This window comes from Pistacia vera, unplaced genomic scaffold, assembly GCF_008641045.1.
Source record: "Pistacia vera cultivar Batoury unplaced genomic scaffold, PisVer_v2 Contig896, whole genome shotgun sequence".
NCBI lineage: Eukaryota > Viridiplantae > Streptophyta > Magnoliopsida > Sapindales > Anacardiaceae > Pistacia > Pistacia vera.
In genome coordinates this window covers 207,739-279,827 of record NW_022196774.1, presented here as the reverse complement: position 1 = coordinate 279,827, position 72,089 = coordinate 207,739, and the positions used below count along the sequence as shown (strand labels likewise).

Here is a 72,089-nt window from a genome sequence, read left to right as displayed (position 1 = left end):
AAAGTTGCATGTAGACTTCTACAAAGAAGATCGAGTACCTAGGGGAGTGAATTCATCAAAGCTTAGCAGTGAGATAGGGATCATCGCAAGGAATTATGCCCCTGTTAGAGTTCTTAATTGGAAAAAAGTTCCCAACGATGTGGAAAAACAAATGATTGCTCACATCACGATAATATCCTTCATCTCTTTATCCGTTATCTCATACTTCCATATCAAGATAATATCTATTACCCTACAAAGTTTAGTGCATGTAATGTAATAATGAATTCAAACCAAGTTTGACATCAATGTCAATGAGCCCCATGTACTTAAATGGCTGAAGCACAGAATGTGTACGAGATTCAACAGCTTCAGGAGTGATTTGCACAAGAAATTCAAAAAATATGTTACTAAGGAGGAAGCATTACGGCATAGGCCCAAAGAAATTAAAGATCAGAATGATTGGATATATCTCTGTGACCTTTTTTCAAGTGAACAGTTTCAGGTATTTAGTTAAACATTGTCATTTATGTTCTTGTGTATTGTATTAAAAAATTTATTGATTATTTGTTAGGCACGGTCACAAACTTATTCCAAGAACCGGTCGAAGTTAAGGTGTAACCACCGCGGTGGTTTAAAGAACTTTATTCAGCACAAAAAGGAAAAAGTATTTACAATTTGTCATCTACACTAAAAAACAACTTTGTCAGCGATTTTACTAATTTTTTTTTTTTTTTGGTTGTTAATGACATTATAAACTGTTAAGGCACAACAACTTGGGGATTTGGTCGGTCCAATACAATTGTTTCACGACACTCATTGGAGCGCCATGAAAGGGTGGGTTAATGAACAAGCAAAAGAGCTATATGTAAGTTTATCAGCTTATATCTATTACTAATCAATTTCTTCTGCAAGAGACTCCTCAATTCAATGCTTTTCTTTTAGTCAGATTAATTTTTATCTTCTTATTTTGCAAAGTCTAAAAGTTTTTGTTATTTGGGTTTGTTGATTTTTCATGCATTACGTTGTTGGTCTTGTTTTGTATTTCTGTGGGTGATAATATTGAAGCAACATCATATTTATAGTATTTAGTCTCAAATTAATAACAAACTAAGAATGGTAATACTATATCATTTTAGTAATAAATAATGCATGACCCATAGGCCATAACCGTTACTGTTTTCACATTGTCTGGGGCCTGGATCTTAATAAGCCAGTGTCAGAGTGGTCTTGTAGTTCTGTAATTTCTAGTTTCCATATTATATTATGCTTGCAAATGATAAGGCCAAACATAGGAGTACAACTGTCGCAAACAACCACATCTACGCTATCCTTAGCGCAATATTAGGATAGATGAGAAACTTAGAACAAACTTAGAAACTTACATAAGCAAAATATCTCTTGCTGGACTTAGAAACAAACTTAGAAACTTACATAAGCAAAACTTAGATATTGGTGGATGAGATGCATATGCGGTGTTCATACTGTATGCATTCAATAAATGGTGTTAAATGTTATTATATTGTATCTATTGAATCCCAAATTCTTGCTGGACTTATTGCATATGGTATGAATTGATGGCAGGAGAAAATTATTGAGATGCAAGAGGAAACCCAGGCAGGGGAAAGTGAAAGATCGGAAGCTGAAATATGTGAGGAAGTGCTTGGTAAAGCTTTCGGCTTCAACCAGAATTTTGCATTCTCAATGACTCAGCAGCAAGATACAACAGATGCAGCAGAGCCAAGGCACACAGTTCAACAACAACAAAAAAAGATTCATGATTTGGAGGAGCAACTCATAATGTTTGAAGAACTGAAGAATAAAGTCAAATTGCTGTAAGAACAGCGTCAAAAAATGTTTGAGATCATGAATCACATGACTATAGCAGCTGCTCATGCACAACCTATTGCCACTCTAAATCCACAGCCAACTCTATCTCCAACTAATGATGAGGCATCATCATCTGCATCAGCTACGTCTACACCCCCAACTGGTAACATTTGAGATGCTACCATTGATGGTTAGTTTTTTTGTTGTGTGAGCAGTATATATTCTGACATGGGGGTAGGATAGGTTTTCTTTTCGAGTTTTTGGGATAGCTTGCAAATATATATATAGATGATGTACATGGGGTGGGCAATTTGTAAGTTGGAGTACTTATGCACAGATAGATCTATATTGATGAATGATGGGTGCATGCTTTTGTTTTTTGTACATGATAGTGCATTTTTGGATTTTTATTGCTCATGTTGCAAAAAAATCCATGTATGGACTATTGACTTTATATATAATGAAGATGATGTTATTGATCCACATTTTTATATTGTCTCTTATTTTGTTGATGTTCAATGAGTTCACTAGATGAATTACAAGGAGCAGCAACATTGCTCTTAAATGTAATCCTATTTGTCACTAAAGTTTTAGTTGCAAAAGTAATAAACATTCCTGGAGTAATCAATTATTACTTAATAAAAAACTTAGTTTCCAAATCTCATATATTATGGGCAACTATATATACCACTTAGATACAGTAAAATTTATTTTCCTAACCAAATGATTAGTTGCGAAATCAAAGAAAGTAAATTGGCCAAACACTTTTAGCAACTAAAATTAAGCTGTTTTTGCCACTGATGATTTAGTCATTAAAACACACGGTCTACAACTAATTTAATGGTTGTGGAAAGGAAATTACCCCTAGACCTTCCGCGCCTAATTTTTGTGGCATGCACAACAAATTATTAGTCACTAAAAGGTACATTTTGCAACTAATTGATTAGTCGTGATACAATTTGACCAAATCACCCTTGCACATTTAACGTCTAAGCAGGGGGACTATTTCAACCAGCAATTAGCGACTAATTTGTTAGTCGCCAAAAAAAAACTTTCCGCGTCTATCCAACTTTTTAGACACCCATACTTTTTGCGACAACGATTTTGCAATTACATGGCAACTACGAAATTTAGATGCGCAAGACATTTAGTGTCTAAATTTTACTATCGACGTCTAATTTTGCTAGACGCAAAAAGCCATTTTTCTTGTAGTGCACTATGATCACAAATTTATTGTCATTGTCATTAACTGAACTACGCTGTGAGATATCTTCTCCCGTACCCGGGAGTGATGAATCCTCTGTTGATCCACCATAGTCTTGATACACTCCTCGATGTAGCCAATCACTACCGTATTGACAGCTTTGAATAAAACTGCGTTAGGCTAGTGTCAAACTACACCAATCGGTGCACAAGGCGCTCTAGTGATCTCAAGTCTAAGGATCACATGGACCACCATTCGTTAGATGATTTGTTCTATAGACACTGGTGTTACCATCTATATTGAATCCTTTGGTGGGTCAGTCTAGTGAACTTGCCTACAGCAAGCACCCATGTGTTGCACCAGGTTGTCAGCAAACAACCTTGACAAGTGAGATCAGTCACTGCCTTTCAACGGAGTCGTTCAACACTATGATAGTCTTACCATATTATCTATGCCCTTGGTCAGAATAATACTAGGGCTACAGACGTTTCTAGAATGGCCACCATATGTGCTCATAGGGTTTTCACTATCAAGATTTCAAACACTTGATACCTTCGTCACGGTTCTACCATTCTAAGGACATATATCAATACATACAACTATGGTTTACATGATATAGTAGATAATGCCTTTTATTGATTAATAAACATTATTACAAAGTGCCAATTCCACAATAATTGACTGGTTCTAGGGCACCTACTCCAACAGAAGAACCCTAGCAGAGCCTAATATCGCGAGAGAGGAAGAGTGTTATTCTACTGTGCAGATCTCCAAATATGCGGCATTTATATAGTTTGACTTGTTGGACTGCTGAAGGTCGCTGGATCATGCCGGAATCAATGGTTGAGAATGCTCACTCAAGTGATCTCCGAAACGGCAGTGTATAGACAATAGCAAAACGACATCGTTTTAAAGCTTCACTTAACACCTTTTGATGTCCATGCATTAAGAATGACTTTGGTTTTGGCAGGTATGTTGATTCCATTAATCTCACATTGTTCTCTACATTCTCTTGGAAGCATCAAAGGAGCAGCCAGATGTAATCTCAAAGTCTCTTTTATTATTAGCTTCAAGAAATTCATTTCACTAATGCTCGTTTCATCAACCTTCCCTGTTTTATTAAACACTTCCATTACTTCAGCCTGTGCCTTTCTCAACAATCTCGGATTTCTAATCATCTCACATAATATCCAATCTGTTGTAGTAGCAAATGTCTCACTGCCACCACTAAAAACGTCCTGGAAATTGAGGCAGTTTAAATCCTTTCGTTATATATACGATGAGTTAATTAATAGAGATCACTCCAGATTATATAGGGAAAACTTTCTAGCTGGCTTCAAACTATCAGCAAAAGGTCAAGACGGTGCCGTTTCTGTTGGCACTTTGCTAAATGCAAAGTGACGTCGTTTTCAATTCATATTAACTTTACTCTTCTCTTCACTTTCTGCACTTTACTCTTTCTCTCAATTATTCAGTTAACGTCTTTCTCTTTCTCAATTGTATAAGAACAAATCTCATGTAAGCTCATTTCATTCAGTTAGAAAATAAAGCTACTGAAATTGTGCTTTTCTCTAGAAACTTCAGTTTATCTTTTTCAAGTTCTCACAAACATGCTGTAACTAATCGTGAAAGCTTGCAGATAAAAGCTAAGTTTTAAGAAAATTAAAGAACAAGCATGGAAGAGATGCAAAAAAATGGGAGAAATGAACTGAACCTTTAGATACGTTAACAATATTAGTATATTCTTGAATTCAAGATATTGATCTATTTTATAAAATGCATAATTATCGATATGGAATTTTTTTTTTTTTTTAAACTCTAATTTTTTTACAATTAAGATTCCTATTCACCGATATCAGTAAATGTAAAAAAAAAAAAAAAAAAAAAAAAAAGAGTCTTACCGATATAAGAAAGTTTGACAAAAAAAAAAATTGTCTCTTTAATATTTATTGATGATAGTTACCTGTTTTTAAAGCTGATACCAATAAGCTGGATCCAAATTTAAAATTTAAAAAAAAAAAAAAAAAAGAAAAAAGAAAAAGGTGAACTCTCACGAGGAGATAAACTATTTATCTATGTATTCTAATTATCTAAATAAACAAATTTCAAGAAGCTCTGTATTAATAGCTTTGCATCTCTATAGAGAATTGAAATTGTCTTAATTAAGTTAAGTACACATTGACATTTTTTTTTTTTTTTTTTTAGGTATATGAGGTATTTAGGCCCACATTGAAGTCTATCTAATCTTTAGAGTCAGAAAACACTTTACAAACTCAATGAATCAAGATAATTGCACAAATATAGTAAATATTTCTCTTGTGACTTGAACATAAGATCTTTTATGTAGAGTGTTAGGGCCAAAAATGGCCTTGGGCTTGACGAGACCTAATAACAAAATAAACATGTTACGGCCCAAGGCCTCAACCCAATCCCGATTGGGTCTACGCTTAAAATCACTTTGTGAACTACCCACTCTATGAGTTGGGCTATCCTATAAGTTAAGCTAAACTGGGTTTCAGCCCATTAGCCTACAGTCTATAAATAGGAAATCCAAATCCCATTCTATTTCCTCTTCCACTAAGATTCCAAATCTTACTCAAACTATTAAACTTGATCTGATAAGGTCAATAAATCATATCTCTTTCATGATAGGGATTATCTCCTAAAATAGGACTTAGTGTCCTATTAAGATTTCAAATCTTATTTAAACTATTAAACTTAATCTGATAAGGTCAAGAAATAATATCTCTTTCAGGATAGAGATTATCTCCCAAAATAGGACTTAGTATCCTACTAAGATTTCAAATCTTATTTAAACTATTAAACTTAATATGATAAGGTCAAGAAATCATATCTCTTTCATGATAAGGATTATCTCCCAAAATAGGATTTAGTGTTCTACTAAGATTCCAACCCCTTCGGTTCACTATAAAAACAGAGGATTTCCCTCTCATTAGGGGACAATCTCCCAAAGTCAATCTACACTACTCAAAACCATTTATTTGCTCCTAAAGTTCTTGCTCCAAAGAACCTGACGCCTCTGTCGTAGTCCTAGCTTCCGACAAGACTCCTGGTAATTCTTCATCTCCTTAATTCTTATCAAATAATCTCTTTCAGCCTTGCTGACTTGAGCGTCGGAGTGCCTATGGCAAACACCACCTTGGTTTTTTCTTGAAGCTTCACGCTTGCCCTTTCATGTGTGCAGGTCTAGCGGATTGTCAGTTGTCTCAACCTCACGGGATCAGACCCTATTTTCATGACGGTAGATTTTTTGCATCTACAGTTTGATGCCCACCATGGGGACCTGACAATCATCTGCCAATGACGACTTACAACATGGGAGGCGACACGGAACTCCTTTTGACTGACAATGTTAATCAGAAAATCCCGTCACGATAAGAATTTTTTTCTTTTTTCTTTATTTTTCTTCGTTTGTTTTATCTATTCACATGTCATATTATATCTATTCGACATCTCGTAATTTATTTTATATTTTATCCATTCAGTGAGTAGTATAAGACCTTGAAGCTCATATTCTTGTTCTAAATTAATAATAGAATAATAATGTGTCAGAGTTTAAAGTGGTGTTCCTAAACCACTTGATTTATTGACTTTGCTTCAACAATCTCTCTTTTCTAATCCTCTGTTCAGATAAGGAATTAGCTTCTGTCTCTAACCTCTCTACACGTGCCTTTTCACTTCAATCATCAAACCACCAGGTGGTCCACCACCGTCATCAGAGCTTTGCAATGTATTACCGACCACAAAACTAGTTAATTTGTTCACTCAAGAAGATGCTGCAATACACTAGCATCTCTAGGACCTCCGCTCCATTAGAAGGTAACTCAAACTCGACCAGCCTTGATCCAATCCATATTCAACTTCACGGAGATTTGCCACCACTTTGAAACCCAAAACCCGTCTATCTGTTCTCCTAAAATCGCCATAAAAGCTTCTCAAATCACAAAGTAAAATCCTAAAAACACAGCAGTAATCCTCTCAAAACACCTAAAGTCATCTACTAAACACGAAGAGAAACCCCCCAAACAAAACCTGCTTAAGTGACGCCACCCCACTCTCGCCTAATCTCCTTATCCCACCGTATTCCAAAACTCCAAACTCGAACCATCGCCCCTTCCCAACCAATACATATCAACTCAAACCACCTTCACATCACAATCTCCAGCACACCTGTCATAAAAGCCCTCACGCTCCCTGCTGTCTGCAAACTTTCCACTCCCCACTGCAACTCAACACCACTAAACAACACGAGTGGTCCACTCAATGATATTTGGGTTTGCACATACAATATTAACGTGCCCATTCGGATCAACCCAAAAGTGAATCACGTGCCCAGTCAACTTCAACTGGTTTAGCTCCGACATAGAAAGTAACATCCTTCTCTCCACTCAGTCCAGCAAGCATGGGTGGCAATACTTGAAAGGGAAAGGTATGTGTCATTATCTCCTTTTAACTACCACTCTATTTGGTTAAATCTTTCTCTATTAGGCCCATTACTTAAATACATGTAGCCCATTTTTCCATTTAGCTCACTCTTCATTCAATCCATAACACATGCACATCATGCATATTGACTCTCCATTCGGCTCTTTGCTTAAAACATGCATGCCATGCATGTCATGTTCCAGCTTCAATCAAATGTTATCAACTACAAAGTCAGTCACGCCGATTCGACTACAAGCTCTATACAAGCTCCACTTGGCTCACACCTCCGAATCGGCCCTTGCCCGATTCACGAGTTTACACCTTCGAATCGGCTCTACCCGATTCACGAATTTACACCTTTAGATCGGCCCTGCCCAATTCATAGATTTACACCTTTGGATTGGCCTTGCCCAATCCACGGATTTACACCTTTGGATCGGCCCTGCCCGATCCACGAATTTACACCTTCGGATCGAACAGCCCGATTCACGACTTTACACCTTCGGATCGACCCTGCCCGATTCACTAGTTTACACCTTCGGATCGGCCCTACCCGATTCACCAGTTTACACCTTTGGATCGGCCTTGCCCGATTCACGAGTTTACACCTTCAATCGGCTCTGCCTGATTCATGAGTTTACACCTTCGATCAGCCCAGCCTGATTGATGAGTTTACACCTTCGATCGGCCTAGACCGATTTATAGATTTACACATTCAATCGGACCAGACCAATTGAAGGACTTGCACCTCAAATCGACAAGTCATCGACCCAATCCACACAACGATCCATCCGACCTAACGAGCTGCTATCACTAATCCACTCAATCTGCATTTATTCAATTAAATCTACTCTCTAAGCTAAATACTCTTTAACTTAGAGAGTAGGGGGCTAACTGTTAGGGCCAAAAATGGTCTTGGGCTTGACGAAGCCCAATAACGAAATAAACATGTCACGGCCCAAGGCCTCAACCCAATCCCGATTGGCCTACGCTTAAAATCACCTTGCTAACTACCCACTCTATGAGTTGGGCTATCCTACAAGTTAAGCTAAACTGGGTTTCAGCCCATTAGCCTGCAACAGTCTATAAATAGAAAATCAAAATCCCATTCTATTTCGTCTTCTACTAAGATTCCAAATCTTATTTAAACTATTAAACTTAATCTGATAAGGTCAAGAAATCATCTTTCTTTCTTGATAGGGATTATCTCCCAGAAAAGGGGACTCAATGTCCTACTAGGATTCCAACCCCTTGGGTTTACTATAAAAACAAAGGCTTGCCCTCTCATTAAGGGGCAATCTCCTATAGTCAATCTACACTACTCAAAACCATCTATTTGCTCTTAAGTTCTTAATCCCTAAGAACCCGACGCCTCCGTTGTAGTCCTAGCCTCCGACAAGATTCTTGGTAATTCTTCATCTCCTTAATTCTTATCAAATAATCTCTTTCAGCCTCGCTGACTTGAGCGTCGGAGTGCCTACGGCAAACACCACCCCGGTATTTTCTGGAAGCTTCACGCTTGTCCTTTCATGTGTGCAGGTCTAGCGGATTGTCAGTGGTCTCAACCTCATGATATCAGGGTGTATTTTCATGACGGCAGATTTTTTGCATCTACAGTTTGGCGCCCACCGTAGGGCCCTGACAATCATCTGCCAACGACGACTTACAACATGGGAGGTGACATGGAACTCCTTTTGACTGACAATGTTAATCAAAAAATCCTGTCACGATAAGAATTTTTTTTTCTTTATTTTTCTTCATTTGTTTTATCTATTCACATGCCATATTATATCTATTCGGCATATCGTAATTTATTTTATATTATATCCATTCAGTGAGTAGTATAAGACCTTGAAGCTCATATTATTGTTCTAAATTAATAATAGCTTCATATTATTGTTCTAAATTAATAATAGAATAATAATGTATCAGAGTTTAAAGTGGTGTTCCTAAACCACTTGATTGATTGACTTTAGCTTCTGTCTGTAACCTCTCTACATGCGCCTTTTCACTTCAATCATCAAACCACCAGGTGGTCCACCACTGTCATCAAAGCTTTGCAATACATTACCGGCCACAAAACCAGTCAATTTGTTCATTCAAGAAGATGCCGCAATACGCCAGCATCTCCAGGACCTCCTCTCCATTAGAAGGTAACTCAAAGTTGACCAGCCTTGATCCAATCCCGATTCAACTTCACGGAGATTTGCCACCACTTTGAAACCCAAAACCCGTCTATCTATTCTCCTAAAGTCGCCCTAACAACTTCTTTAATCACATAGTGAAATCCTGAAAACACAGCAGTAATCCTCTCAAAACACCTAAAGTCATCTACTAAACACGAAGAGAAACCCCCCCAAACAAAACCTGCTTAAGTGATGCCACCCCACTCTCGCCTAATCTCCTTATCCCACCGTATTCCAAAACTCCAAACTCGAACCATCGCCCCTTCCTAACCAATACATATCAACTCAAACCACCTTCACATTACAATCTCTAGCACACCTGTCATAAAAGCCCTCACGCTCCCCGCTGTCTGCAAACTTTCCACTCCCTACTGCAACTCAACACCACTAAACAACACGAGTGGTCCACTCAATGATATTTAGGTTTGCACATACGATATTAACGTGCCCATTCGGATTAGCCCAAAAGTGAATCACATGCCCAGTCAACTTCAACTGGTTTAGCTCCGACATAGAAAGTAACACCCTTCTCTCCACTCAGTCCAGTAAGCATGGGTGGCAACACTTGAAGGGGAAAGGTATGTGTCATTATCTCCTTTTAACTACCACTCTATTTGGTTAAATCTTTCTCTATTCGGCCCATTACTTAAATACATGTAGCCCATTTTTCCATTTAGCTCACTCTTCATTCAGTCCATAAAACATGCACATCATGCATATTGACTCTCCATTCAGCTCTTTGCTTAAAACATGCATGTCATGCATGTCACTGTTCCAGCTTCAATCAAATGTTTTCAACTACAAAGTCGGTCACGCCGATTGGGCCACATAGCCTTCAAAAGTTTCAACTACAAGTCGGTCATGCCGACTCGACCGCAAGCTCCATACAAGCTCCACTTGGCTTACACCTTCGAATCGGCCCTGCCTAATTTAGGAGTTTACACCATCGAATCGGCCCTACCCGATTCACGAATTTACACCTTCAGATCGGCCTTGCCTGATTCACAAATTTACACCATCGGCTCGATTCACGGATTTACACCATCGAATCGGCCCTATCTGATTCATGGATTTACACCTTTGGATCGGCCCTGCCCGATTCATGGATTTACACCTTCGGATCGGCCATGCTCGATTCATGGATTTACACTTTCGGATCGGCCTTGCCCAATTCACGAATTTACACCATCGAATCGGCCCTGCCCGATTCATGGATTTACGCCTTCCGATCGACCCTACCTGATTCACGGAGTTACGCCTTCGGATCGGCCCTGCCCAATTCATGGATTTACACCTTCGGATCGACCCTGCCCGATTCACGGATTTACACCTTCGTATCGGCCTTGCCCGATTCATGAATTTACACATTCAATCGGCCCAGACCGATTGAAGGACTTGCACCTCAAATCGACAAGTCATCGACCCAATCCACACAACGATCCATCCGACCTAACAATCTGCTATCACTAATCCGCTCAGTCTGCACTCATTCGATTAAATCTACTCTCTAAGCTGAATACTCTTTAACTTAGAGAGTAGGGGGCTAACTGTTAGGGCCAAAAATGGTCTTGGGCTTGACGAGGCCCAATAACGAAATAAATATGTCACGGCCCAAGGCCTCAACCCAATCCCGATTGGGCCTACGCTTAAAATCACCTTGTGAACTACCCACTCTATGAGTTGGGCTATCCTATAAGTTAAGCTAAACTGGGTTTCAGCCCATTAGCCTACAACAGCCTATAAATAGGAAATCAAAATCTCATTCTATTTCCTGTTCTACTATGATTTCAAATCTTACTCAAACTATTAAACTTAATCTGATAAGGTCAAGAAATCGTATCTCTTTTATGATAGGGATTATCTCCCAAAATAGGACTTAGTGTCCTACTAAGATTCCAAATCTTATTTAAACTATTAAACTTAATCTGATAAGGTCAAGAAATCATATCTCTTTCAGGATAGGGATTATCTCCCAAAATAGGACTTAGTGTCCTACTAAGATTCCAAATCTTATTTAAACTATTAAACTTAATATGATAAGGTCAAGAAATCATATCTCTTTCATGATAGGGATTATCTCCCAAAATAGGACTTAGTGTGCTACTAAGATTTCAACCCATTGGGTTCACTATAAAAACAGAAGATTTCCCTCTCATTAGGGGACAATCTCCCATAGTCAATCTACATTACTCAAAACCATCTATTTGTTCCTAAAGTTCTTGCTCCTAAGAACCTGATGCCTCAACCGTAGTCCTAGCTTCCGACAAGACTCCTGGTAATTCTTCATCTCCTTAATTCTTATCAAATAATCTCTTTCAGCCTTGCTGACTTGAGCGTCGGAGTGCCTACGGCAAACACCACCCTGGTGTTTTCCAGAAGCTTCACGCTTGCCCTTTCATGTGTGCAGGTCTAGCGGATTGTCAGTGGCCTCAACCTCACGGGATTAGACCCTATTTTCATGACGGTATATTTTTTGCATCTACATATAGCTAACCCCAATGGTTATAGGGTTTGCTACCAACCAAAAGGGGAGAGGTTCACATTGACATTATTCTCATGTACTGATCAGTATAACTCAAGTTAGTACCCATTTAAAGTTCTCAGGCAGTAACATCTTATCAATTTGTTGAGACTTCAACAGAATTTATGTTCATGAACTCTAAAGATGTACATAAACATCGTACAAGAAGAAAAAGTACTTACACAAATTATTGCTTTGATGTTCTTTGCAGTTAAAGAAAATTGAGGATTCAGGAGCACATCAACCAGATCTTTATCTATTTCATTCTTGTCAGACATCTTATGTTCATTCACAATGTTTTCAAGTATTCTGTCAGCTTCTTGATGCAGTTTTTTTTATTTTTGACTTGATTTCCACTGATCGATTGGAGCAGTTTGATGCAAGGAAACTGATCCGCTACATTAAAACCTGCCAGCAATTATGTAGCGTCCTTTATAACCGATATGAATGATTCTTTATCTTTGCATTTTTTTTCCAAATGCTGCTCTTTAAGTGACACCATAGGTTGATCACTGAACCTGCTTTTGAAGCAATATAATTTATGAGATTAGACATCTCTTCGTCTCTTAAAAATCGGAAAGATTGGACTTGTTTTGGGCTTAAAAGCTCCCAGATACAGATTTTCTTTATTTTTCTCCAATAATCACCATATGGTGAAAAGGCTATATCATTATAATCATAAGTCATGATATATACTTGCTGCTTCATTATAAGGCCTTGAAGCAAATACAGCATCATGAGTTTTCATCAGTTGTTCAGCGAAGTCTGGTGAAGAAATAAAAATAGTAGAAAGTTCTCCCAGCTGTAGGTGCATAAAGGGTCCATATTTATTGGCCAACTCGATCTCCCAGTGTTTGATGAGGTAGAGACCCAAGAGCAATAAGCTGGTGTAGATTTCCAATGAGTGGTAATTTCCGTGGCCTGTGAGGGAGATTTAAAGTTTCATCGTTCGTTTTAAAAATGGAAAGAGAATAGTGAGTGAGGATTATACTGTCGTTGCCTCTGAATAAACGTATAGACGGTAGATGGTAATAAGTCCTTCAGATGTTCATGATGTGGACCAAAGTGTCAGGTTTCAAATCTGATGAGTTAGTTATAATTCTATTAAGTGATGTCGTTTTGACTCTTTTAGAATATTGTTAAAGCAGTTAGCTAAAACTGCTGCTAATCACTTTACCTTTGCTTTCTTTAAATACAAAGTGTAAATGTATTTTCACTTTATCAGTCAATCTACGAAGTTCAGAATCTTCAGATCACTTTCTTCTTTTCTCTCAATTGTAGTTTAGAGCTCCAATTCATTATTCTTCTTAAGTTTCACACATGAGACTCCTTGAGAGCTGGCAACCTTTTCAAAAAATATATGTATATTATTAGAAGATTGTCGTTTGTGCTGCAAGTAACGATGAAATTACCAGGGTAATAAACATTGAAACATTATCCTCCACTTGTAACCATCCGTTTGAGGCCTTCCATATTTAAATTATTTAACAGGTAGAGTATCTTATAATATTATATTCCATTTTTTTTTTTTAAATATATATAAAATGTTAAAGCTGAGAATTACTGACAGGGAGGGTAGAATGCTCTGTCAATAAATTCAGAGGTATGAATGAACATGCATTTTATTACTAAAAGGGTCAGCAACACAACTCCCAAGGTTTTCCATATTAATAAACCCCCATCGTATAGATAAGTAGATAACAGCTCAAAACCTTCCATTATGCAAACGTTAGTACATGTTTATCGTTAACAAATAATATAGTAAGAGCATTCCTTTGGAGCAAAGGAGTATATTTAATAGCAGTCTAAGGAAAGCAATTCGCTCGCGCAGGAAGAAGAAGGGGGTGGTGAGGGTGGCTGTTTCAACTTTTTTTGGTTCTTGATGCTGATATTCGATGTCTTTACGGTGGCAGTGAGAGGCGATTGAGTAGGGAAAAAGTAGGAAAATAGTTCAAGATTTTGGGTGATCAAGGCACTAAAGCATTTATGTTGAATATTAAGGGTAGTTAAGGTATTTACTACTTCTGCGGTTGTCAAGTTGAAAGTTTTAAGGAGGTCACTAAGTAATTAAAACTTATGTGAAATGGGTGGCTTGTTTATTTTACTGCAAATGAGTTGTAAGAGACATAAAGAAAACATCCATCAAAGTAAGAAAAGAACACACTCATTTTAACATGGTTCGGAAACATGCTTACATCCATGGGACTAAGTCCAGAAGAAGCAAATCCACTATCAAATACAAAGCAAGAAAAGCATAGTTGCAAAACACTCCCTGTTTTCAACACATCAATCTTCTCTTCTTTAGTTGAACTTCAAGCCATCATAGCAAGCTTCATACACAAGACCACCAGGTCGCACTTAAGCTTCTCTCAAGTTTCAACAGCAAATGATCAACTTCAAAACAGCAACTTGCACACATCCAAGCATCAACATGGAACCATGTTCTAGAATCGTCACAACAAAGACAATATAAGAGAGGGTAATTTTAAGTCTACCAAAGCATATGAGAAACCTTAGACGAATACAAAAACCTTAGAGGATATTCAGTGATGAATCAAAGGCAATTAGGTTTCTTAAAGAAGGTGCAGAAAAGTATGAATTTATAGAGAACCATGCACCAAGGGGTTAGGGGATAAAAAATTTAAAGTAAAACTTTTGTATTTTGCTTTTTAGAAAAGAATCTTTGGGACCATAATAAAGCAAAACAACTTTTCTAGTACATAAAATTATATGAGGAAAGTGTAAATGGACCACAACAAATATCTTAAAAGAGAATAAGACAGCTCATTGAATTCTAGAAACATAACATGTGTTAACCAATAAAATCTGTCAGATGCATTGTGATCACTCTAACTCAGAGGTGCTCACCCGATATAGCGGATAAACAACATAATAGAAGGTGGTCACTTTAACAAAATGTCTTCACACTGGAAATTAAACAAAATGATTGTGCAATATTCAAAATGAAGTGTTCATACCATGACTAGTGTTACACTACTATAATCATAAGTTGATAAAATAAATTACACAAGTGATAACATTCCTTAACTTTTACTGACGATAAAGGATTCTGAGCTATCACCTATACTTAAAAAGAGGGTTTATGATATAAGGCAAACTTGAGGGGTTGTGGTAATTAACCCTTACTAAAATTAAAGGATTTCTCATATGGGGTTATTACAATGTACCCTTAGATTAGCTTAAATTATTAACATATTCTTTTTGAGGTTTCAAAACTAATAAAAACTTTTAGAAAATAGACAATAATCAAATATAACAAAACAAGGAGACAGATAGTTATAAAGACTAAAAATCCCGTAAAATTTATTTCCACAAAAAGACAAGAGAGAATACGGATATACAATCCAACAAAACCCACCACTATCATATACCATACAACTAATATGGACCAGCCTATACAAAAAGAACCCCAAATCAGCAACAAAAGAAGGCATATATCCAGCAGTAAAACGAAAGTGCAAAAAATAAAAAAAAATAAAGAAGGGAGAAACTACACAGCAAAAACATAATGTCCAGCAGGTTCCAAAAGCAGTGCAGATCTTTAGGTTGCAGCCAAAGCCTAGAATGGAGGGGATAAGGGGCAGAATAATCAAGGAATTCCAGGAAGGCCTTAGTGTAAGACTTGATGTGGCCACATGCCACAATTATGCAGTTCAAGGTGGTTTAAAGGAGTTATTAACTGCCTCCTTTGATCCTTGATGGGAGGTTAAAAGGCAGTTGATGGGAGTTACTTGGTCCCTAGCCTAGCCATATATAAAGATATATCTTCTCCATCAAAGATATATCACGAAAATGCAAAAGAAAAGAAAAGGTTTGGAGGCATAGGCTAGAAGACAACTCTCAACTCACNATTTTTCCTTACAATTTGTGCATGTTTGGAATGATTTTTGAGATGTTGTGAGTCGATATTAGGATGTGATTTATTTATTAGGTCTGAATTTGTCTCCTTTATTCTCTTCACATTCCAACAACGTTTGAGCTTCTCCGACATCAATTCACCTTCCCCAGCACCGATCTCCAAATTTCTAGCCTCTCAACACCCTCACACGCCCTTTTCCATGTAAGATCACCGCAAACTGCTGTGGTTGTTCATCTTCTACTGCTGTGCCTCTTCAACTTCCCAGCACGATTTCATGCCTTTTCCAAAGTTGATTCGTCCTACTAGCCACACACCTAGAAGCCTTAACTCGTGAGCTTTCTATTGATGCCGAAATACATCGAAAACTAATATATTCCAGCGAGTTGCAACTGTTCGTATTCCGAGCTGTCTGTTGGTCGTTTCTGCTCCTTCTTTGCATCATTTCATTGTCGGTTACATCCTCTTCACCATGACCAACCCCATTTCCGACTTTTCAAACTTTATCGACATCACCATGAGCGACTAAGCTCTCGATTGTTTGTTAAGATGTAGGTGAGATCGAGATCAACACCCATGACTCTCCTCAACAGCTCTCGACTAATTGGATGAGCTCGATTGTTGGACATTTGGTTAAGTATTGTGTATCAACCTATGTTTGTTTTCGTTTCATGATTGATTATGATACTGTAATGTAGTTTGATGTATGATCTGTGATTATTGGTGTTGTCCATTGAGACTAGTTGCTGATATAAAACCTTTTGCATGATAAATTTTAATTCTATTTCTACTCGTGTTGCATTGATTATGTATTTGGTTGATTGGATGATGTGTATTGACAAATTGTATTTGTTAATCGCGTACCAACTAGTGGTATTGTCTTGTAGTGTTTGTCGGTATTCAATGATAGTTTTTAATCAATCGAACTTGAGTAATCGGGTGAGACAAGATAGATTAGAGTACTGGAAAGCGATTTCATTGGTCTACCTTGCCCTGTAGGTTTAGGGGATCGTAGAGTGTGGATGAGAATTGTGTGAGTTGGTCTTCTGTTGAACCATAACCGTAACGGCAACGTTTTTATTATAAAGTCTTAATTAGTTTTAATTTCAAGCTTTTATTATTTGCATTTAGTTGGTTTAGTTTAATAAATCAATTTGCTAGTTTCATTATCGTTACTTAAATTTACACTAGGTTGTTAGTAAATGCTCCATGTAGATTCGACCCTGCTTGTCGCTAACTACGGTAATTATAATTAATTTTGCGGTCGTGACGACCGGTTTTACTCATAGCCATAATTCCAATCTGCAACAAGGGACCTAGAATTCCAAAACAACACCAGTAATTGCTTTTTCGCATATGATTCAGTATACTGCTTGGCGAAATTTTCCTTCAGATTAACAATTAGATTAACACAAATAATGGTAACACAAATGTTAAGTTAATCAACATTGATAGTTAAGTCCAATAAGCCCCTCACGTCAAACACAGATTTATTTATCATTTGTAACGTGAAAGATGATTCGTACTTTTATCTTTTATCCGTTTAAATTATGGTGATTTTAACTTAAGATTTGACTTTGATATCATATTCATTTACCGTTTGATTTAAAAGTTTAATAATAAATTATAAAATTTACGTTGATTATTTTTACCATTTTTCTTAACTCACTTCATGTTTTAAATTGTTGTAAATTAATCACCTTACTTTTATAGTATTTTTTGTTAAAAAGATGGGACAATTGCTTCAAAGAGACTATACAGTTAGTTTCATTCATGTATTGTATAAATATATCACACCATTAATATATTCATTCATAAATTTCTTTACATATTTCTATATAACTTTACCCTAATCACTATCAAAATTGATGATTTTGAAAATTACCATATGTGCCTGACAAATTTTCAGTGGGTGAGTCCACAAAAAATATAATTCACCCCCATCACATACAAAACTTTCTTTTTGCTTGGAACTGCACAATATTAAGTTAGTATCTCACCTAAAAGCTTAAGCTAATATGTGAGAGCTTAATATATGTTAGACTAATGAGTCCCCTCACATCAAACTTGAATTTTTTTATTCTTTATCCAGTTTGTATGTAAAGATTTGAATTTAAGACCTTTAACTCTAATACCATATTAAGTTGTTAACCCCACCAAAAAGCTTAAGCTAGTATGTGAGGGCTTAACATATATTAGACTAATACACAAACCCTATTCTTCGTATAATTTTCTCAAAATATTGTCTTTATGCATATGCTCTAGGTTTAATAATATAAGAAGCATTTGACACTATATATGACCCCTTATATTAAACATACATTCTCTGCTTCTGCACACCATAAACAATGCGTCAGCGGGCGATTTATCAGACAAAACAATAGGAATATTCTACAAACTAAAAAATTAAAAAGAAAACATTATGCTAATTACTGTATTAAATTACATGAGCCGTGTTCTTGATGTAAAGATTAAAAATTTGATCTCAAAAATACAAATTTTATAATAAAAAACAAAAACATGTTAAAATAAATTTTCAGACTTAATGCATGCAGACTAAGAAAAATTTGATGTACAATCAATTCCTTCAACTTCTACCAAATAACTGTTCGCCAAAATTTGATGTACAATCAGTTCCTTCAACTTCCACCAGGTGAGTTTAGATAATGTTAAATTTTTTTCTCATTTTTTTAAATTTATTTCCATAAATGATTTTCAATAAAAGTCAACAAGGAAATATATGATTCAACGTAGTAGTCCTTTTTCTTGCATTGAAAAGGAAATTTCAGAATCAACGCAATTATGTGATGGATATCATTGAAAATTTGGGGATTAATTTTCTAGAGGGTGAGGTTATTTTTTTATAATCGGGGTATCCGAGCTAGGTTGCACACACTTCAACTAATCCCCGGGCTCATTAAACATCCTACAAGCTCAATGTTCTAGATATGCCACAAATATGATAAGTGGCCCCAAAGTGGTTTGAACTCAGGAAATCAATGAAATGAGCAAACTTTCTTGACCACCAGTCAATTCCCTTGGGGTTAGAGTAGGGTAAGTTGTAACCAAATAATCTATTTTCAAAAGAAAATTTAGATTTTTACTTCATATTTTTCATAATTATAACATTAAATCAATAAATTAATGTATAATGGAATAGAAAAAAAATGAAAGCATAAAGACTTTGTGAAAGATCAAAAAAGAAAATTAAAATTTCTTGAAGAGAGTTGTGTATTTAATTAAAAAATGAGCTCTAAACAAATGGTCTCACTCCTTAATTACAAGTCAAAGAGGCCCACAGCTGAGATCGTACTAAAAGTAATACTATATCTACAACTCAATCTAACAACTTTCTTTCACAACCCTTGATGTGAAAGCTAGTCATTGGTCAGCTCGCAAAATGAGTCACGCCTACTTTTATGGGTCTCACCTAGCCATTTACGAGTTAACCAATGATGAGCAACCACGTCAAGGGTTATAAGAGAAGGTTATGGATCTAATATCATTGTTGTACTAATTATTTAGAACCATTTAATTTATGAAAAACTGGTCATATGGACAAGTGTCCTCTCAGTCAAGAAAATGAGGATGGTCATCATGTAATTGATGAATTGGTCAACCATGTTATTGAAAATGTTTTTTTTTTTTTTGGATGACAGAGGGAGTTTGGCCTGCCTACCTCAACTAATTCATCAAGACCCTGAAACTATCAGTTGAGTATAAGTTCCAGTGTTCATCCCTATTAGGTATTGTAGGGACTCGAACTTGGAAGACCATGTAAACCTAGATTCTCCTTTACTCTTTTACCATCAGGTCACCCAATGGTGGGTATATTATTGAAAATGTTAAAAGCACCTATTTCTTAGGAATTTTGTTTTAACACGCAGAGTTAATATTATATATGGCTAATGAAGGATTTACCATCAACATATATTAAACTGATTGAGAAGTGTATGGAGTGGATTAAAGATTCAAGGGCTCGTGACCACCAGAAAGTGAAGGTGGATGGATTAATTGTATAGGAGCCAGCTATACGAGAATGAGATATTAACTCTATAAAACAAGTAGTGTAGATGTTGAGGATTGGTTTTGTCCCTATCTTATCAAAAAAAGAGAAGCCCCATACCTTATCTATTGATCTATTTTACTGCCTAGAAAAACAATCCCGAGAAGATAAGGTTGTCCAAGCGAAAGGTGTGAAGAAGGAGATGGCTTTTACTTTTTGGGTATTGGTCATTGTCGAAAGAATAGATGTTTTAATTTTATTTCCTGTAAAGCCATTAAAACGATTTTAAAGTGGAAAATGGAAAACTTCTATTATATTCACCAACTAATAAACTTAATTTGCCAGAAAACATTGGGGAGATTTAATTGAATACTAGCAAATACTAAATTTCTGAAAGCAAAAATAATGCAAACAAAGGACACAAAATAACCCACACACAAACACAAGATTTATAGTGGTTCACTCTCCGTAAGAAAGATAAGTCAACTTTGCTGATGCAGAATTTCGCTATGAATAAAAAGAAAATAAATTACAAGAATCTCTCACAAGTCTCACAAATTGGCTCACTCACCAAACCCTATTTGGTGGCTTTCACTCTTAAATTGTGGTTTTGCCTTCTATTCAATTTGTGATATCTAACTCTAGCACTTAACCCCTTTTTATAGGTAATTCATGGGACACTATTCCTAATAGGACTCAAGCCCATATCCTAATAGGAATTATATTTTAATTCCTAATACAATTTATAATCTTATTCTCAATTGTATTCCTAATAGAAAACAATTCTACTTAAACACAAATTAGTAAAATCCATGTCCTAATCCAACTCTAACTTGGATTGAATTTGGCTCCACAATCTCAACAATCTCCCACTCGGAGACTAATTCAACAAGTCTTCAATTCTTCACTTCCATCAGCAGCAGCATCAACAACTCTTTCTTCAAGCGAGAAGTTCAACTGAAGTTGTACACAACTTCAGTTTCTCAATGGTAACCACCTTCGTAAACATATCAGCTAGATTTTTACTCCCTTCAATCTTCTCGAGAGCTATAACTCCTTCTTCCAAAACTGAGCGTATGAAATGGAAATGAACTTCTATGTGTTTTGTCCTAACATGGTAGACTGGGTTCTTTGCCAGGTGAATTGCACTTTGACTATCATAATACAAAGCGCTTCTCTTATAATTCTGACCCAATTCTTCTAGGAACCATTGTAACCATATTACCTCCTTACTAGCTTCTGTCATAGCAACATACTTTGCCTCTGTAGTAGAAAGAGCAACAATCTTCTGTAACTTTGAAACCAAACTGATTGTTATACCACCTAGCGTAAAGACATAACATGTGGTACTCTTGCGGTTATCAATGTCACCAGCAATATCAACATCCACATAATCTTGTAGCTCTAAGTCTAACTTCTTAAAGCATAATGTTGAATCTTTAGTACCTTTCAAATATCTGAGAATCCACTTCACTCCTTCCCAATGTTACTTTCCTGGATTGCCCATGTACCTACTGACAACTCCCACTGCATGTGCTATGTCTGGCTTTATACACACCATGGCATACATAGGACTACCAATCGTTGTTGCATAGAGTACCTTGGCCATGTAGTCTCACTCATGCTCTGTTGTAAATGACTGATCTTTGGATAGTTTAAAGTGACTAGCCAAAAGAGTACTTACTGGCTTTGCTCCATCCATATTGAACCTATGGAGTACTTTCTTCACATACTTTCCTTGTGACATCTTCAAGAAACCTTTGGCTTTGTCTCTAGTAATCCTCATACCAAGGATTTGTTTTGCAGCTCCCAAATCCTTCATAGTAAACCCCTTTGACAATTTCCTTTTTAGTTTGTCTATTTCATGTTTATAAGCCCCGCTATCTAGGCGCTTATTTTAGCCCATATAGGCCTTTTTAAAGTTTGCACACCATTCTCTCATTTCCTTGTACTTTAAAACCCTGTGGCTACTGCATATAAATTTCTTCATATAGTTCTCCATGAAGAAACGTCGTCTTTACATCTAACTGCTCAAGATGAAGGTCTTCTTTTGCCACTAACCCAAGTACTATTCTTATTGTAGTCAACTTGACAACTGGAGAGAAAATTTTAGTGTAGTCAATGCCTTCTTTTTGCTGAAATCCTTTCATGACTAGTCTAGCTTTGTATCGTTTGCTACCATCATATTCATCTTTCACTTGATAAACCCACTTGTTTTACAATGCCTTTTTCTCTTATGGTAGCTCTGTTAACTGCCAGGTTTGATTTGTTAATAATGAGTCCATCTGATCCTTCATAGCTAGCTCCCACTTGATTGAGTCATCAACTTGCATAGCTTCCTCGTAACACTTTGGTTCATCACTATCAGTTAGCAAAAAATAGTGCAAAGAACAGGAGTACTTCTGTGGTGGTTTTATAGTCCTAGAAGATCCTCTAGGTTCGAACACAGGTGTTTGTGGTTAAACTTCTTAAGCTATATTATCTTGATCTTCCTGGTCATTGTCTTGCATGCTATTCATCGGGAAGTCTTTCAAAGCATCTACCTTTTGCTTCTTCACTTTAGTGCTTGGATTTTCTAACTTCATGTTGAACCTATCCTTGTACATTACTTCTTCATTGAATATGATGTCTCTACTCCTTATAATCTTGTAGTTTTGGTCATCCCAGAACCGATAACCAAACTCGGCGTCACCATAACCAATGAAAAAACATTTGTTAGATTTAGCATCAAGCTTACTTATAAGAGTAGAGTCAATGTGAACATCTGTTAAACAACCAAACACTCTTAAGAAAGAATAATTTACCTCTTTGCCGCTCCAAACTTCTTCTAGGATCTTGCAATTTAGTTGTATAGAGGGTCCTCTATTGAGCAAGTAGGCTGCAGTAGTAATTGCCTCAGCCCAAAATGTCTATGGTACTCCAGCATACAATCTCATGCTTCTTGCACGCTCATTTAGGGTTTTATTCATTCTTTCAACAACACCATTCTGTTGAGGAGTTGTAGGAATGGTCTTCTCCATCTTGATCCCTGATAATCCGAGAATTATACTATTTTTATTAGGCTTTTTGGCCGGATTTTAGATACTTCTTAGTTCATTTTTTCCTGAATTGATTCTTAATTCTCTACATTTTGTGTTTCAGGCCAAAATGGACATTTTGAGTAAATAATGAGTGAATTGGAGTTTCTGGACCCAGAAGTGAGCGGATCTCAGAATTTGAAAGAGTTCTGAAGCAGATGGAAGAACTATGAAGCTTATTCCCATGGGAAAGCATTGGAGATTGAAGATTCAAGCAAAGAAACAAACTAAGGGCAATTCTGTAAATTCGGATTTTTTCATGAAGGTTCGCCGTGGTGAAGGAAGTTAACAACAGGATTACAACTTACATCGTCGCCGCGACGAAAGTCTTCCTTCGCCGCGGAGAAGTCTGCGAATTTCAGATTTCTTCAAAACGCACAGTTTCATTTTAGGAAGGTTTTAGGTTTTTAGGGCGATGCATAAAAGGAACACTTTTCCATTTTGTGTAAGGAGGGAGACGTGTTTGCCTTGTTTTAGAGTTTTCTTTGAACATTACTTGGATTTTTGTTGAGGAATAGAGAAGATTGGAGATTTTAACCTTGAAGATTCTTCAACTAGGGGAGATATCTTTTCTTTCTCTTTATTTCAATATGTTTACTGTTTTATTTATTGTTTTCTCTGCTGTTTATGTTAAATTGGTTATGAACTAACCCTTTTTGGGTTAGGGTTTTGATGAACTTCGGATTTTTTATGGATTAATGAATTGATTACTGTTATTTCCATCCTCTATTGCATAGATTGTGTGGTTATTCTATTTTTATGGAATTTATTTGATGAACATGATGAGATTGAGAAATGAATCATGTTGAGCTTCTTGGGTAATCACCATTGTAGTATTAAATGCTAGAGATAGATTTAAGAACCAATGAAATCAACCTAGGATTCTATTAGCTTAATGAACTTAATTTTATTATTCTTCAATTTGTTGGGTGCGGAAGTGTAATAGAGAAAAATAGGAATTCATAGCCTGAGAACGTATGTTTGACAATTTAGAGAATTCGATTTACAATCCGTGAATGTGAGTGTGGAATTAGCATAATCCATTGAATCCATCCATAGAGTCCGAATAAAGTCAAAACCCTAACCGTTTGTTAAATTGATATTATCCTTGCATTTAATTTCTTTCTTTCAATATTTAGTTTTTAATACTTAGAGGTTTTGTTTTTAGTTTAATTTTAATTCTCCCATTAATCCAAACAATTGTGGTTGCTCCAACTTGAGAAACACTTGGGAAAGTTAGTGCTTAACAAATCAATCCTTGTGGGAACGATACTCACTCATCACTTTATTACTTTGTGCGACTAGTGCACTTGCTATTTATGCATGTTGTAGTTACAATGCATCAAGTTTTTGGTGTCGTTGCCGGGGATTGAGTTGTGTGTTAACATTAAATTTGCTTGTGTTAGCTAGATTGGAGCTTTATTTTTGTTTAGTTTGTTTTTAGTTTAATTTTTTTTTCTTTTTGTTATTCTTTTTTGTTGGCTTGTAATCTCACTTTTTGTCTCTTTCTGTGTAGTTTATGCGAAGAGCAAGACGTCAGCTAGTGGTTCCTATTGATCCTGAAACTAAAAGAACCACTAGAAGACTAAACAGAGAGACAAGAGAACGAGAAGCCAGAGTTGAACCAGAAGTCATAGTTGTAGAGATGGCAGAGAATAGAACACTGAGGGAATTCTCAGTTCCCACAGTTGAAGGCAGAGGGTCGAGTATTACTAGACCAGTGGTACAAGCCAACAACTTCGAGATAAAGCCGGCAATCATCCAGATGATCCAGTGGTCGGTTCAGTTCAAGGGTGATTTGAAGGAATATCCAAATCTACACATTGCAAATTTTTGGAGATTTGTGATACTTTCAAGTCAAACAGAGTGTCAGATGATGCCTTTAGATTGAGACTATTCCCATTTTCATTGAAGGATAAAGCTAAGGGATGGTTACTGGCACTACCATCAGGGACAATCACCACATGGAATGATTTAGCACAGAAGTTCCTGACCAAATTCTTTCCTCTAGCAAAGTCGGCAAACCTGAGAAATGATATCACATCATTTATTTAGGAAGAGTTGGAATCATTGTATGAGGCTTGGCAGAGATTCAAAGAATTATTGAGAAGGTGTCCACATCATGGGTTGCTAGTTTGGATGCAAGTCCAAACATTTTATAATGGATTAACGGTGAATGTGCAAACTATGGTGGATGTAGCATCGGGAGGAGCACTGCAAAATAAGACACCGAAAGAAGCTCATGAGTTGCTTGAAGTTCTGGCAAGCAACAATTATCAAAGACCTAATGAGAGGGTGCAACCAAAGAAATCCATGGGTCTTCATGAAGTTGATGCATATACAGTCATCTCAGCCCAACTGACAGCACTTCAAAAATAGTTGGGAAGTATGTAGGTAAATTCCATTCATGCACCTCAACTAACTTGTGAATTTTGTGCAGGTAATCACGTGAGTAGTGAATGTCAAGTAGGGAACACGTTTGCCTTAGCATCTTCATCATCGGAGCAGGTTAACTACTTGGCTGGAAATCAAAGGCAACCGAACAATCCGTACTCCAACACATATAATCCTGGTTGGAGGAATCACCCGAACCTGTCTTAGGGCAATCAAAACCAACAAAATTAGCAAAACAATCAATGGAATCAAAGGGCATTGCCAAACAACCAAACAGGGGTGAACAACCAACAAGGAGAGCAAAGGGTGACAAAATTGGAGGACATGTTTGGAAAGTTTATGCAAGAGACCACGGGTTTTATGAATGAGATGAGAATGAATTTCAGAAATCAGAGGGCGTCTATTTGGAACTTGGAGGTACAAGTGGGTCAGTTGGCTGACAAGTTGAATGAGAGACCACAAGGCTCACTACCGAGTAACACAGTGACTAACCCACGTGAGCAAGCAAATGCAATAACTATGAGAAGTGGGACAGTTTTAGAAGAGGTGGAAAAATCAAGAGAAGAAGGAAAGCCACCAAAAGAAAAGGAAGATTCTGAGGACGAAGTTGATGAAGAGATCATTACCGAAGAGAAACCGACCAGTTTGAGGGAAGATGAACATAAACGGGAAGAGAGGCAAAGACAAAGGAAGGAGAAATTGTCATTTCCTGAGATACCACCAGAATTGGCACATCACACTCCTCCTATGCCGTTTCCTTAGAGACTAAAGAAAAAGAATCAGGATAAGCAGTTTTCCAAGTTCATTGAAATATTTAGAAAATTGCATATTAACATTCCTTTTGCAGATGCATTGTAATAGATGTCGAGCTATGCGAAATTTCTCAAGGAGATTTTATCAAACAAAAGGAAGTTGGAGGATGAGGAAACAGTGATGCTCACGAAGGAGTGCAGTGCCATTCTCCAGAAGAAGCTACCCTTGAAACTCAAAGATCCAGGGAGTTTTACTATTCTTTGCATTATAGGAGACATTACTTTTGATCGAGTATTATGTGATTTAGGTGCTAGCATCAATTTACTGCCTTTTTCTGTTTTCAGGAGATTGGGAATTGGTGAAGTGAAGCCAACGACCATGTCGTTGCAACTGACAGATAGATCCATAAAACATCCGAGGGGTATAGTAGAAGATGTGCTAGTGAAAGTGGACAAAGTGATTTTCCCGGCAAATTTTGTTATTTTGGACATGGAAGAGAACAAGGAAATGCCTCTTATTTTGGGCCGACCATTTCTGGCCACATGAAGAGCACTCATAGATGTACAAGAAGGAAAGTTACTGTTGTGGGTTCAGGATGAAACAGTAACGTTCAATATGTTTGAGGCTATGAAGTTTCCATCCGAGACGGATTCATGCTTTAGTGTTGATATGGTGGATAAACTAGTAGCGGAGACCATTGAAGAGAACACTCCATAACTATCGCTAAAAGCATGTATTGCACAATCAAGAACAGTAGAGGTAGAGGAATCGGCAAAGAATGAATGTGCTAGATTGTTGGAAGCACTTCAACCGATTGATGAGAACCAAGATCTTGAATTTGAGGAATTTGATTTTGAGAAAGAGAAGGAAAAGGAAAGAAAGGAAGAACCTCCAAAGCCTGAATTGAAACCTTTACCTTCCCACCTCAAATATGTGTATCTTGGGGATTCAGAGACCTTCCCAGTAATCATCAGTTCAAAGTTGGGCAATTTGGAAGAAGAGCGATTGATTCAGATTTTGAGAGAACATCGATCAGCAATTGGATGGACTATTTCAGATATTAGAGGCCTCTCTCCATCTTTCTGCATGCATAAGATACTCATGGAGGATGATATCAAGCCTAGAGTTCAACCACAACGAAGATTGAATCCTTCGATGAAGGAAGTGGTGAGAAAAGAGGTGGTGAAACTTCTAGATGCGGGCATAATTTATCCTATTTCTGATAGTCCATGGGTAAGCCCGGTGCAAGTGGTTCCAAAGAAGGGAGGTATCACAGTGATTAAGAATGACAGCAATGAATTGATACCAATCAGGATGGTCACGGGCTGGAGAGTGTGCATTGATTACCGAAAATTAAATGAAGCGACAAGGAAGGATCATTTTCCACTTCCTTTCATCGATCAGATGTTGGAGAGGTTGGCAGGGCATGCTTACTATTGTTTCCTGGATGGTTATTCAGGGTACAATCAGATTGCCATCACTCCTGAGGATCAAGAGAAAACGACCTTCACTTGTCCCTACGACACATTTGTTTATCGAAGAATGCCCTTTGGGTTATGCAATGCACCAGCCACATTTTAGAGATGCATAATGTCGATCTTTGGTGATATGGTGGAGAGGTTTATAGAAGTCTTCATGGATGACTTCTCTGTTTTTGGTTTGTCCTTTGATCATTGTTTATCTAATCTTTTGTTTGTTTTGCAGCGATGTCAAGAGACGAACTTGGTGCTCAATTGGGTGCTCAATTGGGAAATGTGCCACTTCATGGTCCAGGAAGGGATAGTGCTTGGTCATAGAATCTCAAAAGACGGAATAGAAGTGGATCGAGCAAAGACGGACGTGGTTGAGAAGCAGCCACCACCCTCAAATGTTAAAGCAGTTCGAAGTTTCTTGGGGCATGCGGGGTTTTACAGACGGTTTATCAAGGATTTTTCTAAGATCTATAAACCCCTTTGCAATTTATTGATTAAAGATGTTGCTTTTGATTTTAATTATGAATGCATGCATGCCTTTCAAACTCTAAAGAAATTACTTGTATCTGCACCTATTATTGCAGTTCTCGATTGGGGACTACCATTTGAATTGATGTGTGATTCTAGTGATTTTGCACTAGGAGTAGTGTTAGGATAAAGAAAAAATAAAGTGTTGCATGTAATTCAGTATGTTAGTAAAACGCTCACTGATGCACAATTGAATTACACCACCACTAAAAAAGAATTGTTGGCTGTGGTTTTTGCTTTTGATAAATTTCGTTCATATTTGCTAGGTGCCAAGGTGATAGTCTTCACAGACCATTCAACACTCAAGCACCTATTGGCAAAGCAAGAAGCGAAACCGAGGCTGATAAGATGGATCCTATTGCTACAAGAGTTTGAGTTGGAGATACAAGATAAGAAGGGGTCAGAAAATGTGGTAGCGGACCATTTGTCAAGGATTGAACGGCCAATTCAAGGAAATGAAGAGGAAACCCAAATCAAAGAAACGCTCCAGATGAGAAATTAATGAGAGTAGAGGAGGCACCATGGTATGCAGATTTTGCGAATTACTTGTCATCGAGAGTGCTCCCAATAGGCATGACATTCCAACAAAAGAGGAAGTTTTTCTCTGATTTGAAGTATTACTTTTGGGAAGAACCATTTCTTTATAGACATTGTGCTGATCAGATGATACGGAGGTGTGTTCCGGAATAGGAAATGGAGAGTATCCTACAGTATTGTCACGAAAGGGAAATGGTTGGTCATTTTGGAGAAGCTAGGATAACAGCCAAGGTTCTGCAATCTGGGTTCTATTGGCCAACCCTTTTCAAGGATTCTTTCCGGGTGGTTCAAGAATGTGACTAGTGTCAACGGAGTGGGAATATTTCAAAGCGGGATAAGATGCCACTGAACAATATCTTAGTTGTTGAGCTTTTCGAAGTATGGGGAATTGGCTTCATGGGTCCTTTCCCAAATTCTTATAGGAACACATACATTTTGGTAGCGGTGGACTACGTATCAAAATGGGTGGAAGCAGTTGCATTGCCATCCAGTGATGCCCAAGTGGTGGTTAATTTTATGAGAAAGAACATTTTCTCGAGGTTTGGGGTACCACAGGCAATAATCAGCGATGGAGGATCACATTTTTGCAACAGGCAATTAGATGCATTGTTGGGGAAATACGGGGTAAAACATACAGTTGCAACACCCTACCACCCACAGACCAGTGGACAAGTGGAACTGTCGAACAGAGAATTGAAAGGAATCTTGGAAAAGACAGTCAATGCATCAAGGAAGGATTGGTCACGGAAGTTGAATGATGCATTATGGGCTTACCGCACTGCATTTAAGACTCCGATTGGTATGTCTCCATTTAGGATGGTCTATAGGAAGGCACGTCACCTGCCGGTAGAGCTTGAGCATAAGGCATATTGGGCAGTCAAACAGTTAAACATGGACTTAAGAGCCGCTGGGGAGGAACGGATGCTAACTTTGAACGAACTTGATGAGTTCCGTCATAAAGCTTAAGAGAATGCTAGGATGTACAAGGAAAAAACCAAGAAGTGGCATGATAAGCATATTAGGAAGAAGAACTTTGAAGTGGGGCAGAAAGTGTTATTGTTTCATTCTAGACTTAGGCTTTTCCCTAGAAAACTTAAGTCTAGATGGTCCGGACCCTTCATAGTTACAAAGGTTTACCCATACAGATCGGTGGAGGTGTCCCATGAAGAGAAGGGCACATTTAAGGTCAACGGACAGAGATTGAAGCCGTACATTGATGGCGTGATGAATTTCAAGTCCGTCGCCATCCGCCTTGACATCCCGACATGAGAACTTGAGAGAGTCAAGCTTTCTGACTATAAACAAGCGCTCCTTGGGAGGCAACCCAAGTGTTTTCAATTGATTATATTGTTTATTTCTTTGCATTTGTTTTGTTATCTTTTGATTTTTGATTAAGTTTAATTTAGGTACTTTTGGATGTTTCAAGTGAAGTTTTGAACTAAGGTGAAAAAAGAAAAATGTTCCAGACTTCGCCGGGACGAAGAACATTTAACACAAAATGGAAGTGGAAAAGTCCCAGACTTCGCCGAGGCGAAGTAGCCTCTTTTTGTGATGCAGCTTCTATATTTTTCTGCAGCGACGAAGAATTTGTTTTCGCCATGGCGAAGAAGGTTGGGTGAAATTTTGCCAAGTCATGTTTGCCACAGCGATGTATGCACTGCAATTTGTCGCCGCGGCAAAGAAGTCTGCTTTTTATAAATACCCACTTTCTTTTCTTCATTTTTCACGCAAACCTTCAAACACATTCAAGAGCAAATTTTTCCACCTTAAATCTTGAGCCTTTCCAGTGAACTTCCATCACTTCTTCTAACTCCTAAACCATCCCAAACACAAAATCAACTCATTTCAGTGGGGATTTTTGCGAAAAAATTGTGGAAACCCTTGGTTTGCAAAAATTGGGGATCTTGCAATTTGGATTGAAATCTGTAAAATTGGTGGTGAAAGCATCTTGGGATCGGTAAGATTTCAAGCGTTCCTAACTTTGAATTACACAATTGCGAGTTTTGAGTGTGGATCTGAAAATTTTGATTGTTGAAGTTGAGTTTTGGGATTTTTGTGAAGTTTTTGTTTTGCTTGTGATTAAGGAAGTGTGGATCTTGAATTGTGTGATATTGAGGACTTTGGGTTTTGATTTTTGGAGTGTTTGGTTGATTGCGGAAAAATCATAGTTTAGGGGTCATTTTGCAGTTTTTGGAAGTTGTGGTGCTTGTGCAGGATTGAGTGTGGTTGTTCATAGGGTGCTTAGAATTGAATTTGTGAGTTTGATTTGTTGTGGGGAAAATGCCGGTCAAAGTACCATCCAAAGGTAAAGGAAAGGGGAAGAAAGTGGACAATCGGTTTATAAGTGACAACGCTCGGTAACGGTACGAAGGAGCAGCCCAAAGAAGGGATAAAGGATTCATTGCCGAGCGTGGATTGACCACTGTCCATGCTGAAGAATGGAGTCAAGGGAGACGTTGGGGGTTGTTTATGAGTCAACCCGAGCAAAAGCGGCTGTAGAGCCGCTAGTGAGAGAATTTTATGCCGACCTCCTAGAGTGTGAATCTGGTACTGTGTTTGTGAGAGGCACTGATGTGGCATTTACTGCGAAGGTGATCAATGAATTTTATAACTTGCCTAAGATTGACCGAAATGATTATGCGAATTTTAGGAAGACACAGTTTGAGATGATATCATTCTTCCGGTCATTACGAAACCAAACACCACTTGGGAGGTTTTGAAAAAGGGCAAGAAGAGCATCAAGGGAACTAATTTGACATCGATGGCTCGGTTGTGGCAATACTTTTTTAGTACGAGGATGATGTCAGAAACGCACTATAGTACGATGACTTATAAGAATGCATTATTGCTCTATTCTATTGCCACAGGAAATAGTATGGATGTGGGACAAATTATCCTGAACAACATTCAGCATGCAACCAAACTAGGGCGAGGGAGTTACCTATTCCGACATCTCATTACAGCTTTGTGCACTCGAGCAGGAATCGAGGTACATGATGATGAGCCACTTGTCCATGTTGCCCCAATCCTCGACTCAGACTATTATCACAAGCATCTTGAACGTCCAGACGATGAGCAACCAAGCGTAGGAACAAAACGACAAAGAACCACACAAGGAGCTGCCACATCATCCAGTTCCACAGCCACCATAAGGGAAATGATGCAGCAAATGATGGGTCAGATAAGACGTATGGCAAAACATCAGGATTGGTTGGCAGAGCAGACCCAGATGATGTATGACATGCGGAAGAGTAGCTTCAACAAGCTAAATGTTGATACTGCAGAATTCCAATGGGCTGATTGGGATTCAGATGAGTGGATGGCCTACAAAAAAGAAGAGGACAACACCGAAGGAGAGGAGGAGGCCGACGAATGAGCCGAAGCACCTGTTTTGTATTTTGTTTTTGTTTGTTTTTATTTTGGTTTATTGTTGGGTATTGTGGAACTTTGAACTGATTTTTGATTTGTTTGTGGTTTGTTTTTGGATTGTTTTTCGTTTAGTTTAAATTTTTGTTGAACTTTTTAGTTGAAAGGACGAGATTAGGATTGTAATATTTTCACAATAGTCAGTGACATTTTCTAACAGTGGACACCACAGAATGTTAATTGTTTTACAGATTTTGGTGATGAGAAAGCCAAGGAAAGGGTGTGTAAGCTGTTGAGAGAAACTACGACTTCACGGATTAATCAGGGAACTATCTCGTCCCTTTATAAAATCTGTTTTTCTATTCCTAGATTGTGCATAATGTGACATTGGGGACAATGTCATCTTTGGTTTGGGGGTAGGGAAAAATTTGAAAAAATTTTAATTTTTGTTTGTTGCTTTCATGTTTTGTTGTGTATGCCTATGATGAATTACATAAGTCTATGATGAGAATAGGATTGTTGGATTTTTATTTCTAAAAAATGTTAAGCATTGTTTTAAGTTTATGTTAATTGACTGAATTTTGCTTGAGGTTTGTTGAGTGGTTCAACCACCATGTTCATTATTTTTGGCATGCTTAGATTCATTTTATGTGGTTAGGTGAAGTCTTGGTAATGCTGGTGGACTCTAGAACCTAGTTTAGAATTGCTTGAGGTGAAATTCTAGGAATAGACATTGTTGAGGAATTGATTTAGGCATTTTTTCAGAACGTTTGACCCTTTCCAGCCGAACCTGAATTCTTTCCCTAGTTACCCATTTGAACCTTATGAAATCATTGTAGTCCCTTTTTGTTTTCTTGTGCAACCAATAACGTCCGAACCTTTCACCCTAAACACTTCCGCAACCTTTAAGAGAATCCTAAAATTTTTGCAAACACAAAGAGTTTGGAGAGTTGTGAGAACGAACTAAAAGAATAGTTTGGGGGTCATGAGAAAAGCAAGAAGAATAAAAGGGGTAATTAACCTCAATAAATATTGTTAAAAAAAAAAACAACAGAATTTGAAAATTGCAATGCAGAAGCAAAAGAAGATTTATGCATGATTGAGGGTTATAAATTGGTTGACTTTGTAGTGATGGTTGAGGAAGAAAGTGGAGATTGATTTGAGTTTTTATGTTTGCTTAAAGAAAACTGAGTTCTCTTGCTTTGTTTATCCTATCCATTTCGTTGAAGCCCACTAACCGAGCCTAACGTTACAAACCTTTCAAGACCTTTTGATCTTTAGTGATGTCTAATCCTCATTAGTGGAGAGTAGTTCGATACTTAGGTTTATGGAGTCTGCCGTCATTTGATACACTTTGCATTTCTGAATAAAATAATCTGGGAAGTCGAAATGTGGACTGAAGTGGGGATCGCCTACTCGGGGGACCAATAGAGAAAGATAGTCAATGCAACTTATAACTTTTTGGAGTGTTGAACATTTTTCTAGTAATAACTTTTCAACGATCTTTGAGACTTGTTTTGATTCTAGGCAGCTCGTTGTGTTGAGTTGAGTCTTATGTTTTTCTTTTTAGTTTTGCTGTTTTACGTTGTTTGGGCGTTTGTTGTTTTTCTTTCATTTTGTTTTGTACCTGATGCTCGAGGACGAGCATGTCTTTAGTTTGGGGGTATTTGATAATCCGAGAATTATACTGTTTTTATTAGGCTTTTTGGCCGGATTTTAGATACTTCTTAGTTCATTTTTGCCTGAATTGATTCTTAATTCTCTACATTTTGTGTTTCAGGCCAAACTGACATTTTGAGTAAATACTAGTGAATTGGAGTTTCTGGACCCGAGTGAGCGATCTCGAATTTGGAAGAGTTCTGAAGCAGATGGAAGACTATGAAGCTTGTTCCCATGGAAAGCATTGGAGATTGAAGATTCAAGCAAAGAAACAAGCTGGGGCAATCTATAATTCAGATTTTCATGAAGGTTCGCCGTGGCGGCTTATTCTCGCCCGGGAAGGAAGTTACAAGGTTCCACTACCTCGTCACCGCGACGAAAGTCTCCTTCGCCGCGAGAAGTCTGCGAAGTTCAGATTTCTTCAAAACGCACAATTCATTTAGGAATGTGTAGTTTTTAGGGTGAGAGTATAAAGGAACATTGCCATTTTTCGTAAGGGGGAGACTTGTTGCCGTTGTTTAGAGTTTTTCTTTAACATTACTTGGATTTTTGTTAAGGAATAGAGAAGATGGAGATTTAACCTTAAATTCTTCAACTAGGTGGAGATATCTTTTCTTTCTCTTTATTTCAATATGCTACTGTTTTATTACTGTTTCTTTGTTGTTATGTTATTATCTGAACTACCCTTTTCGTTAGTTTTGATGAACTTTGGATTTTTTTATGGAATTACGAATTGATTACTGTTATTTCCATCCTCTATGCATAGAGTTGGTGTGGTTCTCGTTTTTTAGGAATTTATTTGATGAACTGATGAGATTGAGAAATGAATCATGTTGAGCTTCTGGGTAATCACCATTGTAGTATTAATGCTAAAGTAGATTTAAGAACCAATGAAATCAACCTAGGGTTCTATTGCTTAATGAACTGATTCTATATTCTTCAATTTGTTGGGTGCGGAAGTGTATAGAGAAAAGTAGAATTCAAGCCTTAAGTATGTTTGACAATTTAGAGAATTCGTATTATACATCCGTGAATGTGAGTGTGAATTAGTATATCCATTGATCCATCCATAGAGTCCAATAAAGTCAAAACCCTAACCGTTTTTTAAATTGATATTATCCTTGCGTTATTTCTTTCTTTCAATATTCAGTTTTTAATACTTAGAGGTTTTGTTTTTAGTTTAATTTTAATTCTCCATTAATCCAACAATTGCGGTTGCTCCAACTTGAGAAACACTTGGGAAAGTTGTGCTTAAACAATCAATCCTTGTGGGAATGATACTCACTCTCACTTTATTACTTTGTGCAATAGTGCACTTGCTATTTATGCATGTTGTAGTTACAACGCATCAATCCCATTATTAGCACAATATTCTTTGAACCTTGATTAGTACCTCACCCATTATCGGATCGCAAGCATTCACCCTTAGTTTGTCTCGTTTCAACCATGGCTATCGCTTTTTAAAGTGTCAAAACATCAGATTAAATTTTCAAAAAAAAACCCATACCTTTCTGCTTGCGTCATCAATGAACTCACTAATACTTTAAGCCTCCAAGAGATGACATAGAGCAGGTTGATAGAATGATCCAATTGTTTTGCTAGGAACTGTTGAGGATGATCGATTTAGAACCCTAAGGAACTAAGTCCTTGAAACCCTATTCTTGAGACCCAAAAGGTTGATCACTCCTTTGATAAGTGTTGTTGATTTTCGCTACGTGTATGAAATCGTTGCAAGTATAAAGTGTATAAATACAGATATCGAACCCAAGGAATTACTATACCAGTACCACACTAACCTTCTTATTGCTATTTGATTAATTAGATTTATTAGAATGATTCAATGAAAAATAAAAAATTTAGAACAAACAAAAACAGACTTTTATTAATACATTGGTAGAAATCAATACGACTAAACCTAGGATATATTCACACCAATTAATCCTATGCATTGACTTATTGTTGACCCAATTAAGTTTATCTAAGACCAAAATCCCTAATATTCGCTAACATCTCTCGAAGCAATTAACAAATTACTCCTCACCTAACCCGAATTATCTCTAATCAAGTTAGCACTTAGAGATCATTAAGTATCTATGGATTTACCAGAGCCTCACAAACGCGGTAACCTATCTCTAGACGTTCGCTCAATCTATGGTTTTATTACCTTAGACTAATTAGGTTTCTTCTCGATCTCAACCTAACCCATAAATCATTCAACTCTAGGGCCCTTAGAATTGAAAGCTTTAAGCGCAATAATAAAACTTAAACAAACTTAATCAAAATTAGCAACAAATAATTCAATGCATATATAGATTGGGCTACATCTTAGCCCTAGAAAATAAAATTAGTTCATACTTTCAATAATAAACTCCATTGTATTCATAAACATGAGTATAAAGAAAGAGTAGAAAACTTCTCTAATTGGTGACTCAAAATTGTAGAATTTGCAATCTCCAAAGAGCAGCTGAACTTCTCTCCCTTCTTCCCTAAAAATCAGCTAAAGACATCTATTTATACTCCTAGGGTTTTAGGGTATGATTCCCACTACAATCACTTTAGAAACTCTTAAAACAGGAAATACCCGTCATAAATTTAATCTAAAAAAGTCCATATTCGCAGTGTTGCCGCGGCATTGTGCCTAGGCATAGTTGATTCTGCCTAGAACTCGAATCTTAACAAGACGATGGTTTTTTCAGCATGATAACGTTCGAATCTTGCCAAGTGGTAACATATAATTGTACCCCTTGTGAATCCGCTTTCCAACGTTTCAGAATAATCTCAATCCAATATCTACAGCTCAAATTATTGTCAAATTACTGTTGCATGTTCTAAACTGGAGCGTTTTCCAAGAGTTTCACTTTAACTTCAAATCGCCCTAACTCTCTTTTCAGCTCCAATCACGAACCATTTGATTCTTGTCATCCCACATTCCATCATTGATATACCTGCATCTGAATATCATCTTTAAGACCTGAAAACACTTGACACATACCTGTGATCCCATAAGACATTTGAAATAATTAAGTTAAATTTCACAAATTAAACACTTTTTTTCACAAATATCCAATTGAATCACTAACAAATATGTTTTTCAAGCTTTTATCAATAAGTCAGATTCAAGCATTCCATCAAGACACAAAAAGGCAAAGCAAATACGTTTTGAAATAAACTTCAATTGATATAATCTTCCCCCAAAAATAACATGGCTACTCCTTTTTATAGCAACAACCCTAAAGAAACCCTAGCTAATTGAAAAAGGTGGGCCTAAGTACAAGGCATTGGGCCTAATTAAACCTTAAATAAATAAAAACTAAAAATCTAATGATAATTAAAACATAAAAAAAAAACCCAAGATTAAATAAATAAAATTAATTCCTAAATTAATCCTGCTTCCAACTTGATCTTTCGAATCACCCTTGCATAAAAAGATATAGACCATCCTTGGTAAAGCTGAATCTTCGACTTTAGTCTTACATGTCTTCTAGTACACCCCTCTTTGTATTGCACTTCATGTCCAGCCTTGCAAACCTCTTTCATCCTCTTTGTCTTTGCCCTAGTCATGGCCGCCAATTCCTTCAAGGATCTTGAGAATATTTGGGAACATCACTTGGCCAGCACTTCGATCTCCATTATTCCCCTCCTCTTCAAAGGATTCGTCCTCGAATCTCCTACATCAAACAAGATAATTAGCAACATTAAAAGTTGCACTAACATTACCATAGTCGCTTGGAAAATCTGCTTGTAGGCATTATCATTGATCCGCTCAAAAGACTTGAAAGGTCCATCTCCTCAGGTTACAATTTTGATTTCCTTTGTGTGGGACCTCTCCTTACCATGTGCACCCAAACCCAATCTCCAGGTTGGAAGACACCTTCAAACGCCCTTATTGGCTTGCTTAGCATATTGCTCATTCTTCCTTTCAATGTTGCCCAAACTCTGGCATGTAAATCCTTCACAAAAATGCCTTTTTCTTACCTCAAGATTAGCATGCTCATTAGTAGGCAAGGTAAAATATCCAAAGGTGTTAGAGGATTAAAGCCATAAACAATTTCAAAAGGAGAAAATGAAAAAGTAGAATGACAATCCTATTATATGCGAACTCAATTGTGCAAACACTTCTCCCACTGCCTTAAGTTCTTTTGAATGATAGCACGCAACAAAGTAGTGAGTGTCCTATTAACTACTTCAGTTGACTATCCTTTGAGATGTGCATAGTAGAAAATAACAGTTTGGTTCCTAATTTATTCCATAAAGTGTGCCAAAATGACTTAGGAACCTAACATTCCTATCACTAATAATTTCTTAGGCAACTATGCAAACGAACCACTTTTTTAAAGAACAAATCGCAATAGTGTTTGCGCGTTTGTTTAAACATGCAATAAAATGAGCCATTTTACTAAACCTATCAACAACAACAAATATGCTATCTTTACCCCTTTGAGTCTTTGTATCCTAAAACAAATCCATAGATATATCAATCCAGGTTGATTAGGTACAGGTAAAGGTATACAAGCCACCGTCTAACTTTAGATTTTGCTTGCCTACATGTAATGCACTTATCACAAACAGATTGCACATCATGCTTCATATTAGGCCAATAAAATGCTCACATAATATATCTAGAGTCTTTAGAACACCCAAAGTGACCCATCAAACCCCCCCATGACTTTCCCTAACAACAACTCATGAAAACAAATAGGCACACATAATTAATCTTTCTTGAATAAAACCTTCATGCCTATAAAGTCACCAAACACACACACTTATCACATGCATTCCATACTTGGCTGAAATCAGAATAATTGGCATACAAATCCTTAAGCAATTCAAAACCAGTAATTTAGTTTGCAATGAAGTAAGTATATGTACCTCCTAACAATGCATCAGCCACAACGTTTCCTTCCATGCTTGTATTTGATTACATAGGAAACGTTTCTTGAACTCCAACCACTTACATGTCTTTATTAAGCTTACCTAGGTCTTCAAGAACTTCAAGCTCTCATGATCGGAATGAATGATGAATTCCCTCGCCACAAGTAATGCTGCCATGTTTGAAGAGTTCTCACTAATGCTAAAGCTCCTTGTCGTAAGTAGGATAATTCAACGCTCCCACTATCTTTTCACTAAAATAAGCAATTGGTTTGGAATCCTGGATCAAAACAGCTCCTAGTCCAATCCCGGATGCATCACATTCTATCTCAAAAGCTTTATCAAGTTAGGCAAACACAACAAGGTGCATTAGTTAGCTTATCTTTCAAAGTTTTGAAAGCCGGTCATGCACATCTCCCACTTAAACAACATTCTTTTTAACAAGTTCATTCAAAGGTGCAGCATAGAACTAAACTTTAGCAAACGTTCGATAAAAACTTGCTAAACCATGAAAACGTCTCACCTCGTTCCATTCTTAGGTGTAGGCCATTCCCTTATTACCCTTACCTTTTCTTCATCAACACTAATACCCTGCGAACTAACACCAAATCCAAGAAACACAACAGATTCCATGCAAAACGTGCACTTCTAAGATTAGCATACAATTGGTTCTCCCTCAACACACTAAACACAGCATCAAGTGTTCACATGTTCATCCAAATTTTTGCTATAAACTAAAATATCATAAAAGTAACTACCACAATTTCCCTGAAAGCACGCAAGACATGGTTCATTAACCTCATGAATGTACTAGGTGCATTAGTTAAACCGAAAGGCATTACTAACCACTCATACAATCCATATTTAGTTTTAATGCAGTTTTCCAATTCACTCCTCTTTCATGCGAATCGATAATAGTCATCTTTAAATCAATTTTAGAAAACAATTGAGAGCCATGCAATTCATCAAGCATATCATCTAATCTGGCATAGGATGTCTATACTTTACCGTTATCTTGTTAATAGCTCGGCAATCCCCACACATGCGCCATGTTCAACTTTCTTTGGGACTAAGAGAAGGAACCGACATGGGTTGAGACTCTCCCTACAAATCCCTTTTGCAACAGTCATCCACTTGCCTTTGTATCTCCTTTGTTTCCTCGGGATGCTCTATATGCAAGTCGATTTGGTATGGCGGAACCAGGTATGAAGTTCTATTTGATGCTCAATTCCCTTAGAGAGTAATCCATAGGAATCTCCCAAGAAATAGGTCCTCAATTCTTGCAATAAAGACACGACAATACTAGGCAAAGATGATTTAAGGTCGTTAGAAAAAATAACATCCTTGTACATAAGTAACAGTACTTGTTGCCTTGCCATCATTACACTCTTAACCTCATGTTTTTCAGCAAGTACAACTCATTCTTTTATTTTTCTCTCCATGTTGCTCACTTTTCTCTCCTTTTGCTCACTTTTCTCTCCATTTTTCCTCTGCCTCACTTGCTCTCTTTCTATTTTCCTCTTGCTCACACTGTTTTTTCTCTCTCATTTGCACTCCCTTGCTATCCTAATCTGGTCCTTAAGCTTGCAAAGGGTTTAAGAGGGGCTAATACAACTTTTCGGTTGTTCATTACAAAAGAATAACGATTTTGTACCCATCATGCGACACCCTCCTATCAAACTGCCATGGTCGACCAAGCAATATATGACCAGCATACATCGGTGCCACATCACAAAAAACCTCATCCTCATACTTGCCAATTGAAAAGGAACCGAACTTGCTTGTTACCTTCACTTCTCCACATCATTCAGCCATTGTAGCTTGTACGGTTTAGGATGCTTCTTCCACTTCAAATTCAACTTTTCTACCAACAAAGTACTAGCAACATTAGTACAACTCCCACTATCAATAATCAACATACATACCTTATCCTTCACGTGGCATCTTGTGTGAAAAATATGCTCACGTTGCTCCTCATCTCCTTCATCCTTAGGCTGTATACTCAGGGCTCTCCTTGTAACAAGTAAATCACCATGCACAGGTTCTTCCACTTCAACATCAGAACAATCCTCCAATGGTAGCATCTCATTGTCACTTGAGCTAGCACTTTCGACTTCTCCATTTGCCCGTACAACCATAACCTTTTTCTTTGGGCATTCGGAAGCAATATGTCTGAATCCTTGACACCTAAAACACTTAATATCACGTGACTTAGTAAGAGTTTTATTTTCAGGTTTACCTGTAGGAACAGCAACCGAATTCTTTGACTTTGCTTCTTCTTTTGTTCTAAAGGCAGCTTTGTTGTCCTTCCAATTTGATCTCCATGGAGAGCTAAAGGACGAACCAGATCTGAACCTCTTGGACTTGATTTGCTTCTCCACTTTAACGGCTTTGCGCAGTAGCTCCTCCATCTCTACGTAATGTTGCAACTCAACCACGTCAGCAATCTCCTTGTTCAATTCGGCAATGAATCTAGCCATTGTTGCTTCTCTGACTTCCTCTATGTTTGCTCTAATCATGGCGATTTCCATCTCCTTATAATAATCCTCTACACTCATGGAACCTTGAACCAGCCCTTGCAACTTCCTATACAAATCTCTATAATAATGGTTAGGTATAAATCTCTTGTGCATCACCAACTTCATCTTTTTCCATGACTGAATAGGCCTCTCACCATTTCTACACCTATTGATCGCCAATTGATCCCACCATATACCTGCATAATCTGTAAACTCCACGGCTGCTAGCTTTACCTTCTTCTCCTCAGAGTAATTATGACAATCAAATAGGTGCTCAACCTTTCTTTCCCACTCCAAGTATAGCTCACGATCATTCTTTCCTTGAAAAGTCAGAATTGCCATCTTTATACTGCCTATATTATTATCTCCTTTGGAGTCAACCTTCTTGGTCCGTTCATAACTTGTTCTCTCACTTCGGAATCAGCTTCGTCTTCTTCATCGAACTCACCTCTTCTATGTGATTTAGAACCGGAAGAGGACTCCAAATCATTCAATCTCACATTCAGCAATTTAAATTGGTCATTAACAGCCTTGATGAAGAATTTAATGTCAACCTCTTGTGGTTCTCCTCCCTCCTTACTCATGGTTTCAACTAGTAAAATTAAATAAAATAAAAGGTGTTGTTCCTCACACACTCCCTCACGTGTTTGCACTCAAATTAGATTGTTATCACTCATGTTTCACACTACGCTGGCTTTTTCTTGATGATGATCTCTCTTGCCTTTTACCACTCAGAGCCAAGCCAGCCCTTTTTATGTTCTTAACAGAATCAAAGAATTCAACAAATCTCAAGAAACAACCGGTTAGATGGTGACAATCTCAAAAATCAGAACTTTAAAAACTTAGTTGAGGCAAACAGTGAACAGAAAGAAAGACCCAAGATGACTCTAAAGAACCAAGAAAAATAAGAAAACTCTAAAAGAAAGCAAAAGACATGTGAAAGATATCACTGAAATTGACGCTAAATGATTAAGAAGGCAAAAGACACAAAACAACCTTGTATATGCTTGAAACAATCATTAGAACAAAAATAAAGGGAAACTAGAACAAAATAAAAAGGAAACTAGAACAGAATAAAGGAAACTAATTCATCAAGAATAAGAAACTCAAGCAAGAAAAACAAGAATTGGAAACTTAATTGAACAAAAATAGGATACTTAGCAAAGAGAACAAGAATGGGAAACTTAACAACTCGAAATTGCCACTTTGTTCTTTTTTTTTTTTTTGGCTGCCTTTTCTTTTTTACGCAGAAGAACTGTGAAAAGACGAATTCAATATTTTTTTTTAATCAAGAACGCAGACAAAGAGTGTTGGAGATAAATAACCTGTTTCCAGCAACCAAAGCTTTGATACCAAATGATAGAATAGGAACAAATTGTTTTGCTATGAACGTGTTGAAGATGATCGAATTAGAACCCTAAGGAAACTAAGTCCTTAAAACCCTAATCTTGAGGCACCACAAAGGTTGATCACTCCCTTTGATAAGTCAAGATTCATGCATTCAATCAAGAACACAAAAAGGCAAAGCAAATAGCTTTCTGAAATAAACTTCAATTGATAATAATATGTCCCCCAAAAAATAACAGGGCTGCTCCTTTTTATAAGCAACAAACCCTAAAAGAAAACCCTAGCTAATTGAAAAACGGGTTGGGCCTAATTAAACCTTAAATAAATAAAATACTAAAGAATCTAATGATAATTAAAACATAAAAAAAAGCCCAAGATTAAATAAATGAAAATTAATTCCTAAATTAATTCTTGCTTCCAACTTGATCTTCCGAATCTACCCCTTGCATAAAAAGATAATAGACCATCCTTGGTGAAGTTTTGAAATCTTCGAATTTATAGTCTTCTAGTACAGCCTCTTTGTATTCCACTTCCATGATCAAGCCTTGCAAAGCCTCTTTCATCCTCTTTGTCTTTTCCCTAGTCATTGGACCGCCAATTACTTGCAAAGGATTTTGAGAATATTTGGGAACATCAACTTGGTCAGCACCTCGATCTCTATTAGGGTCCCCACACCTCTGTATGAACCAACTCCAACTTCTTTGTCTTTGGTTCTCTTGTTACTTTGGAAAAACTTACTCTTCTTTGTTTGCCAAGGATGCAACCTTCAATCAAACTGTGATCAATCGACTTTAACTCTGGTAGTTTTCCCTTTGATTGAAGCTCCTTCATTCCTTTCACGCTCATATGCCCCAAGTCTACAATGTCATAAACTCGAGGTAACACTAGCATCTGCGACTACAACTGGATCACTGTAACTAGAAGTCATGTAAAGAGTTCTAGTTTTATTTCCACAAACAACCACCATGGCTCCTTCAGTAAATTTCCATGCACCATCCAAAAAAGACACACTATGCCCTTCATTGTCAAGTTGCCCAACTGATATTAGATTGCACATCAATTTTGGTACATGCCTTACTTTCTGGATTTTCCACACAGATATGTTTGCCATTGTCAACCTAACATCACCCATACCTACAATGTCCAAAGGTTCTCCATCTGCTAGGTATACATTTCCATGATTTCTAGCCACATAATTTTCTAGAATTTCATGGTGTGCAGTGGTATGAAATGAAGCTCCTTAATCTAAAATCCAAGAGTTAATAGAATTATCAATAGATAAAAGTAAAGCATCTTGTACCTCCTCAATTACGGCATTGGCGGGGTCATTATCGTTGTTCTCCTCTTTCTTTGGTGCTTTGCAATTCCTCTGTATGTAGCCTTTGTTGCCACAATTCCAGCACTCAACCTTTTTCCCAAACCTGGACTTGCTTCTTCCGTTCCTTGATTTTGATCTTCCTTTACCTCGGTTTGATTTTCTATTGTAGCCCCTGCCTTTTGTTTCAACATTCAAAACATTCAATGTTATCTCACCTGAATCTTTCCTGCAAACCTCCTGAGCAAGAATTTTGTCTCTAACATCTGTGAGTTTTAATTTCACACTACCTGTTGAATTATTAATTGCTACTCTCATAGGCTCCCAACTATTTGGTAGGAGGCCATAAGAATTAAAGCACGAACTTCTTCATCAAAATCAATTTTTACAGATGACAGTTGATTAATAATTGTATTAAAATCATTCATATGCTTTGTCATGGAAGCACTTTCTCTCATCTTAAGATTAAATAATTTATTCATAAGATGTACCTTGTTATTTGCAGAAGGCTTCTCATACATATTGGACAAGATCTTCATCAACCATGTTGTGGTTGTCTCATTCACCATGTTCTTGGTCAATGTTAATCGAATGACTCCTAATACTTGTCTGTCAAGGAGTGTCAATCTTCATCGAACATCTTTTCAGGTTTTCTCTTAAGAGAGGTAGATGTAATTTTCTGCCATACAGATGATCTTCAATCTGCATCTTCCAGAATGCATAATCTATTCCATCAAACTTGTTGACCCCAGGTGCAGATCCTCCTTCTTCTCCAACCATCGCTTTCTTCCTTGAACCTTGCTCTGATACCAGTTGTTAGGGGGATTTAATTGAATACTAGTAAATACTAAATCCCTCAAAGCGAAAATAATGCGAACAAAGGACACAAAATAACCACACACACAAACACAAATTTATAGAGGTTCACTCTCCTTATGAGAGCTACGTCCACTTTGCCGTTGCGGAATTTTGCTATGAAGAAGAAGAAAATAAATTACAAGAATCTCTCACAAGCCTCACAAATTGGCTCACTCATCAAACCATATTTGGTGGCTCTCACTCTCAAATTGTGGCTTTGCCTTCTAATCAATTTGTGATATCTAACTCTAGCACTTAACCTTTTTTTATAGGTAATACATGGGACACCATTCCTAATAGGACTCAAACCCATATCCTAATAGGAATTATACTTTAATTCTTAATACAATTATAATCTTATTCCGGAATTGTATTCCTAAAAGAAAACAATTCTACTTAAACACAAATTGGGAAAACCCATGTCCTAATCCAACTATAATTTGGATTAAATTTGACTCCACAATCTCAACAGAAAAAGGGGTCCCTAGAAAAAGCAAAGGTTTCCTAAATGGTAAGGGACAGCCTACATGAAAGCAAAGCAACCATAGAAGGAAAAAAAATCTCATAAAGGGTGTATAAAATAAACCTTTTCATATAAAGGAAAAAAAGAGAACAAAAAGGAGTTAAATGAACAAGAGAAGAAAAACATGTCCTGTAAAATTCTCGTGTGGCTGTCTATATAATGCATGAGTGTGAAGGCACTATCACCATTCACCTCACAGCCTTTCTTCCCTTTTGCTTTCTTAATGTCTTGTCAAGTTTCAGAGTTCGTATATTATACAATAAAAATGCAAAGCAATTCATTAATCCACGCTCAGCAAATCTTCATTCTAGCTTATGGTGGAATTATTTCCTTCCATATATATACTGGTGACTCCAAGGTAAACTAACTTTTTGTACGTATATATACGAGTATTTATGTTATCAATTGCCATATATCTTCTATAGACCATATAAGAAATAATACTTTTATTAACCATTTAAAGAAACTTCAGTTTTCTGAAAATTTTGCTGCATAAAATAGAGAAAAAAAGACACTGCGGATTTTTTAGTTACTTTCCAAATTGTCTTACTGGCTTTTACAAATTACACAAAAAAAACGATTTGACATCAGTTAGATTGTCTGATTAGCTATTATTTTCTAATGGCTTTAGTTCTTAAATAGTTGAATTTGATTATGAAATTGCTAATAATGCAAGAGCTCTTGGAACTAATAAATAAGGAAGAGATTAGAAAAATGCTAATGGTTACTTTCATAGATGTGCTTCAGCGCTTAGGTATGCTTATCATCTTGAAACAGTGGCTGATGAAATCGGAGAAGAAATCGATAAGGCTCAAATTGACGGTGAGTACAGAGATGACAGTGATGGTGACATATATTCTATCTCTCTTGAAATATTTAAACTACTTATATCAGAAGAATATTAAGCTACTCTTTTAATATGATAAGACACACCTAAGCGCTGGAAAATACCACATACCTCCCCTGAGGTTTACTGTAACCAAAAACACCCTATTATTTGTAAATTACGTCTCAAATATCCTCTGCTGATCACACTTATCCAAATTTGATATAATTGTATTAATATTTAATTAGTTAATATTAATGCTATATTACTATTTAGATATTATCAGTATTTTAATATTTATCTTTATTTTATATTTTTTTTTTAATCTTTGAGAGCATCCAAAAATTAATTTCACAATTCTCAACTCTCAATTTTTATATTCTTTTTATAGTAAGAAGTTAAATAACTTGTATATATGAAGCCAAATGGTGTCATGGAAAACAAGAATGAATATGCATAAATTTATGTAAAATGAGAAAAGGAGAATACATGTCTCTTCAGCTATTGAATACTACATGAAGAAGAGGCATGCAGTTCAAGTGGTGCATGCTCGAACAAGTTGCAAATTGCAGGCACTTGAAAGGGTTCTTAATTCTGCACAAGTAATAGACCAAATTCATGGGGTATGGTATTACTCAAAATCCATGTTGTTATTTTTGTAAATCAGCCCAAGAATCTTTGGATCATCTTTTCTTCTCATGTGCTTTCACAAAGTCCATTTGGTGCAAAGTTCTTGCGGTCTCTTCTCTTGGATATAGGGAGGCGCCTTGGGATGACTATGTTAATTTCTTGTCCATGAATTGGAAGAGAAACAAACTCAAGTATACCATAGGTAAATTATGATTGGGTGCTACGGTTTATTTCATTTGGAGGGAGAGGAACATTAGATTTTTCAAAGGGGGATTTTATGGATGTTTGGACAATTCAAACCACATTCGGAACATGGTGAGAGATAGGGCTATGGACCACAACAAAATGAAATCTTCCACGGCAGACTTGCGGAGATTCGGGGATTACTATGACTATCTTCAAAAGCAACATGTGACGAAAATGAGTTTTCCTAACTCATGGCTTGTCCTGAGGTAAAAATGATATTGTATATAATTGTTTTTAGTCTTGTTTAGGTATTTTATTTTTGGATCCTATCCCAAGGCATGTTCTATTGTAGGATGTCTTTGTCTTTATGTTCCTTTGCTTACTCTTCTCCTCTTGTCTCCTATCTTTTGCATGCTTAAGATAGACAAACATCCGGATGGAATTTACGCTTAATTAGAATAAATTGATTTTAGATCTTCTGTTGGTTGTTTTAATCAGCTGTAATGCCTATGGATTTTATTATAAATGTAGTTATTAAGCTTTTAGTAAACTTACAAAGTGAGATTAATTGTTCGGTATTTTGGTTTAGGCCTGCTGATTCTAACAACACTGCCCATTTACTTCTACTTAATAGTCTGGGCCCTGTAAGTGAAGCAAGATGGGCTTTAAGTCTCAATTTGTCCATGTTCAAAGTTCAAACCGGTTCATAAACAATTAAAGTCCAAAGAAGTCCCATATTTTGATATATTACATCTAAAAGTGAATTCCAAAAATGTTCTTCAACTATTCTTTATATATATATATAATCTTCACAAATAATTCCAGAAACCAAGTTAATCTGAATTAAAAGTGTGGAGTTTGAATACAAACAAAAAAAAAAAAGAGTTTATGTATAAGTGGGGTGTTATTATAGATCTAAATTTAATATTATACTAATCTTACTTTTATGTTACAAGCACATTAATTTTTATTGTATAAAGTTTTATGTTTAATGTTACCAATCCTATAAAATTCTTTTAATTAACTTCTCCAAGTTGCAACCTTAAAATGAAATAGAACATATCATATCTTATGATTATAAAAAAATAGCCTCTTCATCTTATGGTGAATACCGAAGAAAACTAGGGAATATTTGTATGTTGGATCGAGCTTTTAAGCACGAAACAAGTCCAATTTTTCAGATCTTTAAGAGAAGAAGAGATGTCTGGTCTCATCAATTGGATTGACTCAAAACCAGGATCTGTGATTAATTAACCTCCCCAATACATTTTTCTCATCATCCTATGCCATCACTTCGAGGGTATCAAGAATTAAAATTAAGTCAGCTTAGTTAAGTCAGTAGAGTGTCTAAAGCTTAAGTGTCTCTGTATTAATAATAATTAATTTTGTTAATGCATCTCATTTCAAGAAACGTATAGCTGCATATCTATTTAGTTGAGAACCAGAGATTACTCAGCAGAAAGATCTAAACATGCATTAATTGGTTGTTGAAATAGCACTTATGATATCTTGTGTTATTGACTTTTCTAGTTATAATAAGGTCATTCCTTGTCTTCTTCTTGGAGTTCCAGGCTCCATGGTTTATGATTTCGTTACAAATCCTTTGTACATACATGACTTTGTAGGCAAACACGAAGTTAGAGACCAAATGCTGAAGCAAAAATGAGAATATCCATAGCGGTTTCCTAGTTTGGACTGTAGTGTTAATGGGGACAAAATGGGTTCAATCATTGTCTTGTTACTTCTCGGGATCCTCATTCCATCTGTTCATGTTTTGTCACTATTTGGAGACTATATAAACACTTCAACTTCTCCTACCATGGAAACTATAGGGGCAATCCTTATTGAAGCCGATAAAGGTTTTACCATCTTCTTCTGGTCAAAGATTGCTTCTTTGAGAAATCTCCATGGTAAAATCAAAGCTCTCCAGACTGAATTACAAGAACTCATTGTTGGTTTTATGAGCATGAATGTGGTCTTACGGGAGAGAAAAGGGTGAAAAACAAGAAAGGAAAAGAGCTGAAATATTGCATTCCATTAATCTGAAAATTACAGCAGACATATATACATGACAGACACTATTGCACCTAACCATAAAACATATTTTAGTCCAAAATGACATCCAAACCACTCATCTTTAGCAACTCTGATTACATCACATTAATTAGCTACAAAGTTGGCAACCTGAATACATGCTGAATTCACCAAAATACATCACTTCAGCATGCCCCCAGGTCAGCTATGTGAACTGCTCCAGACCAGTTTTAAACTTCAGCATTTTACTTTTGCCGCCAGAACTCAGCTCCAGTTTAATCCAAAAATAATGCTTCAAGCAAAATATCACTCATTTGAACACTCCTCCTTGATAGTTTTGCTTGAGACACCAAGTTTGAGCTTCATGTCTTCAAACTTGGACCTACTTAGGGACTTAGTAAATATGTTAGCCAATTGCATTTCCCCCCTTGCAGTGTGTCAATCTAATTTCACCGGATTGCTTAGCCTCCCTCACTGCATGAAACTTGATTTTTATGTGCTTAGTTCGACCATGCATGACTGGATTCTTAGCCATTGCAACAGCCGATTGGTTATCACAGAAAATTTCAGTTGACTCACTCTGTTTTACCTCCATATCAGCCAGCAGATTTCTCAACAAAATAGCCTGATTTATTGCAGCTGCAGCTGATATGTATTCAACCTCTGCAGTGGATTGTGCCACTATTTCTTGCTTCTTGGAAGACCAACAAAATGCATCATAATTCAGTAGGAAAATATACCTTGATGTGCTTCGCATATCATCACAGGAACCTCCCCAATCACTATCTACATAGCCTATCAGTCTGAAATTTTCAGATTCCCTGAACCAGATTCCATGATTTGCAGTTCCTCTAATGAATCTCAGCACCCTCTTGGCTGCTTTAAGATGCTCCTCACTTGGTTTGCTCATGAATCTTGATAGGAGACTAATTGAAAACATCAGCTCAGGCCTTGTTGCTGTCAAGTACAATAAACTCCCAATCATCCTCTTATAATCTGTCTCATCTACCGAGGCTGCTCCATCATCTTTGCGTAGCCTTTGATTTTGCACCAAAGGTGTGGCAACTGACTTGCATTCATCCATTCCAAATTTCTTGAGCATCTCATTTGCATATCTCCTTTGACAAATGAAAATGCCATCTTGAGATTGATGGATTTCCATTCCAAGGAAGTAAGTCATTACTTCCAAATCAGTCATCTCAAACTCTTTGTGCATTGCTTTCTTGAACTCTTCAACTTGAATTCCATTGTTTCCAGTTACCAACAAATCATCCACATACAGAGAAACCATTATTACATCTTCATTGGCCCTTTTTACATATAAAGTATGCTCATTGGGGCTTCTTGCATAACCAAGACTGATTAGATAGTCATTGATTCTGCTGTACCAAGCTCTTGGAGCTTGTTTCAGGCCATACAAGGCCTTTCTCAGTAAGTACACCTGGTCTTCCTTCCCCTTGACTTCATATCCATCAGGTTGTTCAACAAAGATCTCCTCATCCAACCAACCATTCAAGAAAGCTGACTTAACATCCATTTGATACACTTTCCACTTGAATTGGGCTGCCAAGGCTAGAACTAACCTGATTGTATCATGTCTTGCAACCGGGGCAAAAGTATCTTGGAAATCCACACCATGTTGTTGTGCAAACCCTTTCACAACTAACCTAGCTTTGTGCTTCAAAACTGAACCATCAGGATTCAGTTTTTTCTTGAAGATCCACTTTACTTGGATCACTTTCCTCCCTGTAGGCCTTTCCACAAGTTCCCATGTTCCATTCTTTTCTATCATGGACAACTCTTCCTGTATAGCAAGTCTCCACTCCTTAGACTTAGTTGCCTCATGGTAAGATGTTGGTTCAAGCAATGCAACATTGCATCTGCCATAAATCTCAACAAGAGGTCTGGTTCCCTTGACTGAAATTTCTTCTTCTGTTTCAGAATCTGCCCTATCAGTTTGTTCTCTTTGCTGTGGCTGTGGATCTACCTGAATTTTCTTCTCTTCCCAATTCCACACTGACCTCTCATCAACCTTTACATCTCTTGAAACAACAACATTTCTTGACTCTGGAATGAAGATTCTGTAAGCCTTGGATTGGAGGTTGTAACCTACCAGAATTCCAGCCCTTGCTTTGTCATCTAGTTTTGACCTTTTGATGGCTGGTATGAGTACATAGCATATACTCCCAAATACTCTTAGATGATCCACTTGAGACTTAACTCCATACCATGCTTCAAATGGAGTTTGATCCTTTAAAGCTTTGGTTGGAAGCCTATTCAGCAAATACACACTTGTATTGACTGATTCAGCCCACAATTCCTTTGGCAGCTCCTTTTTAGTTAGCAAACACCTAGACATCTCCATTACTGTCCTATTCTTTCTCTCACTCACTCCATTTTGTTGAGGAGTGTAGGGACAACTAAACTGATGCCATATTCCAGCCTCCCTGCAAGTTGATTCAAACTCATTTGAGGTGTATTCACCTCCATTGTCACTTCTCACAGCCTTCATCTTAACTCCAGCTTGGTTTTCAACTTCAGCTTTGAACCTTCTAAACACAGCAGCCACTTCTCCCTTTTGCTTTAGGAAGTACACCCAAGTCATTCTTGAATGATCATCAATGAACAAGACAAAGAATCTGGATCCATTCAGGGATGGAGTCTGCATTGGTCCACACACATCAGTGTGCACCAATTGGAGCTTTCCAGTAGCTCTCCAGGCCTGATTTGTAGGAAAGGCTGGTCTGCTAAGCTTCCCTATTTGGCATACTCTACATAGGCTCTCTTTCTCTTCTATTTCGGGTAAGGTTTGTACCATCCCTTTAAGCTTCATTAGCTTAAGTCCAGCATAATGGTAATGACCATATCTTTTATGCCATAGGTTTGTATCATCTAAGTTTACTGACATAGCATGAAACTCTGGTTTTTTAAGTTCAACCGGGAAGCTTTTCCCAGCCATTTTCACATGCATCAACTCCTTTCTCTCATCATCTAATATAATGCAGGTTTTATTTTCAAAATGCAGAATGTAATTTCTTTCAAGCATTTGTCCTACACTAAGCAGATTCTGGTTGATTTCAGGAACAAATAATACATTATAAATGATCTTTGTACCTGTCATGGTTTGCACAGCCACATCTCCCCTGCCTTTAACTTTCACAAGTTCTCCATTTCCCACCTTTACACTTGACTGGTATGCTTGATCCAACTGCACAAAATTCTCTAGATCAGGCGTCATGTGGTTTGTACATCCACTATCAATCAACCAAGTTCCAGCATTGAACTGAACAGCATAGCAGGATGCCACAAAGAGCTGCTCAGATTCAGAATTCTGCTGTAAATCTTCAGCAGTCTGTGCTTGCTGTGCAGGTTGCTGTTGTTTGTTTTTGCAGACCTTTTCAATGTGGCCAAGCTGCTTGCATGCCCTGCATTGAACATTTGGTCTGAACCAGCACTTGTACTCAGCATGGTTCTTCTTTTTGCAGTGGGAACATGGTGCAAAAACCCTGAAACCTGCTGGTTTGTTCCACTGCTTGTTTGCTCTCTCCTTTCCTCTTTTCTCTCCTCCAAACTTCTTGTTTTCTCCTTGAGTTGGCTTGCTCTTCTGCTGGACAAACAATGCAGCTTCACTACTGTCTTCTTGCCTCAATTTTCTTCTTTGCTCTTGGGCTTGAAGAGCATGAACAAGTTCGGTTAAAGTGATTTGAGACAAGTCTTTGGAATCCTCCAAAGAAGAAATCTTTGCTTCAAACCTTTCGGGTAGGCTCACTAACACCTTTTCAACAATTCTTTTATCACTTATCTCTTCCCCTAACAACCTTATCTTGTTAACCACATTCATTAATCTATCTACATACTCTTTAACAACTTCAGCCTCTTGCATTTTCAATGTCTCAAACTCTCTCCTTAGGTTCAAGACTTGCATGTTTCTGGTTTGGGTGCTTCCTCCAAATTCTTCCTTAAGCTTGTCTCAAGCTTGCTTTGCTGTCTCACAAGCCATTATCCTTGTGAAAACTTGATCGGTGATTGCAGCATGTAAATGGGACAGGGCTCTTGGAGCTTTTGCAGTCTCCTCTTCATGGAGTCTTAACTGGTTCAGGGTTGGGTTTGGTCCCAACTGTGGTGGTTGTTTCTCCTCTTCAACATACTGCCATAGACTCTGACCTCTCAAGTAAGCCTTCATCTTCACAGCCCACATATGGTACTGTTCCCCATTGAAGGTTGGAGGCAAGAGTAAGGCTAAACTTGTTGCCATGAAGTCTGTCTTTGGTGAGGTAAGGACTGACAGAGAGTGAGCAAGGATGGAGGTTTTGTAGGCCCCTTAAGATCAAGATGGAGCTCTGATACCACTTGTTGGTTTTATGAGCATGAATGTGGTCTTACGGGAGAGAAAAGGGTGAAAAACAAGAAAGGAAAAGAGCTGAAATATTGCATTCCATTAATCTGAAAATTACAGCAGACATATATACATGACAGACACTATTGCACCTAACCATAAAACATATTTTAGTCCAAAATGACATCCAAACCACTCATCTTTAGCAACTCTGATTACATCACATTAATTAGATACAAAGTTGGCAACCTGAATACATGCTAAATTCACAAAAATACATCACTTCAGCATGCCCCAAGGTCAGCTATGTGAACTGCTCCAGACCAGTTTTAAACTTCAACATTTTACTTTTGCCGCCAGAACTCAGCTCCAGTTTAATCCAAAAATAATGCTTCAAGCAAAATATCACTCATTTGAACACTCATTGCCCGAAAGAATGAGATTGAAGAAGATATTAGAATAGCTGAATCAGAAGGGAAGTGTCCTATAGCACAAGCTAAGGAGTGGCTTAGAAAGGTTCAGGAGATTCAAAGCGATGGGTAACAAATCCTGAAGGAGAGTGACAGAATTGCAGTCCAAGGTTTGCGGCCTGGGCTGCAATATACATTTGTGCCATCAACTAGGTAGAAATGTGGCAAAGAAGAGAGATAAGGTGAAGCAACTGATAGACACATGCAATTTTCAGCATGTGGTGACTGATAAGAAATCTCCTATACCAGCTGTTCAGAGTACACTTGTAAGTAACTTGAACAACAAGCTAGAGGCCTCATCAGCCCTGAAGGAAACCTTCAATATTGTTATCTGGGTCACAGTCCCCAGGGACCTAGATTTGAGAAAGATTCAATCTCAGATTGCTGAGAGATTGAGGTCAGAATAGGATGCAGAAGAGACCATAGAGCAAAGGGCTGCAATATACATTTGCGCCATCAACTGGGTAGAAATGTGGCGAAGAAGAGAGATAAGTTGAAGCAACTGATAGACACATGCAATTTTCAGCATGTGACAACTGATAAGAAATCTCCTATACCAGCCGTTCAGAGGAGAGGAGGACCATCTCTTTGTGGTCAGCCAGTGGTTGAAGAAATGTTAGAGCATCTTGAGAGATACTTACATGATGATGGGATCAAGAGAATTGCTGTCTGGGGTATGGGAGGAGTGGGGAAGAGTACACTGGTGGGTAACTTGAACAACAAGCTGGAGGCCTCATCAGTGCTGAAGGAATCCTTCAATATTGTTATCTGGGTCATAGTCCCCAGGGACCTGGATTTGAGAAAGATTAAATCTCAGATTGCTGAGAGATTGAGGTTAGAATTGGATGCGGAAGAGACCGTAGAGCAAAGGGCTGGAAGATTGTTTGAAAGATTAAGGATGAAGAAGAAGTTTCTCCTTATTCTAGATGATGTTTGGGAGAAAATTGATTTAGACATTGTGGGAATTCCACATGACCAATTTAATTGTAACTGTAAGATCCTACTGACAACTCGTTCTCTTGACATGTGTACGCACATGATGACGAATAAAGAAGTGAAGATGAATGTTTTGAATGAAGAAGCAGCTTGGAATTTGTTTGCAGAAAGTACAGGAAATGTGGTCCAGATAGAGGACATAAATCCCTTGGCAGGAGCAATTGCTAGGAAATGTTGTGGTTTGCCATTAGCCATCATAACTGTGGGGAAGTCCATGAGGAACAAAACAATGAAAGAGCTCTGGATGAATGCACTCAGCGAGTTGTAGCGTTCAATAGGTCATTTTAGGAGCATTGGGAAGGATGTCTATCAGCAATTAAAGTGGAGTTACAGCACCTTGCCAAGTAAGGTTCTTCAATGGTCCTTTTTACATTGTTCTTTATGCCCATAAAACTTTTCCGTAGAGACATCTGAACTAATAAAATGCTGGATTGCTGATGGATTGATTGATGATAACCAAACTCGGAAGGAATCTTTTAATAATGGCATTGCATTTATTGAAAAATTGAAGGATTCTTGCTTGTTAGAACAGGGTGGATGCATTGGAACTGTGAGGATGCATACTATGGTGAGGGATGTAGCTGTATGGATATCCAAGGAGAATAGATTTTTCTGTCAATCCAGTGTTTCGTTGCATGAAATGCCCCAAAAGTTTGAGAAATCTTTCATAAGGATTTCATTTATGCACAGAAAGATCACAAAATTGCCTACTCAATTAATGGGCTGCTCTGAACTGACTGTGTTGCTCCTCCAAGGAAATCCCATTACACGAATTCCTGATAATTTCTTTTTCCGAAGCTAAAGCACTGAGAGTTCTGAATCTAAGCAGCACTTTCATAACTTCATTGCCACCTTTGATTCACCTAGTGGAGCTTCGAGCTCTTCTTTTGAGCAACTGTTATTCTCTGGAAAATTTGCCCTCACTTGGAGCTCTTTATAAACTCCAAGAGCTAGATCTCTTCGGTACTCAACTGAGAGAACTACCACGAGAAATGGGGAACCTGAGTAGTCTGAGAGAATTGAACTTGTCAGGCTCTCATAGAAATCATCCAAGATGGGGCTATATCAGGATTATCTAGTCTTGAGGCCTTGGACATGTCTTTCAGTGCATACAAGGGGGCTCCTAACAGTAATGCAGAAGGGAGAGCAGGATTGAAAGAGATATTTTTGTGGGAGTAGCTATCAGTGCTCCGCTTACAGCTAGACTCATTCGATAATTTTTCCTTTGATGCTCAGTGGCTGAGAAGACTGAGAAAGTTTCACATATGCATTGGTCCAAGGAGCAGCGATTCAAACAATCTACCCACTCAACATGATGAGAAAAGAGTCGTTCTAAGAGGAGTCGACGTCATGGGAAGTGGCCTTGATGGATTGCCGTGGAATTCAAGTGCCCTGGTCCTGGAAAATTGTGGCGGCAAAAGTATGCTATCTGAATTATTTGCAGGGAAAAGTTTGTGTGGCCTGCCAGGTTTAAAGTCGCTTACCATATCAAGTTGTAGTTCCATCATAAGGCTGATAAGTTGGGAGAATGTCCTGAGAAGTATGCTTCTGAATTTGGAGAGTTTGACCCTTACGCGTTTAAGAAATTTCGGAAGCACTTTTGTAGGTGTTGATGGTGAAGCAAGAAACGGTGACGTCTTTTGCTTCAGCTATTGCACTTATCCAAACGGTGCCACATTGGTCAACCATCCAAGATCTAAGCCATTGAGTCTAAAGCTGATCCAACGCTTGTTATTAAGCCACACATCCAGCCATATAAAAGCAGTCTAAAATTGGGTTTGGTCAATAGATCACAAAAAACACTTTCTTTCTTTCTCCTATATATGACTTTTGACATTGTTAGAGCTAAGGTTCTTTGTTATATTTCTCTGTAAAATATGCAGTAATTAAGTGAGGATTTCTTTGTAAATGACTCATTGAGGGTTTGTTTACTCTCGGGCTAGGGATACCAAGATAGAGTTTCTCCTAGGGTGAAGATTGCAGTTCTGCTTAGATTTACTGAGGGAGTTTGAACAAAGTGAGGAGTGAGTGAATCTTGATTGTGTTTGTAACTGGATTTGTGGAATCAATTAGTGCAAAGAGCCCCATCAATTGTGGAGCCCAACGTGGATGTAGCCTATTCATTCTTGAATAGGTGAACCATGGTATATTATGTGTCTGATTTCTTTGTGGTTGCTTGGTTTGATCTTTGTGTTTGATTGATTAGGTTTAAAGCAGGTTTCTGATTAAAGAATCATAACAGTGGTATCAGAGCCTTAATTTCTAAGGTTTCGTGTCGATCAAATTGATTTTCTTGGAATCTAGGCTTCGTAGAAAATTAGGGGTTTCTTGATCTCTATGTTCCTTAGTACTTAAGGATTATTAGATCTTGAATGTGAGTCAAGATTTCTTCGATTTAGTGGTTCTATTGAAAATCTAGGGTTTCGTCAAAATCTGTTTTTGGGGATTCTTTAATCTGTCTATTCCTAGATAATCTAGTGTCCGTATTTCATTCAAATACCGCATCAATTCCCAAACGCTACACCATGAGTACCACACGAATGGAGATTTCCCAATATGATGGGAAAATCGACTTCAATGGTTGGAAAAAGAAGATGAAAGCATTGTTGTCCCATAACAAAGTTGCAATTGCTTTGGAAAAGGATGTTACCAAGTGGCCAGAGGAAAAATTGAAGAAAAAGACTGAAGTTGATGAGGAAGCGCACAACCTTATCATGATGAACCTGTCTGACAACATGCTGAGGAAGGTAGATGGCATGGATACACCTCTCACCTTGTGGGGTAAACTCAAAACACTTTATTTATCACAGTCTACTCCAAACCTAGTTTTCTTAAAGGGTGCATTGTTTTCTTACAAAATAGATAACTTTTAAGTCTTTAAAAGATAATCTAGACGAATTTTTTAAGATGACTTTTATTCTAAAAGGAACAGACCAAGAATTAGGGGACACTAGCTTAGCTATGATCCTACTTAATTCCTTAATTGATGAGTACCAAGTTGTCAAAAATGCACTTCAATATACTAGTACTGTGCCTAGTCTTGACCTGATAATTACTAGATTAAAGGCTAGGAAGTTAGAATTAAGGGTCTAAAAGAGAAATGGAAATAATTTTTTTGTGAAGGGTAGATCAGACTTAGGTCAATCTGTAAATGGTATGCATTGTCGTAATGGCTCAAAGAATAAGAAAATGGGGAAGGGTTTTGGTAAAACAAGAGGGGAGACCAGAAAGCGTTTTCACTGCAATAAGACTGGACATTTAAAGAAAATTTGTTTTGAGTGGATAAAAAGCAAAAACAGGGAAACACTGAGAGTAATGTAGCTTCCACTAATGATATCATTATTGTCTCAGATGTCCTCACAATGTCTAAGTCAAACCAGATCCAAAAGTGGGTCCTAGATTCAGGTTGTTCCTTCCATATGAGCCCAAATAGGGAGTGGTTTCAAGAGTTTAGAGATGACGAACATGAGATTGTCTTTATGGGGAGCAATAATGCTTGTAAGGTTAGAGGAATAGGTAACATAACCTTAAAACTAGAAGATGATAAACTGATAATGTTGTCTAAGGTTAGGTTCATTCTTGAACTAAAAAGAAACCTAATATGCCTAGGAACTTTAGATGAAGCTTGTTGTTGTTATAGGGTAGAAATGGTTTCATCAATGTATACAGGAATAACAACATAGTGCTAAGAGGTCTAAAAAGAAATGGTTTGTATATTTTGTGTGGAAACTGTTACTGCGATAAGAACAATAGTGCACTAATTTCATCATAATTAAGTGTGACACAAAAATGGCATTTGAGGTTAGGACAAATGAGTCAAAAAGGCCTAAACATCTTAGGTCAACAGGGACTATTTGGTAGAGACAATATAACACCTTTGAACTTTTGTGAAACATGCGTGCTAGGTAAGTAACACAGGGGCAGTTTCTCAAATGCCAAATATGAATTCGGTGAAGATCAATTAGGTGAGGCTAAAAATCACTTCCCAAATATGAATTTGTATAGTTAGATCTATCTAGAGAGGTATTGCCTTTACCTCAACTGTTGAATGATATAAGAAGCAGCATGGTGTTTCTAAAGAAGAGGCAGTTAAAGTGATTCAAGAACATGTTGCGAATGCATGGAAGAAGAGGCAGTTAAAGTGATTCAGGAACATGTTGCGAATGCGTGGAAAGATGTGAATGAGGAAGCGAACGATTAGAAAGATGTGACTGAGGAAATGCTCAAACCAACTGGTGTATCAATACCTCTACTTGAGCGAGTTGTTAATTATTTGTGTGTAATTCATGTTTTCTACAAAGGATGACTATGATGGCTTTACAAAGACTCTTACGTTTAAAGACCAAGTTTGCCTTATTGCTCAGAGACCCTTTGCCTCTTCAAAAGAGTAGCTCTAGGGGTAAGCATGGGTAGCGGGTAAAATCAGAACCTGCGGGTAGAACCGGAACCGAAACCAGAACCTACCCGAAACCAGCACTGTGCAGATAGGTTCCGATTTCATTTTATTGGAATCGACACTGTGCAGTTTCGGTTCCGGTTTTTATGTGTGGAGGAACCGGAATCGGAACCAGAACCTGGAAAAAGAACCTAAAACAGATACCCGATTTGGAACCTGCTTGGAACCTATAGCGGGTACCTGGTTTAGAACCTGTTTGGAACCGATTTTTTGAACCTATTTTGGAACTTGGGTTGCAATGAAATATTTGTGAATAATGGGGGGTTTCTATCATTTTGCATATAAAAAAATTTAAAATAGAAAAAAGGTTAAATTTTTAGAATAACCTTATTAAATAAATATACAATTATACTTATTATATATAAACTACACAATATTAAAAACTTTAATATATTATAATATAATATATTAAAGTTTTGATTAATTAAGTGTATAATTGAAATTAGGATCCAATTAAAAGTGTTTTAATGTTATTAAAAGAATTATTTTTTAATAAAATAATATATTTGATTGAATAATAATATATTTAGTTATTTACTTCAATTATTAAGTTCTAAGTATATCTATAATAAATTAGCAATTAATTAATTATATATGATAAATTGATAAAGATAATAAATTTAATTACTAGTTAAATATCATACTTAATTAATTATAACATTACGTTATAGTTAAATGATTACTTAATTAATTATAATTTTATAACATTACTTAATTGATTTATAGTATAATTAATTATAGTATTACATTAATTGATTACTACTTAATTAATTGATTTATAACATCTAGTATATTACTTAATTAAATAATTAGAAATTTAATTAATTGTAGCATTAAATTATAGATTTATAGTATAATTACTTAATTAATTATAATATTTCATTATAAACATCAGTACAACACTTAATTAAATGATTAAAAATTTAATTAATTATAATATTACATTAAAGATTTATATTATGATTACTTAATTCATTATAACATTACATTATAATGTGATCACATAATCAATTATAATATTATATAATTAAATGATTACTTAATTGATTATGATATTATATTATAAACATTAGTAATTACTAATTTACTACATAAACATTAGCACAATATTTAATTAAATGATTAGAAATTTAATTAATTATAACATTATATTATAAACTTATAGTACGATTGCTTAATTAATTGTAACATTACATTATAATTAAATGATTACTTAATTAATTATAATATTTTATTATAAACAAATTAATTATAATATTATATTAAAGATTATAGTATGATTATTTAATTCATTATAACATTTCATTATAGTATGATTACATAATTAATTATAACATTACATAATTAGATGATTATTTAATTGATTATGACATTATATTATAAACATTAATTATAACATTACATTATAAAAAAATGATTACTTAATTAAATGATTAGAAATTTAATTAATTAAACATTACATTATAGTTAAATAATTACTTAATTAAATTATAACATTATCACATTACATTATATTATGATCAGTTAATTAATTATAGCATTGCATAGTTAAATGATTACTTGATTAGTTATAAATTTATAACATTACATTATAAACATTAGTAATTTACTACATTATTACATTACTTAATTAAATGATTAAAAAATTAATTAATTATAACATTACATTATAAATTCATAGTATGATTACTTAATCAATTATAACATTCTATTATAAACATTAGTATATTAATTAAATGATTAGAAATTTAATTAATTACAATATTAAATTATAGATTTATAGTATGATTACTTAATTCATTATAATATTACATTATACTATTATAGTATGATCATATAATTAATATAATATTACATAATTAAATGATTACTTAATTGATTATGACATTATATTATAAACATTAGTAATTTACTACATAAACATTAGCACAATACTTAATTAAATGATTAGAAATTTAATTAATTATAACATATTAACATTATATTATAAATTTATAGTACGATTACTTTATTAATCGTAATATTACATTGTAAACAAATGATTATTTAATTAAATTATTACGTAATTAATTATAACATTATTACATTACATTATATTATGATCACTTAATTAATTATTGCATCACATAGTTAAATGATTACTTAATTAGTTATAAATTTATAACATTACATTATAAACATTAGCAATTTACTACATTATTACATTACTTAATTAAATGATTAAAAATTGAATTAATTATAACATTACATTACAGATTTATAGTATGATTACTTAATCAATTATAACATTCTACTATAAACATTAATGTATTAATTAAATGATTAGAAATTTAATTAATTATAATATTAAATTATAGATTTATAGTATGATTACTTAATTCATTATAACATTACATTATAGTATGATCACATAATTAATTATAACATTACATAATTAAATGATTACTTAATTGATTATGACATTATATTATACACATTAGTAATTTACACAATACTTAATTAAATAATTAGAATTTTAATTAATTATAACATTACATTATAAATTTATAATATAATTACTTAATTAATTATAAGATTCTATTATAAACATTAGTACAATACTTAATTAAATAATTACAAATTTAATTAATTATAATATTACATTATAGTTAAATAGTATATTACTTAATTAATTATAATATTACAATTTATATTGTAGTATGATCACTTAATTAATTATAACATTACATAATTAAATGATTACTTAATTAATTATGACATTATATTATAAACATTAAACATTAGTAATTAATTAAATGATTAGAAATTTAATTTATTATAACATTACATTATTGTTAAATAATTACTTAATCAATTATAATAATACATTATAGTATGATCACCTAATTATGTATAACATTACACAGTTAAATGATTACTTAATTAATTATAAATTTATAACTTACATTATAAAAATTATTAATTTACTACATTAGTCATTAGTACATTACTTAATTAAATGGTTAAAAAAATTAATTAATTGTAACATTACATTATAAACATTAGTACAATATTTAATTAAATAATTAGAAATTTAATTAATTATAACATTATATTATAAATATATAGTATGATTACTTAATTAATTATAACATTATATTATAATTAAATAATTACTTAATTAATAACAACATTACTATATTACATTATAAACATTAATAATTTATAACATTAAATTTACTACATTAGTATTTAGTAGTGGGAGAATCAAAGAAGTTGGTGACAGTTTCGAACTTTCTATATTGTTGTTTGTTTGAATGATTTTGGTGAAGTTATTTGATGTGAATTGTGATGAATAATTGTTTGTATTTTGGTTTTGATTGAGGAATTCTTAGAGATTAGAGGATTAATGAGTTACATTAGACACAAATGAATGAGTAATCAAAATTTGTTAGAGGTGTATTTGTAAACTTTTAAGGTATTTTTGTCATTTTTTAAACTAATAAGGGGGTAATTGATTTTTTATAGGCTACCCGGGAAAGGAACCGGATCCTGCATTTTAGGTTCCGGCTCCTTGAATTTAAGAACCCTCACTTGTGGTTCTGGTTCCGGTTCTGGTTCCTTTTTTTTAGAACTTGCACTGTGCAGTTCCTGTTCTGATTCTCCCGAAAAAGGCTGGGTACCCGAAACCGCTCACCCTTAAGTAGCTTTATATCCACTAATTCGGTGTATATGTTCGTGGAGTTAATAGGAGTCAAAATTATGTCTTTAACCAGGATTGAATTATATTAATTCTCTCAATTTTTGTATGCCGAAGTATCAAACCCCGATACGTACAGATTAGATATCAAATACACAGCCATTTCATATTACATATAGCAAATCTTTGAAATACAAATTTCACACTAGCTCACATTCTAACTTCGACAGGTGCAATATTTATTTGCGCACAGAGACATATATAAAGTCCAGGAATTCCTCTCAGCCTGTTATGCAAAGTGTTGTTGGCTACTTGGCTTAAGTAATATGCAGCTTATGCAGCTTAAGTATAGTCTTAAACACTGCGCTTAGTATAGTCATAAACGCTCCGTTTTTCACTAAATGGCTAATATAAAAGAGCCATTCTGTTTTGTTTTCAATTAGTCATTCAAGTACAGAAAACAGAATTATTTACAATAGCTTACTCCACTTGCTCTCTTCTTGCTTTCGTCTTTCTCTTGAGTTTTTCTTTCTTCTTCTTCGATTCACAAATCTCTTCATGCTATCAGAGCCCTAGACAAGCGTCTATGGTGAATCCAAACTTTGATTTAGCTAATTCATCCTCAATCTTAGGAGAGATGGACTCTATCTTTACGAACTGTACCACTACAACTCCCACCTTACCTTCAATCTTGATTAAGTTGTTAGAAAAAAAAAATTATACATTCTGGAGATCGCAGATTCTGCCCGCTCTGACTTTGCATGGACTGGACAGTTTTGTTACAAGAGAGAAAGTATGTCCTTCAATGTTTCTAATTGAGAAGTTAGATGAATCAGGGGAAACGATAAAGAAACCATGCCCTAACTATTTTATTTGGAAGAAATTTGATCAATTCTTGGTCAGTTGGCTATTTTCTACTATCTCTGGGTCTATGTTTAGACTTTAGACATGTAGCCAAATGCAATACAGCTTATGAAATTTGGAATATTTTGGAATTACATTTTCAATCAGTGTCTAAAGCCAGACCATTACATCTAAGAAACTTGTTACAAAGCACTAAGAAAGAGTCAAGTAGTATTAGTGAATATGTACTAAAAATGAAGGATTTGGAGATGAACTAATTGCTAGTGGAGTGAATATAAGTGATGAGGAGCTGTTGCTGTACATTTTGGATGGTTTGGGAGCAAAGTATGATGTTGTGGTTGCTAATCTTACATCTAATAGTAGTAAAATAACGCTACAGGTAGCTCAATTTTTGCTTCATAAACATGAAATGAGACTTGAACGACAACATACTGCTTACAATAGTTTACATGATCAGCTTGGTACAACTTTTGTAGTTTCCAAACAAGGAATTGGTCAAGGGAACCACGATATGTTCTCAGCATCCCAGAACAAAACTACTTCTGTATGAGATGTAAATACAGGTGTGAATTTTCCAAGTCAGTCCTTCATACCTTCTAATGTACCATTACCTCCCTCTAATGGACTTGTGCCCTCTAATATGCCTATGCACTCGCTTGCACTTTTGTAGGTTTTGATGGTGAAGCAAAACGGTACGTCTTTTGCTTCAAGCTATTGCACTTATCCAAACGTTGCCACATTGGTCAACCTCCAAGATCTAAGCCATTGATCTAAAGCTGATCCAACGCTTTTTATTAAGCCACACATCCAGCCATATAAAAGCAGTCTAAATTGGGTTTGGTCAATAGATCACAAAAAACACTTTCTTTCTTCTCTATATATGACTTTTGACATTGTTAGAGCTAAGGTTCTTTGTTATATTTCTCTGTAAAATATGCAGTAATTAGTGAGGATTTCTTTGTAAATGACTCATTGAGGGTTTGTTTACTCTCGGCTAGGGATACCAAGATTTTTCTCCTAGGGAGATTGCAGTTCTGCTTAGATTTACTGAGGAGTTTGAACAAAGTGAGGAGTGAGTGAATCTTGATTGTGTTTGTAACTGGATTTGTGATCAATTAGTGCAAAGAGCCCCATCAATTGTGGAGCCAACGTGGAGTTTAGCCTATTCATTCTTGAATAGGTGAACCATGGTATATATGATGTTCTGATTCTTTGTGGTTGCTTGTTTGATCTTTGTGTTTGATTGATGGTTTAAAGCAGGTTTCTGTTAAAGATCAAACAGTGGTATCAGAGCCTTATTTCTAAGGTTTCGTGTCGATCAAATTGATTTTCTTGGAATCTAGGCTTCGTAGAAAATTAGGGTTTCTTGATCTCTATGTTCCTTATACTTAAGGATTTTAGATCTTGAATGTGAGTCAAGATTTCTTCGATTTAGTGGTTCTATTGAAAATCTGGGTTTCGTCAAAATCTGTTTTTGGGGATTCTTAATCTGTCTATTCCTAGATAATCTAGTGTCCGTATTTCATTCAAATACCGCATCAATTCCCAAACGCTACACCATGAGTACCACACAATGGAGATTTCCCAATATGATGGGAAAATCGACTTCAATGTTGGAAAAAGAAGATGAAAGCATTGTTGTCCCATAACAAAGTTGCAATTGCTTTGAAAAGATTGATACCAAGTGGCCAGAGGAAAAATTGAAGAAAAAGACTGAAGTTGATGAGGAAGCGCACAACCTTATCATGATGACCTGTCTGACAACATGCTGGAAGGTAGATGGCTGGATACACCTCTCACCTTGTGGTTACCTCAAAACACTTTATTTATCACAGTCTACTCCAAACCTAGTTTTCTAAAGGGTGCATTGTTTTCTTACAAAATAGATAACTTTTAAGTCTTTAAGATATCTAGACGAATTTTTTAAGATGACTTTTATTCTAAAAGGAACAGACCAAGAATTAGGGACACTAGCTTAGCTATGATCCTACTTAATTCCTTAATGGATGAGTACCAAGTTGTCAAAATGCACTTCAATATACTAGTACTGTGCCTATTCTTGACCTGATAATTACTAGATTAAGCTCGGAAGTTAGAATTAGGGTCTAAAGAGAAATGGAAATAATTTTTTTGTGAAGGGTAGATCAGACTTAGGTCAATCTGTAAATGGATGCATTGTCGTAATGGCTCAAAGAATAAGAAAATGAAGGGTTTTGGTAAAACAAGAGGGGAGACCAGAAAGCGTTTTCACTGCAATAAACTGGACATTTAAAGAAAATTTGTTTTGAGTGGATAAAAAGCAAAAACAGGAAACACTGAGATATGTAGCTTCCACTAATGATATCATTATTGTCTCGAATGTCCTCACAATGTCTAAGTCAAACCAGATCCAAAAGTGGGTCCTAGATTCAGGTTGTTCCTTCCATATGAGCCCAAATAGGAGTGGTTTCAAGAGTTTAGAGATGACGAACATGAGTTGTCTTTATGGGGAGCAATAATGCTTGTAAGTTTAGAGATAGGTACATAACCTTAAAACTAGAAGATGATAACTGATAATGTTGTCTAAGTTAGGTTCATTCTTGAACTAAAAAAACCTAATATCCTAGAAACTTAGATGAAGCTTGTTGTTGTTATAGGGTAGAATGGTTTCATCAATGTATACAGGAATAACAACATAGTGCTAAGAGGTCTAAAAAGAAATGGTTTGTATATTTTGTGTGGAAACTGTTACTGCGATAAGAACAATAGTGCACTAATTTCATCATATAAGTGTGACACAAAATGGCATTGAGGTTAGGACAAATGAGTCAAAAGCCTAAACATCTTAGGTCAAACAGGGACTATTGGTAGAGACAATATAACACCTTTGAACTTTTGTGAAACATGCGTGCTAGGTAAGTAACACAGGGCAGTTTCTCAAATGCCAAATATGAATTCGGTGAAGATCAATTAGGTGAGGCAAAAATCACTTCCCAAATATGAATTTGTATAGTTAGATCTATCTAGAGAGGTATTGCCTTTACCTCAACTGTTGAATGATATAAGAAGCAGCATGGTGTTTCTAAAGAAGAGGCAGTTAATTATTCAAGAACATGTTGCGAATGCATGGAAGAAGAGGCAGTTAAAGTGATCAGACCATGTGGCGAATGCGTGGAAGATGTGAATGAGGAAGCGAAACGATTAGAAAGATGTGAACGAGGAAATGCTCAAACCAACTGGTGTATCATACCTCTACTTGAGCGAGTTGTTAATTATTGTGTGTGTATTCATTTTTCTACAAAGGATGACTATGTGGCTTTACAAAGACTCTTACGTTTTAAGACCAAGTTTGCCTTATTGCTCAGAGACCTTTGCCTCTTCAAAAGAGTACTCTAGGTAAGCATGGGTAGCGTGTAAAATCAGAACCTGCGGGTAGAACCGAACCGAAACCAAACCTACCCGAAACCACACTGTGCAGATAGGTTCCGATTTCATTTTATTGGAATCGACACTGTGCATTTTCGGTTCCGGTTTTTATGTGTGAGGAACCGGAATCGGAACCAACCTGGAAAAGAACCTAAAACAATACCCGTTTGGAACCTGCTTGGAACCATGCGGTACCTGGTTTAGAACCTGTTGGAAACCGATTTTTTGAACCTATTTTGGAACTTGGGTTGCAGAAATATTTTGTGAATAATGGGGGTTTCTATCATTTTGCATATAAAAAATTTAAAATGAAAAAAAGGTTAAATTTTTAGAATAACCTTATTAATAAATATACAATTATACTTATTATATAAACTACACAATTAAAAACTTTATATATTATAATATATATATAAAGTTTTGATTAATTAAGTGTATAATTGAAATTAGGATCCAATTAAAGTGTTTAATGTTTAAAAGAATTATTTTTAATAAAATAATATATTTGATTGAATAATAATATATTTTTATTTACTTCAATTATTAGTTCTAAGTTATCTATAATAAATTAGCAATTAATTATTATATATGTAAATTGATAAAAGTATAAATTTAATACTAGTTAATATCATACTTAATTATTATAACATTACTTTATGTTAAATGATTACTTAATTAATTATAATTTTATAACATTACTTAATTGATTTAGTAGTATAATTAATTATAGTTTACATTAATTGATTACTACTTATTATTGATTTATAACATCTAGTATATTACTTAATTAAAATTAGAAATTTAATTAATTGTAGCATTAAATTATAGATTATAGTATAATTACTTATTAATTATAATATTTCATTATAAAACTCAGTACAACACTTAATTAAATGATTAAAAAATTTAATTAATATAATTACATTAAAGATTTATATATGATTACTTAATTCATTATAACATTACATATAAGGTGATCACATAATCAATTATAATATTATATAATTAAATGATTACTTAATTGATTAGTATTATTTATAACATTAGATTACTAATTTACTACAAAACATTAGCACAATATTTATTAATGATTAGAAATTTAATTAATTATAACATTATATAAAACTTATAGTACGATTGCTTAATTAATTGTAAATTACATTAAATTAAATGATTACTTAATTATTATAATATTTATATAAACAAATTAATTATATATTATATTAAGTTATAGTATGATTATTTAATTCATTATACATTTCATTATAGTATGATTACTAATTATTTAACATTACATAATTAGATGATTTTAATTGATTATGCCATTATATTATAAACATAATTATAACATTACATTAAAAAATGATTACTTAATTAAATGATTAGAAATTTATTAATTAAACATTACTTATAGTTAATAATTCTTAATTAATTATAACATTATCCATTACATTATTTAGGATCAGTTAATTAATTATAGCATTGCATAGTTAAATGATTACTTGATTAGTTATAATTTATAACATTACATTAACATTATAATTTACTACATTATTACATTACTTAATTAAATGATTAAAAAATTAATTAATTATAACATTACATTATAAATTCATAGTATTGATTACTTAATCAATTATAACATTCTATTAAAACATATATATTAATTAAATGATTAGAATTTAATTAATTACAATTAAATTATAGTTATATATATGATTACTTAATTCTTATAATATTACATTAACTATTATAGTATGATCATAAATTAATATAATATTACATAATTAAATGATTACTTAATTGATTATGACATTTATTTATAAACCTAGTAATTTACTACATAACATTCACATACTTAATTAAATGATTAGAAATTTAATTAATTATAACATATTACATTATTTAAATTTATAGTACGATACTTTATTAACCGAATTTACATTGTAAACAATGATTATTTAATTAAATTATTACGTAATTAATTATAACATTATTACATTACATATATTATGATCACTTAATTAATTATGCATCACATAGTTAATGATTACTTAATTAGTTATAAATTTATAACATTACATTATAAACATTACAATTTACTACATTATTACATTACTTATTAAATGATTAAAAATTGAATTATTATAACATTACATTACAGATTTAGTATGATTACTTAATCAATTATAACATTCTACTATAACATTAATGTATTAATTAAATGATTAGAAATTTAATTAATTATAATATTAATTATAGATTATAGTATGATTACTTAATTCATTATAACATTACATTATAGTATGATCACATAATTAATTATAACTTACATATTAATGATTACTTAATTGATTATGACATTATATTACACATTGTAATTTACACAATCTTAATTAAATAATTAGAATTTTAATTATTTAACATTACATTATAAATTTATAATATAATTACTTAATTATTTAAGATCTATTATAAACATTAGTACAATACTTAATTAAATAATTACAAATTTAATTATTATAATATTACATTATAGTTAAATATAATATTACTTAATTATTATAATATTACAATTTAATATTGTCGTATGACCTCACGTACATTATTATAACATTCCATACAGCTATCAGTTCTTCACTTGCAGCTAGACTCATTCGATAATTTTGCCTTTGATGCTCAGTGGCTGAGAAGATTGAGAAAGTTTAACATATGCATTGGTCCAAGGAGCAGCGATTCAATCTATCTACCCACTCAACATGATGAGAAAAGAGTCGTTCTAAGAGGAGTCGACCTCATGGGAAGAGATCTTGACGGATTGCTGTGGAATTCAAGTGCCCTGGTCCTGGTAAATTGCGGTGGCAAAAGTACGGTATCTGAATTAGTTGCAAGGAGAAGTTTGTGTGGCCTGCCAGGTTTAAAGTCGCTCACCATATCAAGTTGCAGTTCCATCATAAGGCTGATAAGTGGGGAGAATGTCCTGAGAAGTATGCTTCCGAATTTGGAGAGTTTGACCCTTATGCGTTTAAGAAATTTCGGAAGCATTTTGGCAGGAATGACTCCTAGAAAAGGATGCCTTCACAGATTAAGAACAATAGAAGTGGTGGATTGTCCAAGACTGAGGAACCTTGTGTCCTTTGCTTTGATTCAAGAGGTCCAGAACCTTGAAGAAATCAGAATTAGTGACTGTGGGAAGATGAAAAGTATTTTCATTGGCAATGTATCATGTGCGATGCTTTCAAAGCTAAGAGTCATAGAATTGAGGGATTTGAGAAATTTGAGAAATATTTGTTCAAGAGCAATAGCTTGGCCAGTTCTGGAAAAGATTGATGTGAGCAACTGCCCCAAGCTGACAAAGTTGCCTATCTCGGTCAGCAGTGCACTAACTATACAGGAAATTAGAGAGGAGGCTTAGAATGGTGGAATGATCTAATACGGAAGAATGACACAATTTAGCTCAGTTTCTTGACATCATCAAAGAAGCTGATATTGACATTTGTGTTGCATTTCATAATGAGTTGTATGTTTGATTAACATTTTGACAATGGTATTGTATTTACCTACCCTACCACACTTGAATAAATATCATCAGACAAAATTTTTGCCATACAGAGGCCAAAAGCAAAATTATAGTTTTCTAAGTCTACATTCATAGGGTTGAGAGCCAGTTATTGGTTTCTCTTGTTCCAAAAAGTCTACATCCTTATCATCAAGACTGACTTACATGCACAAGTCTAAAGTTAAAAAAGGATTGCCATTGAAATTTTCTCTTCTTCTTTGTTTGTGTTCTGGGGTTGTCATTCTCAAGAAATTAAAAATGGAGCATATCATCACCACACAGAATTTTATAATGAAGGATATTCCTCGGCATGTGAGAGTACCAGTCTGTTTAGACATAATCGAACAGAGACATTGTAGCTTAATTGTCGAATGATTGAAGTCCAACAAGAAATTTCCTCCTTACACTTGTTTCCTGATATGACGATGATCTATATAGATATGCTACTAATACTTGCATTCACTGCTTCTGTTTCTTACCTTTAAAACTAAAACTTGTGATCTATTGTTCACCAAATTTCTGCCATGGAAGCGGTGGTTGTTCTAGCGACAGAAGTTGTACGCTATTGTTGTTGTTCCCTTTGTCCTTGTTGCTCCATCTATTATAATATCAGAAACACAGTTCGTTTCCAATCAAATCTAAAAGATTTAGAAAAGGAGACGAAGACTCTGACTGATCTCAAAGACAACATCAATCAACAACTTGCAGCTGCAGAGAAAGTTGGGAAGCCTCCAAAAACTCAAGTGAAACAGTGGCTTGAAGAGGTTGAAGCATTTCTGCTTCGACTGAAGTCACTGCAAACAAGTATGGAGACCCACAAGGAAAGACGCAATGGATGCTTGTTTAATTGCAGTCAACGGTGTAAATTCAGCAAGGAAGTGGCAACAGTGTTGGAGGAGGTTAAAAGACTCACAACAGCTGGAAATTTCCCTACTGGCATAGTTGACCAAGTCCCTGAACCTTCAAATGTTGATCAAGCAACAAACTAGTGAACTTCAGGGAAACTTCAGTCTTCATCCTACCTCTTTGTGTGTTTCACATATACGTATGATCGGAACTCATATCTAAACCAGAGCCGATATCAAGATCTCTCCACTGCCTTCCAATTCGCTCACGCTGGGATTAATGCCAGGATGTTAGAATTAATATGGAAGAGTATCGTGTTCCACTTTAGTTGAGACTTCGGCGAGAAACAGGGCATAAATCTCTGTTTGGCGAGGCCTGACTAATTTTATGCCTTTGCAGGTGTTTTGGCCGGAGAAATTCTAAGAAAAGAAAGAAAAGCATGTATTGGGAGAAAGTTCTGCATTTTCCATTCATTAGCATTACAAATTTATACACAAAATATCAGTCCAAAATATCCACTGTTGCACCAACTTTGC

At 35.6% G+C, this 72,089-nt stretch overlaps 1 non-coding gene and 1 pseudogene across 1 annotated transcript; one reads left to right on the top strand and one right to left on the bottom strand.

The window, feature by feature from the left end:
• Window positions 1-25,148: 25,148 nt before the first annotated feature.
• LOC116119602 lies at window positions 25,149-25,255 on the bottom strand. The gene has a single exon (XR_004126413.1). It is a non-coding gene; the product is annotated as a small nucleolar RNA R71 (small nucleolar RNA).
• A 27,940-nt stretch (window positions 25,256-53,195) lies between these two features.
• LOC116119554 lies at window positions 53,196-70,702 on the top strand (annotated as a pseudogene).
• The last annotated feature ends 1,387 nt before the right edge of the window (window positions 70,703-72,089 follow it).